The following is a 72,089-nucleotide window of genomic DNA, read 5'->3' on the forward strand; positions in this document are numbered from 1 at the left end:
TGGGCCAGGAAGGATAATACCTCTCAAAAAGATGGTCAGCAATTGAGAGGGAACGGATGGCACACAAAGCGGCAAATTGGCAACTGAGGAAAGACACAGCCAGGCCCAAAACAAATCTCTCCCACAACAAATCCAGAAATGCTAATGGATCACAGAAAAGAGGGCTAACATTTTTGAAATCATACTATTGAACCAATAACCCCTTGTTTTTATTATATAAATACAAAGTAGATGCAACAGAAGTGTTGAAAAGCTGCAGTCACCTAATGAACACAGCCAAATCACAGAGGCCTATCACCTTAGTAGCCAAACCATTGATTGCAGATTGACTATTTTTTTTTTTTTTTTTTTTTTTTTTAAAGAAACCTTTATTATACAATAAAATACATACAAGGGCCTACAACCACCAAGGCCGGCCGCTACAGAGCCCGAAGGCCCGCAATGCAACGCCACACATTCAAATGAACCAGAGGCGAAGCTCCCGGCAGTCCATGAGCACATGCAACAGGCCGTGGCTATAGGCCGAGAGCAATCGAGAAAGACAGTTTCATTTTTTGTTAAATACAAAACACACTCAAGGCAATGAGAGTCCGAAATAGCAACGTGCGCTACCCAGGACGGGGGACAACGGACAGTGTCTAAAGCAGTTCTTGACAGGAAGTGGTAGCGGGGGCAACGGGGAGACAAAGCATGGAACACACCTCACACAATCCCGCAGAATGTGTGGCTAGGGGGACAAAGCAATATCGACCTCTAACGGCAGAGGCGGGGTGCAGATATGTCCACGATAAAAATTCCATGGACCCCATACCTTAGTCCATTTCCCAGGCTTGCCTCTCGCCACATACACCGTCTTTTCCCTAAAAATACACCAGTCCATATTCTCCTTCCATACCGCGACCGTGGGCGGCCTCGGGGAATCCCACAGCTGTGCAATGTTACGCTTAGCCACCATGTACCCCAAAGTCACCCACTGCGTCTGTGCCACATTATAATCATTCGGTTCCCAGACATTCAACAAACACCTCCTAGCCTCTGGCAACAGAGCAACGTGCGTGACCTCCTCCATTACAGCGTGGATACCGTTCCAAAATCGCACAACCTCCAAACATTCCCATAGGATATGAAGAAAGATACCCGACAGGCCACATCCACGCTTACACCTTCCATCCATCGAGTAACCCATACGTAGCAAACCGGGCCCCGTGACATACACTCTGTGGAGGATCTTCAGCTGTACGAATCGTAAGCGGGCCGGGATCGCCACCTCTTTCGGGGAAGCCACCGCCGTTACCCAGTCCTCATCGTCCAGTTCCAAGCCGTCACCCGTCCATGCCTCCCGCAGACGGATTAGCAAGTCCGCGCGATCATTAATACGTTTTTTGTAGATCAGAGAGATAGTGCTGTCGGGCACATAGCCATCTAACACTCTATCCTCCAGCGGGGAATATTCGGGGATAGCAGCAACGTCTGGAAAGACCGAACACAGCGCATGGTAGACTTGTGCATACCGGAAGTACTCTCTATCATTTAATTTGTATTCAGTTTTAAGCATTTCAAACGTTTTAAAAGACCCCTTCGCCCAAAGGTCACCCACCTTACATATACCAATCATATCCCATTTCTCAAAGCCTTTCATTTTCCACAAACAACCCAGCCGCTCGGAGGCATACAACGGCGTCGCCCGAGTCAAGCGACCCCTCCACCCCATCGCAGCACTCGCCGCATGCCACACCCGCACCGCAACCTGCGTGGGTCCTGTCAACCGTGCATCCGGGGTCACCGAATACAGCGCCCTATTATAATCCCCACCCGGGAGTAGTAATTTATCCATCTCGAAGGCCGGATTCAAGGCGGGACCGTATATCCCGTGGTTCACCGCCGCCAATTGAGACGCCCAATAGTATCTTTTAATATCGGGAAGGGCGACCCCCCCATCATACCAAGGGAGCGTCAACTTGGCGAGAGCGATCCGCGGCCACCCGTCCCAAAACAGTTGGCGCTGAAGACCCTCCACCTCACGGAAATAACGGGCTGGCACGACGTCTAGAGTATTTTGCAAAGCGTACAAGAAGCGAGGTAGCGACATCATTTTAAACAATGCCGCCCGTCCGAGCGGCGAGAGCGGAAGTCGTCGCCACCTCTCGACGTCGGCCTTCAATCGCTGGAGGGGAGGGAGAAGGTTCCGCTCATAGCGGACCGCGGGATCCAGAGAGATAAAGGTTGCCAAATATTTGAACCCCAGTGTAGCAATCTGGATAGGGCAATCCCGCGGCAAAAGGGGGGCCTCACCCGCGAGGATGTAAACACATGACTTGGCCCAATTGATGACCAGGCCAGAGTTGCGACCAAAGGAATTCAATACGTCCACGAATACAATTAGCGACTGTTGGGGAGAGGTAAGATACAGAAGGATATCATCCGCGTAGAGGGAGACACGGTCCTCAAACTCCGGCGTCCATTTAATGCCCCGCAGCGACGACTCCCAACGCAACCAGGCTGCGAGAGGCTCCAAAGAAAGTGCAAAGAGAAGGGGTGATAACGGACAACCCTGCCGCGTACCTCTCCCCAGTGCGAGGGGAGCCGACACCCTACCATTCACCACAACCTGAGCCAGTGGGTCAGCATATAGTAATTTTACCCAACCGATAAACTCAGGGCCGAACCCGAATTTCGCCAACACGGCCCAAATATACGGCCACTCCAAAGTGTCGAACGCCATAGTAGCGTCTAAAGATGCCAAGATGGCCGGCTCACGTATGAACTCCACTCTAGCAAGCACGCCGTGCAACCGCCTCAAATTCAGGGCGGTATTCCGATGGGGTATAAAACCGGACTGATCCTGATGTATCAAGTCGCCCACGACCCGGGCCAGCCGATTAGCCAATACCTTGGCCAGAATTTTGGGTTCTGCATTCAACAGCGAAATGGGCCTATAGGAAGCACAGCGATCTCGCGGCCTCCCCTCTTTATGAATCACAACTATCGTGGCGAGACGTTGGTCAGGGGGGAGGAAGCCCGCCGCACGTGCCGCGAAAAACATGTCCCGAAGATACGGCGCCATCTTATCGGGACGCAACTTATATAGTTCAATGGGAAGACCATTAGGACCCACAGCCTTACCAGACGCGATCGAGCGAGTGGCCCAAGCGATCTCATCTGACGACAACTTCGCCTCCATCAATATTGCATCAGCCTCCGATAGGGTTGGCAATGCAATATCTCTAAGCAACAGATGAGAATCCTCCTCCGAACGCACAGAAACCAGAGAGTATACCCCGCGAAAATAATCCGCAAAGCAGTCAACAATCTCCACAGGGTCAGTCACACGCACTCCATCCAATCTCTCCACAACGGGCACCACCCTGCTCGCTCTCTCCTTCTTATCCAACCAAGCAATCAACTTTCCAGCCTTATCCCCCACATCATACAATCGTCCTTGCTGCTCTCTACTCATCTCTTTAGCGGCATCCGTGACTAGCGCTCTATAATCTGATTGTTTGAGGCCGAGAACGTGCAATTTCTCATCAGTAACACCCCGCTCCAAGTCCTCCTCCATTTCAGCTATTTCAGTTTCCAGGCGAACCACCTCTGCTCTCCCGCACCTCTTAGCATGGGAGATAAGTGACAAGGCCTGCCCCCTGATCACCACTTTGTAACCCTCCCATAGGGAGACAGCCGACGACACCGACCCCACATTATCATTGAAGTAGTGATCGGTGGACTTGACCAGTTCCGCGCGGATCTTAGGGTTACGTAAATACCAGGGGTTAATGGGCGCTACTCTCCCCTCTGCCCCGGGGACAACCTTCAGTTGCAACCATATAGGGGAATGGTCAGAAATACCTCGGGCCAAATGACGCACCTCCCCAATCATCCCAGCCTGGACCGCCGGCATAAGCATATAATCAAGTCTCGAGAGACTCCCATGGGCCCCCGAGTGAAAGGTGTATTGCGCCTGTCCCGGGTGCAGCAACCTCCAGCAATCTACAAGTCCCAAAGTGTCCATAAAGCCACCCAACCAGGCCTGGGCCCTAGGGAGATCCCTGGGGGGGCGACGGTCCTCCAACCCGGATACCACAGTGTTAAAGTCACCCCCCAACACCAGAACCCCCCCAGGGAGTCCCAGGACCAGACGCCCCAAATCAGCAAATGTAGCCGTCTGTAACCCCGGAGGCACATAAACAGCAACGAGCGAAACAGTCCTACCCTCCCATCTCCCCACCAGTGCCACATAGCGCCCCCTATCATCGTGAAGCACCTCGTCCACCTCCAATGGGAGAGAGGTCCGAACCAAAATACCCACTCCCCTTGAGCCAGAAGTAAAACCAGAGTGAGCGGCAAGGCGATAGCCCCTCCTATTTAGGGCATGGAAGGAGTTCCCAATCAAATGTGTCTCCTGCAGGAAAACAATGTCGGGCGAAATCCGTTTCAAAAACTGCAACACCACCCCGCGCTTGATCCTGTCCCCCAATCCATTCACATTCCACGAAAGGATTCCTAATCCCCTACCCCCCATCCCACTCCCGTGCATGATACCCACATCCCGGAGAGCACTGCCCGGACAAGTCAGCAGAGAACTTCACATTGCCTTGCAAAACAAACGAACAGTCCCCAACACCCCCCCTCCCCCACAATCCCCCAACCACAACTCCCCCCTCCCTGCACCCCTGCATGAGCCCAAACAGCCCCCCCAACTCACAGTGTGCCTGTCGCCCTAACATATACCACAAAAAAGGAGGAAAAGGCCCCAATAAGCTCCCCACCACCTCCAGCATTTGAAGGGCATAGTGTCCTAAACTAGAGTCCAGTTGAGCCAAGGTACAAGACGTCACCAGTCCAGTCCATCTCCAGGAACCAAGTACTAGTCCTGCTGCACCAAACCCTCTCCGCTCGCCGCCATCTGACCGTCCCGATCCTGTCCCCGAGGCAGGGCATCCAACCAGTCTCCAACCGCCTTCGGCCTGTCGAAGAAGTGTGAGCGGCCCCGGAACTCAACCCGCAGCCTGGCCGGGAATAACATCGCATATTTCAGCTCCATGTCCCTCAAGCGCCGTTTGACGCCCAAAAAACCCAGCCGTTGTTTTTGGACCGCTTGCGTGAAGTCCGGGTAAAAACTGACATTAGAGTTCTCAAACTTCAGCGGCCCGGCCACCCTCGACGCCTGAAGGATAGCATCCCTATCCCGAAAGTTAAAGAGTCAGGCGATTATAGGCCGCGGGGGAGCACCCACTTTGGGCGCGCCACCCGGAATCCTGTGGGCCTGCTCCACCGCGAAGAACTTGCTCGGTCCCTTGGGCGCGAGACGATTGATCACCAGATCCTCCACAAAAAAGTCGGTAGCAGAGTCCTCCGATCTTTCCGGCACTCCGATGATACGAACATTGTTCCGTCTAGCCCTGCTTTCGGAGTCCTCAAGTCGACGGTCCGTCTGGTCACTGGCAACCTGCAACCTACGGACCTCCGTCTGCAGGGCAGCCACGTCCACAGTTAGGCTCGACGCAGCTTGAGCCAAAGAGTCGACCCGCTCGTTAGTTTTGGACAGGTCTGCCCTGACCAAATTCACATCGATCAGGACCGCGTCCAATTTATGAGCCAGGGTATCAAACTGCTGACCCACAGCAGCCTTCATCTCCTCAATGGCGCCCATAACATCCAGCAAGGTCAATTCTGACGAAGGGCCCGATACCTCTTTGGACCTCTCAGGCGATTTATGCGAGCCACTAGGGGATCCCTTTGTCTGCACATAACGATCCATGTTATTGACCTGAGTATAGGCTCCCCTCCGGGTTGACTTGGGTTTCGACTTGTCTCCGTCTAGTCTCGCCGCCATCGTCCGGAGGCCACCAAAGTTGGCACCCGCCAGCACCAGGAACAAGGACCAAGTAGCTACTTCAGTTGAACACAGCCGTCACAGACAGGAAGCCCGAGTATAGTCCGAGAGGCAGGCCAGACACTCCGCCATACGCGCCCCTCTGAAGCACCAAAGTCCCTCAGCCGATATCAGAGTACAAGCTTGAAAACGAAAGTGAAAGTGCGGGGTACGTGGCAGGTCGAGCCCAGCATGCCGCTGTTGTTCACTTCGCACCCGGGCACCTCACCAACTCGAGATCGGGACCAAGGCAAGAGCAGGCCGCAAACTTCGGAGCGCCACCATTCCGGTTCCCGGCATCTGATCCGAATTTGGAAAACGGGTGGCACCTCAGCGCAAGTTCATCAGCAAAAGCCCGTCAAATAAATCAGGATTAAGTCAGGATAGACGTGGGAGGTTGCGGAGGCCCTCGAGAGCCGTAAGCCTACGCGGCCATCTTGGATGCGCGCTAGGCTCATCCTCCAGATTGACTATTTTTGATGAAGGGAGAGAGGGTCAGTGAAAGGGAATGGACAAATAGACAAATCCTTTCAGGGGAGTCTATAATTTCCCAAAACATTGTGAACCAGTACATCCTGGGCCATGCTAATGCTATAAAAATGACCCCACTGCTCTCCAAATCTGGAATTTCTCTATTAGTAAAAAGGGAAGAAAGGCAAAAAGAAGACCCTGAGGTCAGGGAGAAGTCAGCGCACCCAACCTTGCTGCTACAGGATCACTTGCCATGATGAAAAACAGAAGTAGTTGAGAGTTGAGGGAGTCAGCTAATATGAACTATGACTATTACACTTATCTCTGGAACACCCAACCTGCCAAGTAAACGTCTGAAAAGGTTGTTAAGAGCCTGCCTGCCCTCAGGCTGTTCTTCCCTGGGAGATAGCTAGCTTGCAGTGAGGGAAGATGAGACCTTCCACCCGGGCACAAGTCAGGGGAATGAGCAGCCGCCTTATGATTTACATGGCACTTTGCCACCTGATTGTCTGTCCTCATCAGGTTTGCATTTCCTTTCTGTGTGGCAGAAAAGTGTTCATGATAGTTGCCAGTTTCTTCCAGTTTGAAGAGAGAACTGATTCTAACCTTGTCCTTACACCATTAAGCCTCGTCCACAATTGTTCACCAACTTTTCATGCATGCCTATAGAAAGAAATGGGAATGAGATCTACACCCCAGGATAGGTTCCTGGTCCAAAACCACCACTTATGAGATTTGACAGTTGGAATCTGGATCTCAAGAGCCAGGGCACTAAAGGAGACAATATGGTGAACCAGGAGTTTTATGTGGAATCACAGATGATGCATCTATTTTCCTCCTATTCATGTAACTAAAGGTAAGAGAAGCACATGTTTATGCTAAACAGGGCCCAAAGATGGGTCTGTACTTCCTAATATTCTTAAGAGCAACTTTTCCAGCAGTGGAGTCAAATAGTAAAATAGTCAACTCTTTCAAACTTTAGGTGTTGATGGGGCTTGGTGAGAATGTTCTTAATGCAACAGCCAACGCGAAAGAAGATACCACACTCAATTTTTATATTGAATGGTTTGATGAAGTGTGGACAACTGGTCATTCAGGTATGGATGCACCTTGATGCCATGAAGAATAACAATCAGACCACCTTCTTCCAGATCCCAGACTGTCTCTGAGAGTGCTCTCGGCACTCCCAGGACCAAAAGAAATAATAATAATACAAGGGAGGTGTAAAAACGTCCCTTTCTATTTTAGTGTGTGGCAGGGACCCCTCTAGTAGGATGACCAACTGGCATTGGTGCAAATTCAGGACGGTAAGTGTAAAAATTCAGGACAAAGGGTCAAAATTCAGGACAAAAGTTCGGGACAAAGGGTACATTTTACAGAAACATCAGAGGAAGTTGTGCGAAACTGTAAAAGTAAGTAAATAGACAACCACTTAAGTACAAGTCAAAATAAGTTTACATTAGGTTGAGACAATCGTGCACTTCACGGTTTTTCGTTATGCGTGCAGCTTTGAGCAACTGTACAGGTTTTTTGTGGTATTCCATGTGATAATAATCTATTTATATGGTTACTGCACTAGGTTGTCCAATCCAATATTTTGTTTACAACTCATGGTCCTGAGCAGGCACGTTTGGTGAGAATAGCGGTCAGGAAGATCTGCTCGGATCGTTTTTGTTACTAGCATCTGATATCTGAGTACCATTGTGAGATGTAAAGTGGCACGCATAGGCGAACTAAAGGGACGATTGCTGTTATGAACCCACAAAAAAAACACAACAAATTGGTATGGTGTCAGTGATACACCAGAAGAGAAGGGTGTCGCTGAAACGTCAGAGTATGGGATCTGGTGCCAGTGTGCCCGCTATTGGAGCTAAGACCTCAGATGCCTAACTCACAGGGAAGTCATCCTTAATGGAAGAGGAAACCTCACACACTTATTAGTGTCACGCTTCATCATTGGAATCCTCTCCCCACCCTTGTAAGACAATGCCACCTGGGCGGACTCAACCTCTTTGAAGACTGACTTGTTAGGAGGGAGTTCTTAAATAAATCTTACTGGACAACTCAGTCGAACTAGGGATCCTGATGAAAACTGTTAAGAATACCTTGGAGTTCCCAGGGGAACACTACCTTTATTCATGGAACCCTAGGTAAGATTAAAAACGAAAAAACATTTGAGTCTTGGAGTACTATATCTCACCCCCAAATTCTTGCCAACATATTTCTGCCCACTGTCATTAGCCTAAACGGTCTGGGGCATTCGTCAGGGAAATGGATCCCTATTAAAACTTTTTTACTACCTATATTAGGTTGAAATTGGTGCTAATTACATAGCGGTGTGGTGGATTCCTAGTTAAGTCCTACCATAATTACCTGCCTGTCGTTGGAACACTTGTTCTTATTACCTACAGTAAAATAAGAACAGAAAATAAAAGGTACATAAATTAATTAAAAAAAACTAAAACATACATCTTGGTGTCGATTCCAATCCTGGAAAAACCGGGTACGAATCGTCGGATGGAGCGTTTTCTCCGTCCGACCCGTACCCGGGAAAAACACCATACAAACCCGCAAGTACGATTCGTACAGAAACACCATTTCCGTACGAATCGTGAAAAACAACGACTGGCAAAAAATGACATACAAATCGGATCCGGGACACCGCGGACGTGACGTCCGGACGGAGTCAGGCAGCGTTTCACGAACCAGCAAGTACGATCCGTGCCCACGTCACTCCGCACGGATTATATTTTACGGCAGCCAAAAACTGCCGGGAAATCAGGACGACGTGCAGAAGGAGCACCTGTACGCGTCGGACAGCCATGGACCCCAACCTACGTGTCATCCCAGCCCTCATAGCAGTCCACCTGGTGTACAGAAACCGACGCAGATGCCGCAGAAGGTCAGAACAACACCCAGGGGCAAAGGGGGGGGGGCAGGGGCAGGAAACATAACCCCCACCCAAGTTAAAAATCATACATGCCCTGTATATACCTGAACCCCAGGGCATGGTCACTTTGGGGGGCGGGGGCGTCTCCACCAAGGCCTGCGTCCGCCACAACGGAAGTCGACATGGACGCGTACCGGGAACACAACAATTGTGGTACGCACCGTACCCACGCCTTAAGAGCGTGGGTACAGGTCATACCACGCCCACCCCTATGTCACCCCAACAATGGCGGTACGGCTCGTACCCATGCCTTTGGGACGTGGGTACGGGCCGTACCGCCATTGTTGGGGTGATGTAGGGGTGGGTGTGGTACGACCCGTACCCATGCCTTTGGGACGTGGGTACGGGCCATACCGCCATTGTTGGGGTGACGTAGGGGTGGGCGTGGTACGACCCGTACCCACGCTCTTGAGGCGTGGGTACGGCCCGTACCCCTACAGCACCCCAACAATGGCAGTACTGCCCGTACCCACGCCTTTGGGACGAGGGTACGGGCCGTACCGCCATTGTTGGGGTGACGTAGGGGTGGGCGTGGTACGACCCATACCCATGCCTTTGGTACGTGGGTACGGGCCACGCCTTAAGAGCGTGGGTACGGGTCGTACCATGCCAGTGGACAGACACATAGGGATGTGTGGCCATCAGCCCCAGCAGTGCCCATGCACAGGAGGGGTGGCTGCAGAGTCCTCCCAGCAGTACCCAGACATAGGAGGGGTGGGTGCAGAGTCCTCCCAGCAGTGCCCAGACACAGGAGGGGTGGCTGCAGAGTCCTCCCAGCAGTGCCCAGACACAGGAGGCGTGGCTGCAGAGTCCTCCCAGCAGTGCCCAGACATAGGAGGGGTGGGTGCCTATCACTCCCAGCAGTGGCCAGACACAGGAGGGGTGGGTGCAGAGTCCTCCCAGCAGTGCCCAGACATAGGAGGGGTGGGTGCCTATCACTCCCAGCAGTGCCCAGACACAGGAGGGGTGGCTGCAGAGTCCTCCCAGCAGTGCCCAGACATACGAGGGGTGGGTGCCTATCACTCCCAGCAGTGCCCAGACACAGGAGGGGTGGGTGCAGAGTCCTCCCAGCAGTGCCCAGACATAGGAGGGGTGGGTGCCTATCACTCCCAGCAGTGCCCAGACCCAGGAGGGGTGGGTGCGGAGTCCTCCCAGCAGTGCCCAGACGCAGGAGGGGTGGGTGCAGAGTCCTCCCAGCAGTGCCCAGACATAGGAGGGGTGGGTGCAGAGTCCTCCCAGCAGTGCCCAGACATAGGAGGGGTGGGTGCCTATCACTCCCAGCAGTGCCCAGACACAGGAGGGGTGGGTGCAGAGTCCTCCCAGCAGTGCCCAGACACAGGAGGGGTGGCTGCAGAGTCCTCCCAGCAGTGCCCAGACACAGGAGGGGTGGCTGCAGAGTCCTCCCAGCAGTGCCCAGACACAGGAGGAGTGGGTGCAGAGTCCTCCCAGCAGTGCCCAGACATAGGAGGGGTGGGTGCCTATCACTCCCAGCAGTGCCCAGACACAGGAGGGGTGGGTGCAGAGTCCTCCCAGCAGTGCCCAGACATAGGAGGGGTGGGTGCAGAGTCCTCCCAGCAGTGCCAGACATAGGAGGGGTGGGTGCCTATCACTCCCAGCAGTGCCCAGACACAGGAGGGGTGGCTGCATAGTCCTCCCAGCAGTGCCCAGACACAGGAGGGGTGGGTGCAGAGTCCTCCCAGCAGTGCCCTGACATAGGAGGGGTGGGTGCCTATCACTCCCAGCAGTGCCCAGACACAGGAGGGGTGGATGCAGAGTCCTCCCAGCAGTGCCCAGACACAGGAGGGGTGGGTGCAGAGTCCTCCCAGCAGTGCCAAGACATAGGAGGGGTGGTGCAGAGTCCTCCCAGCAGTTCCCATACATAGGAGGGGTGGGTGCCTATCACTCCCAGCAGTGCCCAGACACAGGAGGGGTGGGTGCAGAGTCCTCCCAGCAGTGCCCAGACACAGGAGGGGTGGGTGCAGAGTCCTCCCAGCAGTGGACAGAGACATGGTGGTGTGTACACCATCCTACAAGTAGCAAAACTCCATGGGTGCATGAAGGCATACACAAAGTGCGAATATATTGAGAGTGGCATGCCAACACATCACTGACAGCAGTGTCCTACTCCCATGAGGGTGGATGTCCATCCCCCACTGCATGACACACCACATGTGGGTGTGATGACAAATGACACATGCTTACCCACCCCTGGCGCTGGCAGCACAATACACACACTGAGAGCATGCAACAAGACTGTATATTCATGTGCCACCCTACTAAACTAAGAGACCCAAAGGGAACACACACTATCGCCCACATTCCAGGACTGATAGGAATGTACAGGTGCTGGGGCAGCCAACAAGTGGGTGCCTCCCATGGAAGGAAAAGGGTGGAGTACCCACAGATACAATGCCCACAATTGTCAGACAGGTGCCCAAAGACCCTGCAGAACACGTAACACATGTGTGCGAGGCTGGGAGTACACACATGCATAGTGTGTAAAAGGGAACATGTCCACATGAAGTCATGTCAATATACTCCATACACAAGTACAGTGGCCACCAAGGATGCCACAAATGATGCAGGTGGAGACATTGCTGAGCATGCATGGCCAAAGTTGAAGGGATCTGTCACACACCCAGGAAATGTAGACAGAGCTCAGCACAACAATTGGGAAACACCCTGCAGGGAAGATGTCAGGGTCCACAGAGGAAGGAACACACCTTGGGACAATGTCACCATACAGTAAGAGCTTACATGACCAAAGATTATTTGCAGATACCTTGTGATGGCACACAGATACCAGGGTCCACCCCATGAGCAGCACACTACAACATTTCCCAGACACCTAACACATTATCACCACCCCAAATCATGGAGCAGCACCACCAACAGCAAGACCAGAAAAGCATTTGTGTGCAAATGAAAACCAAAATGCTTTATTCAGCATAAAAAATCATAGCTAAAGAAATGTCCACTATATACAGGGCCCATAAACCAGGCCATGTGCGAAGTCCTGGTGGGGGACACTTGGGGACGCGACTCCCCTAGCTTGCCTGCACAGTTCACTCCTCCATATCATCCACAGAAGGGGGGGCATCATGTGGGGGGGAAGGACCAGGCACCGCAGGGACAGGAGGGGCAAGGGTAGGTGTTGTGGGTGCAGGGACGGATGACTCCACCACAGGGGGTGGGGCAGCGCCAAAGGTGGTGGTTAGCAGGGCGCTGCACACGTTTGCGAGCTCTTCCAGCATCTCCCCTGCATCCGAATGAACCACAGGCCCCAAGGAGGGGGGGGTCGGAGGGATGGGTTGCAGCGCTACTGGCGGAGGGTGTGGACAGGGGGGGGACTCAACTACCCTGGCCGGGCACTGCCTCCACCGCTTGCGGGGTGGTGCCACACTGGGGCTGAGGGACACACTGGCAGTGAATGACTCCTTGTCCGACTGTTGGGCAGGAGAGCTAAGGGGAGTGGTTTTGGAGGAAGTGGGTCGTGAGGACTGCGGACTCCCACTATGGCTGCGTGTCTGCCGTTTGCCCCCCGACCCAGTGGGTGTGCCTACTTCCCCCTGTGTGTGCGTGACAGGAGGTGTGCGCTTGCCCTTCCCTGGTGGTGTGCTGCCTGTGTCTGGTGGGGTGCGTGCATGGGGACATCTAGGTGTGCTTGGGACAGGCATGGGAGTGGGAAGTGTGGATGGTGCAGGGGTAGGGGGGGACGGAGCACTGCAGGAGACCCACTGCTGCAGTCAGTGACGAGTCTATGGACCTCAGCAACCTCCGTTGGTCAGACATCGCTGCTGACATGCCCTCCAGGTAGGACACCATCTGTGTCAGCAGTCTGGTGTGGCCATGGAGGACATTAAGCTGCGATGTCTGACCAACCTGCAACTGCCGCTGAATGTCCACAGACTCGCCATTGACGGCAGCAGGGGAGACAGGGGCAGGGGGTGCGGTGCCTGGCAGGAAGGAGACATGTTGGCGCCTAGCACGAACGGAAGGGACCCGAGCAAGTGGGAGGCCGGTGATGGGAATGGAGGGGGCGGCGAGAGATGGAGTGCTGCTTTCAGCTCTGGGAGCAGCCTCCGCCCCCTCTGGGAGCTCAGCCTCGGACCCGTCAGCATCATAGTCGGTGGTGGGACTGGACAGGTCCTCCACCTCACTCCCCTCGGCCTCCGTGCCTCTTGCTGCACCAGACTCGCCAGCACTGGTGGCACCGGTGCTGGATCCCTCCTCAAGGTCCGTGCCAGTGTCTCCCTCGGTTTCCCCCGACGATGCTGTAGGCAAGGTGAAGAGACAGGAATAATCAGACACCTGTATACATATGACACATGATTCAAAACTACATAGGTCACAGTGCATAGCATGAAAAACAACATGAGAAACATCTACAATACTATGCACATATGTAGGCCCTGCACCACACAGTTGGTTGACCCACCATGCCACTGGGAAACAATGGAGAGCATGACACAACAGCAAATAACTTGATATCAAATTAGACAGAGGAGCCAGTCTCTGGGGACAGTCGAGCACAGCATCTGGACCACACACCGGTGCCAAAAAAGGGATGAGCAGGAACCATGTCTCCTAACTTTTGGCACATGCTGCTTAGCAAATACATTAAACCATGCCCAACATGACTGGGCCACTGCATGTTGAGTGTATGTTCAGACAATCATCACACACAGGCCAGACCTGGCAAGGAGACATAAGGTTTGGACATGTAGGCCTTTCCTGCACAAACCCCCCCCTACCTGAGACAATGTGATTGAGACAGAGGAAGTTCTTACACCTCCTGTATCGGCACCAGCGCCATGAGTGGTACTTTACCTGAGAATACTTTTTTGGCAGTCTACGCGGCAACCCCACACATATACCTACTCCCTGCTGACGAGAGGCAACTACCTCGAAACACGTGTCCAGGGATGGCAACGCAACACTTACTTTCACTTAAAACTTTGGCACAGGCGTATTCGCCGACGCTACTTCATGGACCACAATGCCTTGGGGTAACACGCTGGTAGGACGAGCAGAGTGCGGCCAATCAGACTTTTGTACTTACACCTCCTACTCTGGGATTACAAACATGCCCTTCAATGAATCCTGAGTGTACACAAAGTACCCCTCGTGCGCCTGTCCACACATATAATTGACAAACAACCATCATCAGATAGTTGTACCAAGACACACAGGCACTGGCCACTGTGAGTATGCACAAGCCAAATTGGGTCACCCTGTACAGTGGACACATGTAGCACACTTTAAGTAAATGCAAATTAGGCCAGGGTACAATGCCACAGAGCCCAACCTATGCTGAAGACACAGAGAATGTCCACATTGTTGGATGACACACATGATACCTAGGAAAAGGTGCCCCAGGGGACTGTAGTGGCCACACTCCTCCATGGTCCTGTATGATATGACTGCAACAGAAGCGACCGTCCCTGCACTATGCATATCTCACACTCATGCACATCATGTCTGAGTGCACAACATTGGTCATGCATGCTGTAAGGCAGTACACTTTTAAGACACACTCCTATGTCTGGACTCAGCAGCAGTGCCAACTAACATGGACCCCACAATGACGGAACTGCCCAGGGCACAGACAAGCTCACAACACATGTAACACACCACCCCCACACATGATGTTGCAAGCATTGGGCACTTGGATTAACTGCCAGCCTAGATTACCTTGTGCAAGAGTGACTACCCACTGACCCGGGAACACATGTCAAGGAGGGGAAGGGAGGAAGAACAGCACGGGTTGACTTTGTGGAACAGGATATGCACTGCACATATAAACCCTGGCAGTGTATCCATGCGACTGCGCTCTTCCAAGAGCTGGTGACACACAACAAAGACACATGTACCTACCCCCTTCCTGCTGCTGCTTCTCCAGTAAGCGCCTATCCAAGTCAGGGAAGACCACCACCAGCACACGCTTCATGATGTGGGTCAGGCACCGGCGTCCACGGTTCTTCTTCCCTTCTGGTGAGTCCCCCAGCAGGACCCGGGCGATCCTCCTGGTCCAGCACTGGATATCCTGCCAGCGTTTCCTCACCTGGGCCAGGCGCCGCTTCTGACCCTCCACCGACCTCACAGCCCTGACGGCCGCCTTCCAGATCTCCCCCTTGGCATAGGTGCCTACCTGTGAGGTTGAGAAAGTGAGACAACATCAATACACCTGCTACATGTCACAGAGACACACATTTTAACAATTTGGCAGGTGTGAACAGGGCATAGTATGCAGCCAACTCATTGCACCTTTGTCGTAGGGACATTATCCTCTGGGGAAGGCAAAATGCACTACGTGGCATCGAAAGTACACCGGTGGAATGAGGGGTGCGACACAATCAATGATCATGGCTCACACTGTGCATCACCAGCTACACCAGGATCATGTACAGCACCTCACAGCAGTCACATGCCCCCGGCCACTGACGAAACCTCAGCAGAGTACACAGACACACACAGGCACAGGGCAACCACCTGCCATTGGCAACTGCGGGTACAAACCTCACTCTGCACATGTGCCACTTGACTGGGGGGTGTCACAGGTGTTGGGCTAGCCCAGCACGTCAGACACACAGCACTGCTCCCTGCTCACATCAGATGGGTAGGGCTGCAACACTCCACATAGACACTCACCCACATGACAGGGGACTGACACACACACCAATGTCCAGGGAACGAACACATCATTTGGACACTCTCACCACAGGTACACTCAACTCACACACATCTGTGGGTACAGTCACCTGTCACACTGGGGGGAACACAGAATCACATCAGGGCTGTAGAAACAACATTCCCAAGTGGAGTAGCCAGGCTGAATGTGGCATGCACCATGCAGTGATTGTCACAGTAAGCACTATGCAAGTGAGGAGTGCAGACATGCACTGCAGCATGCTCTGCATGGGAGACATGAGGCATTCCCCCCCTGGGACCCACTCTAAACAACATTGCATGTCTGTCACACCTGGACACAATGCCAGAAGTGACAGTCACAAAAAGGGGCACAGTCTAAGCTAGTGGAGTCAGCACTCACCTGCTCCCCTGGTCTCCCATACAGGCTGGGGTACTGTGGGAGGATGACATCCAGCAATGCCACATTCTCCTCCAGGCTGAATGGCTGGGCCCTCTCCACAGACCTGGACATGGTGCCAGAGGAATCACGAGCAGCAGCAGTGGTGTGGAATGAAACGCCCTAGGGCACCACTACAACAGTGATACGGTCCGTACACGCGTGTGTAGGGTCCGTATCACTATGGTTGTGTTGCCGTAGGCGTACGCCATAGGGATACGATCCGTACACACGTGTGTAGGGTCCGTATCACTATGGTTGTGTTGCCGTAGGCGTACGCCATAGGGATACGGTCCGTACACGCGTGTGTAGGGTCCGCATCACTATGGTTGTGTTGCCGTAGGTGTACGCCATAGGGATACGGTCCGTACACGCGTGTGTAGGGTCCGCATCACTATGGTTGTGTTGCCGTAGGCGTACGCCATAGGGATACGGTCCGTAAACGCGTGTGTAGGGTCCGTATCACTATGGTAGTGTAGCCGTACGCGTACGCCATAGTGATACGGTCCGTACACGTGTGTGTAGGGTCCGTATCACTATGGTAGTGTAGCCGTACGCGTACGCCATAGTGATACGGCCCCTACACACGCGTGTACGGACCGTATCCCTATGGCGTACGCCTACATGTGTGGGTGTGGCTGTGTTTGAACTTTGGGTGGGTGTGTTATAAGGAGTGGTTGTGTTTTGGGCCTCTGTTTACCTGTTTGGCTGTTGCAGGTCAGTGTATTGGATGTATTTGGGCTTGTTGGACGTGTTTTGTGGTGTTGTGCGATTCGAATTGACTCTCCTTGTGGTGTTTTGCAGTGTCCTGGTTCAGTACGTGAGTTTTTCGCGTCTGTGAGGTGCGTACATCGGCCATGTTGTTGTACAGTGATCACATTTGCTATGGCTTGGTACGACTCGTATATGCGCAAGGCTGGGTGAGGGTGCTGGTGTAGGGGCCTGGGGTAGGGTGCGTACAGGCACGGGCAGGGTGTAGGGGCCTGGGGGTACATGCCGTACATACGTGAACCGAGGGTACGGCGCGTACATCCGGGGGGGGCTGGGGGTACGGTGTGTACCCCCACCCCCGTATGGACGGTGCGTACCCCCACCTCCGTATGGACGTTGCGTACCCCCAGCCCCGTATGTAAGCACCATCCCCCAGCACATACCCCCAGCCCCCTGTATGTACGCGCAGTACCCCCAGCCCCCGTATGTACGTGCCGTACACCCAGCCCCCCGTATATACGTGCCGTACCCCCAGCCCCCCGTATGGACGGTGCGAACCCCAACCCCCCTATGGATGGTGCGTACCCCCACCCCCCCTATGGACGGTGTGTACCCCCACCCCGTAGGTATGGAGCGTACCCCCACCCCCGTAGGTACGCTGCGGACCCCCAGCGCCACGCGCTGGGGGTCCGCACCATACATACGGGGGTGGGGGTATGCTCTGTACCTACGGGGTGGGGTGGGGGTACGCCACATACCTACAGGGGTGGGGTGGGGGTACGCTCCGTACCTACACGGGGTGGGGGTACGCTCCGTACTTACGGGTGGGGGTACGCTCCGTACCTACGGGGGTGGGGTGGGGGTACGGCATGGACATGTGTGGGTGCTGGGGTACGGTGCGTACGTGGGGTGGTGGCCTGGGGGGGTGTTCGGCGCGTATGCGGGCACATGTTTGTACGTCTCCATGGTTGCTATGGGAGTTCACACTGTACGGTGCTTTTTACATACGGTTGTGCATTCGGACGGACGGAACGGATCGTACTTGCGCGCTCGGACTTCAGTTTCCCGATTCGTACGTAAAACTGTCCGGGGACGTGTCGGACACTTTTTCCGACCCGAGGACGTGTCGGGGAATTTTCCCAATGCGATTCGTATGGATTTTTTTACATACGAATCGTACTTGCCAGTTTGTACGGGACTTGTACGATTCGTACGGAAAAAAATCCGGATACGATTCGTACAGGGAATATTTTTAACGGATCTGAATCGGCACCCTAGTAGTTTAGTATCTAGTTAGGCTCAGGACATCTCTGGTCAGTGTGGTGCCTGTGATCACCATCACTAGACAAACACGCGTGAGTTCTGTCAAACTTTGTCTCAAAAAGAAGGGCGAAAACCCTTCGTGCTATATAGTGTTAAGGTAGCTAGCCCATGTGTCACTACATCTAGTATTATATAGTGATTATTATCACTAAATTTTAAAAAGCTTACGTCCCTTACCCTCTGGTCAGGGTGCTACCATCCTCAAGGTCACAGAGAGGGCAGGGTCCTTTATAGTCAAACACTGACATATAAGAAAGGAAAGAGAAACCACAAAAGCCATCTTGTGAATTCTTATTAGGTTTTCAAGAAAAATGGGACAAAATTGATGGCATTGCGTGCATACTATCAAACCAGCTATTCATGAAACCCTTACTCATCAGTATCCAGGAGCAAAATTGTCTCACTCTTTTGTATGTTCTAATTATATTGCCTATAGCTGCAGGGTTCATATTATTCTTAAAGGACGTCAAATATTCAACTGACTGCTAGATGTACATATTATATAACAAGCATTTACAATGCAATAGGTCTCGCATTTACGCAAGTTTGAGCTATTGACATTGCAAATGACGATGCCTTTTATTTTTGTTTTCGTTTTTTAAACATAAATAAAAGGCATTGTCATTTACATTGCCAATAGCTTAAACTCGCATAAATGCGAGACCTATTGCATTGCAAATGCTTGTATTAGGATAATTCAGTTGTATATAATGCTTTCTAGGTCATTTATAAAGTGACAAATGGTTATAACACTTTTTTAATTATTACTTATAACTTTTAAAAATGCTGCGCAACATTCACAATGCTCTGCAATACATATTAAAAACGTTAATAAAGCCAATAGCTCTCTCTAAACACGAGACCTATTGGCTGTGCCAGTGCCTGTTTATTATTTTTTCCAGTGCACGGAGTGTCTTTTGTTTTATTTATTGGTTCTTCCATTTATATGCCGCTACTCCAGCTGGTGGTGTCAAATGTCACAAGTACAAATACAGTGAGAGCTCCCACACAGCCTGCCCTGTGAGTGTATATTTAGTCGCCCAAGATGGCATGTGTTTAATCAGACACTGCACCAGTGGCTAGTGTGAGGCGGCTTGTGGCCTACTTTCCCGCGTAGACTTGACACATATTATTTACCCCTGAAAGGCCCTGTTTTGTGTGCCGCTGTGGGAGAGGAAGGCCCGTTTGACAGCACAAAGGAAATCCGCCTTGGGTGTTTTGTGCGCATGTGTGAGTTTGTGTCAAACTGTGCATGCGTGTTTGCATCTGTGCGTGTTTGTGCGCGTGGCTGTGCGTGTGCCTGGAAAATCAAATACTCTTAGTTAATGCAATTTAGGGTTAAGTAAAACATAAAATGCAAACTGGGAAAGCATCACTGACATTGATTATCCTACACCTGGCAGAACCCGCCCGACTTAAAGCAGTACCCACGATTTCACCTTCCCTCTCTCCTGTTGTACACCTTAAGTCTTTGATTATTTTGAAAGCAAAAATGCTTTATTTTAGCTCCCTCCTGTCTCCAAAAACCGATTCAACTTTAGCGTGAGTAAATACAGAAATTCAAATTCCCTCGATTTTTGTCTAAATGCAAGTTTTATGCTGCATGTATTCACCCCCTCCTCCTCCTCCTCCTCCTCCTCCTCCTCCCTTCCGATCTCTCCGTGTGTGTCTTCTCCGTTCCTCTGCCGCTCATCACTCGGTGTGATTCACCCCCATGTGACCCCCCTCCAAACTCCTTTACTGCTGGCACTCATCAGCTCAGCTCCCCCTCCGGGGAGGGCGCTAGGAGGAGCCAACTCCCACAGAACAGAGGGGGAACCGGCGGAGAAGGCAGGAAGAGCAAAGTGGCTGGGTCCGGGAGCAGAGGCTAGAAAGCCAGGAATGGGTGGTAGTGACCACTAGAGAACGCGGCCTGGTACAAAGCAGGCCCGAGAGGGAGGGCCAAAGCACTTTTGTACAGCCTGGCTCCCCGCCCCCAGGCCCACACCCCTGCCTGTTCTGGAACTCCAAGGACTGGTCCCTCGCACAGCGGCCGGCCCAAAAGTGAACCCTGAGTCCAGCTCCCTCGTCCACTAGCTTGCCTGCTCATTTACCGTCCACTCACCAGCCGGTCTACACACTGGCGTGCCTGCTCGCTCACCAGCTAGCCCCCTTTAAATGGGTACCTTAATCAGATAACCACTCTCTCACTCACCAGCCTGTCCCATCGCCTACGGGCCTACAGGCTGCAGCACGACGCTCCTCTTCGCTCCTCCAAGAAGGCAGCTGCTGTTCAACATGGCCGCGTCGGTTTGTGGCGGTTTGGTGGCGGGTGTCGACCGCGGGCACGGAGCAGATCGCCATGACGTATTTGCTTGTGCTTTTCTCTGCTGAGCCACTTGGATGGCCTCGCCTGGCCTGTTAATGGGTTTCTTGTCTTTATGGGGCCATTTGTTTGGCCCCATAAAGATAAGAAACCTTTTGCGACAAACGCAAAGCAAGCCTGGCCGTCCAAATGGGACAGCTCAGAAAGCCAAGCAAATACATCCCCAACACCTCTTTTTCAATGGCTGGCCACCGTTTAGCATAAACGGTGACGCCAGCCAATGGAAAAGAGGGGCGGGGTTTAATGCCCTTACAGAAATACCCACATCTCATTGCATCTCGCCAGCGAGACTGCGCATGTGCGCAGCCTACGCAGGTGAGACCTAAAAAGGCTGACTGTCTTCAGAATGCTCCGATGCATAACGTATCTATTACAACTCTTTGTTGTTAGCGTAAAGCAGCAAGTAAAAGGGTCTCTGTTGATATAGTTCGTTAAACAACAAGTAGCGATGCTCTCACAATCATTCATCGTTCCTTACACACAATTGCTCTGGTATATTATCATAGTTATTACATTTTTAAATTTATGCTCAGGGGACGTGTGTAACCATGCGTTCCAGCCATATCAAGTCAGTTTTATGAGGTGACGCATTGACAGTCGCCCATGACTATTGAGTCTTAATTACCAAACGCGAAAACCACCTCTCGTATTCATTTTGCCAAATCGTATCCGTAAGGGGAAAGCGAGATGTTTGGTAGTCGAAAGAGTGATTCACACACACATATTTAGACAGGACTAATAACCCCTCTGTATGGTGGGTCCCCACTCACTTCATCAAAAGGTACCTCCCGGCCATTGTACCTCTCTTACTCCCGCTCTGTGCCGAACTGCAAGTTGGCGGTATGACGGGCTGCGACTTAAAACAGCCGTTTCCGACCACATTTCGGCATCACCTCTCCCCGATACCTTCATTGCGTCTCAATCCGGCAGAGGAAACTCACTGTTTCTGGGAGTTGTAGTCCTGAAAGGCTAATATGCGGTGCCGTGTGATTTAATGGCACATTTATGAATTGTAAGGACACGTTCCTTTCCGTATATACTTGTCTGTTTTTTATCATAAGTAAAGGTGGCTGTGCCAATTCTATTCACAGTATCTTTTGGTCACTTGGAAAGCTGTTATAGTTGATTCAAGATTCTAAAACTTTATTGTTACTCTGCAGACAACCACAAATCACAGCGCGGTCTCTTGTCATCACGCCCTGCCAAATGCACTGATAGCTAACTCTAGGTCTCCAACCTTGAATCACTTGTCTTCTTTTTCAGGTAGTAGACACCGATGTGTTAGTCTTGGAACCATTACCTCTATATTATTTTGACTATGGGTTCTTCCCACCACTGTCTTTATTAGCTCTCATTATCAGCTAAGCATTCTGGCGGCTGGTAAGGTACTCAAAAAAACCCTCAGGTGTGTTAAGTCCTGTGTGCTCTGCGCCATGTACATATATGGTGGGGTACCCATTCACTAGTTGCAATTCAAACATCCCCAGGGAATCTCGTCATTTAAACCATGTATATCAGTGCGTAGTCTATAGACCCATCTCTGTTCAAACAGAAAAAGGGGTCTGCTCATATCGGGGTGTGTTTGTGTCAATCTTTCCAAAATGTACCTCTCCATGTCGCTATTGTTGTGACCTGCTTCTAGGTAGTGTTGTGTACATTTTGTGGCTTCTCTTTTGCACCGAATGGTGCTGCGATGTTTGGAAATTCTTGTACGTTTATGAACCACTACAGGGAACGCATTATGGGTGTTTCAGCAAGTGGAACTTAAAATATGGAATCTGACTTTGCTTATGGGGGCTTTGCAGAGATTAGCACTAGCTGACAGAAGTCACAAAGGTGCATTTCCCTGCAACTTTCTTAAAGAAGGCACTGTCGATACACTATTACATCGTTTATTTTTTATAGCTTGCCTTTTGCTACAATCACAATATACATCTCAAGCACAGCTCATGGCACTATTAAGCTCTCCCTAAAACCTTACACCTAAAACAAAACATACAAACATTTACAAATATTAGTGTAACATTCAAGTAGCAGTTGGGTGTCACTCAAAATGTCATATGCATGATGTATAAATCCCACACATAAGCACACAGGAAATACAGAATAGTAACACATAGGCAAGGGAGTAGCCAGAAAATGTAAGACCTCCCAATTTGAACTAAGGCTCTTATGGCACCAGGAAAGCAAAGTAAGACATCACAACCCTCCCCAGAAGAGCTCTCTTGTCGAAGGATCTAGCCATCCATCCTTCCACCAAACTCCTGATATCCAGCATTTCAAATTTACATTCTGTCATCTATTAATTCTTTCATCCATCATTAAGTCTTTCACCATTCATTCTGTCCTTCCATCTGCGTGCCCATCCATATCGAAACCTTTTCAAACATTTGCAAACCTATCCATCATCTATTCTTCCATCCATCATTTCACTCATCCATTCCTCCATCCACCCTTTCACTCATCCATCCATCATCCATCAAACCTTTCACCCAATCCATCCTTTCACTCAGCCATCCACTTTTCCACCAATACATCTATTCACTCATCCATCCAGCCATTTACCCTTTTACCCAAGCCACCCTTTCACTCACTCATCCATCCACTTACTCATCCATCCAACCATTTACCCTTCTACCCATCCAGCCATCCTTTCACTTACTCATCCATCCACCCAGTCACTCATCTCTCCACCCATTCAACGTTTCACTGATCCATCCATCTTTTCTTCCAGCTCTCCATCCTCCCTTTCACTCATTCATGCATTCTTTCACTCATCCATCTTTACATTCTTCTTTTCACTCATCCAGGCACCCATTCGCCCATCCATTCTGTCAATCAATTATCCATGCTTTCACTCATCCATCCATCCTCCCTTTCTCTCTCCATTCCCCTTTCACTTAGCCGCTCATCCTTCCATCCTCCCTTCACCCATCCACCCACTCATCCATTTACTCATCCACTCATAAATCAATCCAGTGACCCTATCACTCATCCATCCTTTCACTCATCCATCCTTTCTCTCATCCACCCACCCTTTCACTCCTCTATCCATCCTTTTGTTCATCTACCCTCCCTTTCACTCGCTCGTCCATCCACTCGTCCACCCATACATCCATTTACTCATCCATCCAACCATTTACCCTTTCACCCATCCAGCCATCCTTTCACTGGTTCAGTGACTAAATATCGAGGGACATAATATAGAATGCCCAAAATATCGACTCCAAAATATGGAAGTACAGAATATAGAATCCCTATCTACAAACAGGTAAGTACTAAAATATCAATTCCAAAATATAGAATGTTAAAATATATTTAACTAAAATATCAATTTTTTTTAATGTATTAAAAATAATATAAAAGTAATTAAATATTAAAAACAATTAAATAAAACATACTTAAAATAATATAAAAAGCATAAAACGTAAAAATAATAAATGTAATGTAAAAAAAAGTAGAGATTTTGTTGGATAGTGAGAGCATAAAAATTATTATTCCCACTCCAGTGAGTGCAACAGTAGGGAAAACGTTGGATAGCGTAGGGGAAAAAATTACTATTCCCACTCCAGTGAGTGCAACAGTAGGGAAAACGTTGGATAGCGTAGGGGTAAAAATTACTATTCCCACTCCAGTGAGTGCAACAGTAGGGAAAACGTTGGATAGCGTAGGTGTAAAAATTACTATTCCCACTCCAAAGAGTGCAACAGTAAGGAAAGCGTTGGACAGCGGGAGGGTAAAAATTACTATTCCCACTCCAGTGAGTGCAACAGTAAGGAAAGCGTTGGATAGCGGGAGGATAAAAATTACTATTCCCACTCCAGTGAGTGCAACAGTAGGGAAAGCGTTGAATAGCGGGAGGGTAAAAATTAGTATTCCCACTCCAAAGAGTGCAACAGTAAGGAAAGCGTTGGATAGCGGGAGGGTGAAAATTACTATTCCCACTCCAGTGAGTGCAACAGCAGGGAAAGCGTTGGATAGTGGGAGAGTAAAAATTACTATTCCCACTCCAGAGAGTGCAACAGTTGGGAAAGCGTTGGATAGTGGGAGGGTAAAAATTACTATTCCCACTCCTGAGAGTGCAACAGTAGGGAAAGTAATGATTTAATATTGAAATAAGATTACATTAATTATCAATACCAATAAAAAATTAATTAAAAATAATTACCAATCAATAAAAATGTATTACCATTGAAACAAAATTAATTACCAATGAATACAAATTAATTACCAATTAACAATTAATTATCAATTAATTATCAATATATATAAATAAAAATTAATATTTACTTTATTACTATTAAATTACTTCCGACCCAATTCCCCTATAAACCCACAACCCACTCCCAATAATAAAAAATACAATTAACATTATTATCAATTAAGCAATTAATACAAATTAATAACCAATTAATAAAAATGAATTACCAATTAATAAAAAATTATTACCAATTAATAAAATGAATCACCAATTAATAATTAATTATCAATACACATAAATAAAAATTAATATTTACTTTATTGCAATTAAATTACTTCCCACCCAATTCCCCTATAAATCCACAACCTGCTACTAATAATAAAAAATACAATTAACATAAGTATCAATTAATGAATTAATACAAATTAATTACCAATTAATAACAATTAATTACCAATTAATAATTAATTATCAATCAATTAATTATCAATACATATAAATAAAAAATAATATTTCATGTACTATAAGTAAATTACTTCCCACCCTATTCCCCTATAAACCCACAACCCACTACGGAATTAAATTACGCAAAAATTAAATTACATAACATTCATTACTTTCAAAAAATTAAACATACATTACAAAAATAATACAGAATTTTAACACATATACTACCATACATAACACAAAAAAATAATCGATATTATGGAAGTCAATATTTTAAATGAGATATTATGGAAATCGATATTTCATACCCCAATTTCGATATTCTATCCTATCTATATTTTGGTAATTCGATATTCTGTCCTATCTATATTTTGGAGTCGATATTCTGTCCTGTCTATATTTTGGGTTCTATATTTTGGTCGTTTACCCCTTTCACTTACTCATCCATCCACCCAGTTACTCACCAGTCCACCCATTCAACTTTTCACTTATCCATCCATCCATCCTTTCTTCCAGCTCTCCACCCTCCCTTTCACTCATGTATGCTCCACATTCCAATGTTCTAATGTTATTTATTTCTTCAGCAAACATAAGAAATGTGGACAAAATAGCAAACATATAAAAAATTCAAATAAAGGTGTTGCCCAGCAGCGCAGGCAAAATGCCCAGGCACTGAAGGGCACCCCTTTTTGGGCTGCTGTGCACATGTGATTTGGCAACACATTGTCACTTGCTGTGAAGAGAGCCAATGTGGGTTCACTCACTATGTATAAATTCATGTTTATTATAAACTTTTGGGAAAGCATGAGTAGGGCCTCAAACTAATGCATCATTTAACGCGCAAGAGACAGCCAAGTCCAGCAAAGATTTTCCAACCACAGCGTCCCGCATTAGCACCAACTTCTCCCCAAATCTTCCGATTGGCCTTTATGCCAATATACTTCAAGCAAGTTAGGGAGCGTCCTTCATCAGCGTTTATTAACTAAGAGCCATTGGTAGAATCATTCCAAAGCATCTGTTTATTAAAACAGGTGAGCACGGGGTCAGCTGTTCAAGAACCGAAAGTGCGGACGGAGCTGATTATAAAGTTATTACAGCTAAATACATGAGCGTATAATCTTCAAAGCAAAGGACGGCCGATTTCAGATGGAGGAGGCGTGTTGGAAGGCAAATCTGGAGGTGGGTGACCGGGTGAATCTGCAGCAGGCACCAATATTTGATCAGCGCTGCCCCAGCCGCCCTGGCAAGCCAGAGTCTCCTTGTGTGAAACACTGAGCACTACACGGATTGCTCTAGGGCCAACTTCACAGTATGTGCGTCATAAGCATAATCATGACTCTCACAGGAAGAAGGTCAGGGCAGAACAACTCGGGGAAAAGGACAGCTAAACAGAGAGCAGGATGTAACAGCTCAGACTGGCCCATTGTCATTCTGTATGTGACAATCAGCCCCATACAGACTGACAATGGGCGGGGTGGGGCCTCTCACAGAGAACAGCTCTGCCCCCTGCAAGGCCCAAAATTACGGACAAAAGGGTCGGTAAAAGAGACCCTCACGGACAAGGGACGTGAGGTTGAAACTACGGACGGTCCGTGAAATGTACGGACGGTTGGTCACCCCACACCAGCACCTCCAAATATAAAGGGGCTTCAGCTTTGATTTTGAGTGTTTCGAGAAACCGACCCTAGGCTGTGTGAAATAAACCCCTGTTTTTTATGGTATTTCACGCTGCAATAGGAGGATGAGGCATTACGGCCATAGATGCTGACATTGGAACTGTGGAAACAGGTTTCAATCTCGGTGATCAAATAAAATGTATCAATATCTATTGGTTTGAATTTGTACTATATAAAAATGTAAAAAGAAAATGACACCTTTAGCTGGAATATTTCTGCTTAAAGAATGGGCAAATGCTTTTTCACCCATCCGCCTTATTATCTTCACTAATTGTTTTGTCATCAGAGGTCGGGCAGTAACTTTTCTCAAGTTCATGTTAATGCAATCTTTTAATAAATACTTCATACGTAATCTGATGTGCTAAGTTTCTGCATGTTAACTTTTTTTAATTTTGAAGACACCTTACCATATTCGAACATGATTTCTACTGCATTATTGACATGATCCATATTTTCAGTGCTCAGCTTGCACATGGGCTCTCAAGAGACATAGTGGACCCTTGGCTCTACTGTCCCTGGTAAGGGGAGAGGATGTGGTCTGACGGCTTGACTGCCTACCTTGGAGCTGGGAAACCAAGGTTTGAGCCTCGGGGTCTACTCCACATCCTGTGGTTCTGGGTAAATCACTATGGGCATATTATCAAGCACGGCGATAAAATTATCGCCACTTTAGTGGCAGAAAACTGCCGCTAAAGCGGCGATAATGGGCTTGATAATATGCCACAGCGAATTCCAATAGAAGCCCATGTTGACACCAGAACATGGGCTTCTATGGGAATTCTCAAGGGCGTATCAAGCCAATTATCGCCGCTTTAGCGGCAGTTTTCTGCCGCTAAAGCTGCGATAATTTTAACGTCGTTTCTGGATAATATGCCCCTTAATCTCCCCACGCCTACCAATAAAAAGAGTGTGTCCTTGTGTAACATAACTGGTGCTCGTGTAAAGCGCTCCAATACCTTCGGGTCGAGTGCGCGCTATATAAATCTGCAAAAAAAATTGTTTGCTCGCCCACCTGTACCTTGTACCATAGTAGGAACATAGGAATTATACGGCAGGAGAGAACCAAATTATGCAGCAAAGTTAACTTGTGCAGCAATAAAATGCAAATAATGCAGTGTAATGCGCTCATCTTGTGATACTATTACTTTTATTACGCTATTACTATTAAACTGTCTCAGCACATGTCTCACATCATTAGTACCAATTTAACACCGAAATACATCAATTAGCAACAGAAAGGTGTACAGTCAACCTTTGTGAAGAGTTTTCCATTTTGCAGCAATATGGGTACTTTGAGTTTTAGTTACGTTTGCTCCATTTGAGCTAGAAACTATTTTTTGGGTCATAATCTGCAGATTATAAATCAGATAATGGATTTTGTGGCACATGCAGCAAATCAATAGTTATGAGGAAAATGCCATGGCCTCAAAATCACATATTCCAGTGACTCTGACCATAGTACAAGGGTGCTAGTGTTCTGGCGTTAATTTTCTGTCAATCATAGGTTTTATACTGGTATCGGATCCTTTCAGTCCAAAAACAATCCTTTATTACTTTTCCCAATGTATGTATGCTGTACAGTGCAACAGATATGCAAATTTTGAAAATAAAGGAGACTTTTAAAAGTTGCTCCACTTTCACGCCTGTCTCGAGGAAACATAATATTTTGGCTCTAATTCCCACAAGCATTTGCAATGCAATCGGTCTCGCCTTTGGGACCTTATATGTATTTAGCTATGCAGCACATTAGCCTGTGTTCTGAAACATCTACTGTTCTTTAACATGGAGGGAAAGTAAGCACCAAACTGCGTGACACGCCAGGTATGGAAACAAATGGAGAATAATATTGCCTTTCAGTGGGAAATGGTATAGTCTAAAACTCTGTTTTTAATATAAAATCTAGGTCTTCGGTGGTCATATCACTAAAAATACAAGATTTGAAAAAAATATTATTGTCTACAGGTGCTCTTGGAAGTCAATTTCTATGAACTGGAATCTAGAGAATGCTAAAGTGATTCTGGTATTTTACTGACCTCTGCTGGTCGTTCCTATCAAGAAAGTTAAATAGAGGGAGTTGCCAGAATTTTTTTTTAAAAGAAACTCCCTCAGCAGAAAGCAATTCTGGTATTTTACTGACCTCTACTGGTCGTTTTCTATCAAGACAGTTAAATAGAGGCAGTTGAACAGAAAAAAAGTCCCAAAGCGGAAGAAGACAATTCCTAGGGCTGATCTCCAGAGATCACAAAGTACATACATATATATGTATATACTAAAGTGTATACATGAGGTCTCGAATGCTCAATCTAAAAGTGATAAGGAGATGGATGCTGAAAGAGATAGCTGAGAAACAGCAGGTAGGTCAGAAACAAAATTCGGAAAGTGGAGGAGACGTGGGTGAGAGAGGTGGTTAAGAGGCAGATTGGTGTGAGAGATAACTAGAGGAGAGGCTGGTGAAAAAGAGAGACTATAAAGAGACTAATGACATAGAGGGTAAGACAGTGGGAAGGTTGTGATAAAGAGGCTCTTTAAGAGACCGTGACAACTGAGAGAGGTAGGGGAGAATTATAGCAGTGATATAGAGACAGGTGAGAAACAGATGGAGTGGGACATGGGCGGGAGACAGGTGACAGAGGCTGTAAACAGACAGATGAGAACTGTCATATAATTTCCTTTCCTGTGTTGTCATCTGGGACAAAGGGCATGTGATGTTACTACCGCTACCCCAGGCATTTTGGTGAATTGACGTTCATTAATACATGCATCCTACCTACTGCAGTAAATATTGAACGTTCAGCAAAGCTTCTGACCCTCACCCTGCATGAGGGTAAGGCAGCCACAGCACTGACAAACACATACACTTATTGCCCATGTACTGTGTCACAGGGTTTTCAGGTCTTGTGTGATTTCAGCCTTTGCTTCTGTGGCCTGCCCAGGTGTAGAGCCACTCCTCCCCTGTGATGTGCACCACCCTCCCTGATGGGAAACAGCATTTACAACGCTGTCATTATATCGCTGTACCATTACAATGCGGTTGTTACAACGACCGCGTTGTTAGTACGCGATGCATCTACATCGCAGGTCAGTACAACGGCTTGTACTGGGGGGGCTGAGGTATTGGAAATGAATTCCAACACCTTTCCTACTGTTGCGCAAACTGGAGTAGGAATAGTAATTAATACTATTCCTAAGTCCAGTGTGTCCCCTAGTGCAAGTCGTTGTAATGACTTACGATGGAAATGCATCACGGAATAACAATGCAGTCATTGTAACGACCGCGTTGTTAAAGCACGCGATAAAATACATCGCGTTGCAATGTACCATATTCTCGCTGTCGGCCTGCATTTGGGTGCATCTGGCCTCAGACAAGCACCCATGAAGTCCCATGGTGACAGTAGCAGTCACTCACTACACTTGCTCGCACAGTCGAATTCAGGAATAAGCCTTACGCTCCACGACTTTCAAATTCACAAGACACCACTATTTAGGTGTAAGCTAGAGTTTCAGATATAATCAAATGGTCCAATTTCCCAATGCAGATTGGGAAAAAAGTGCATTTTGCACATCTGATAGTTCACAAAAACAATTTGCACTTGTGTAAAATCTAAGGTTGGGGGTGTTAGTTGGTGTGGTTAGGGCAGATTCTAATGCAACTCTCATTCTCAGAGGAATAGGCTCAATTGTGTGGCAGGATTCCATTTCTCTAGCATTAGTGACTTAGCAAAGACCTTCCACTTGACAAGCTGCAGTGCAGTGTGGGGAGGAATGTTGGTGAGCAAAATGAGGTTTCTGTTGGTGAAGAGGGAGCAGTTGCAAGAGCTTGCAGATATTGGCAGGCCTCCATCATGGCATACATGTCTGTTATGCGAGTACATGAATTGTCCTCTGCCAGCGCTGCACCTTCACCTCTGGCAGCCCTAAGCTTGGTCAGCTGTGTAGGTTAAGAAAGTATTTTATTGACATCATTTATGAAGCCACGGGCGAGGCATTGCAATTTATCTGCGGTTATGGCATCCAATTGCTTCTATCACAATCTAACATGACTTTTCACTAGGGTTTTATCAGTCAATTGCAAAGGGTGTTTTTTAATGATGTCCTGGTGGGTGCGTCAATGGCACACGAGGACCACCCTTTGACTGCAAGGAAAACACTCGGCACCAGTCCTAGGATATGTTCGTTGGCCAAGCCCTGCACTATCCAGAATAGAACCACTACACAAGCCTTTTGGACATCGCCCGCAGGCACTGAAAATTGGGTTTGGCCTTCAACTATTCCTTCATCAATGCCCATACCTCTGAACCCACTATGCGTGTCACAGCCACCCTACTGCCAGAGCAGAAGAGCTGCGCGCGGCTTGTGGCCAAGTGCTGCGGGCAAGGAGTGTAGGATGTGGCCTTTTGCTATGGTGAGTGTCCAGATGGATATGTACATAGCCACTGTGTGCCACAAGACTAATTTCTGCCAAACTAGAACAATGAATAGAACAAAACCAGCAAGAGTCTGGTCTTATCTTGGACATTATATATCTTCACTTGCCGATAAGATAATGTGCATTTGCGTATTATGCCGTCATCACACACTGCTGAGGCCCAGCTGCCATTTTGGTGTTGGCAACACTTCCGGCGCTGTGTCCAAAGCCGAATGTGATCTAAATGGAACCATTAACAAGCATTTGCAATGCAATAGGTCTCGCATTTACGCGAGTTTGAGCTATTGGCATTGTAAATGACAATGCCTTTTATTTAGGTTTTGGTTTTTAAAACATAAATAAAAGGCATTGTCTATTACAATGCCAATAGCTTAAACTCACGTGAATGCAAGACCTATTGCATTGCAAATGCTTGTTCTCTATGACATGGGTTAAGTGTTGACCGCATAGGTTCTAAAAGTAAATGAACAAAGAAAAGGTGTAATAAAGACACCAAAACCCCTCTACTTGTCAAAGTGTTTTTTTTTAATGCATTAATCTAAAACGCACGCCCAAACAAATTTTCTGTTGCACCGGATCATATGTACAAGCACTCTTACCAATGGTGTCTGTACATATGTTTATCATTTGCAGACGGCGCTTGCTATAATTACATCATTTAGAATTAGTCATTCATTACATCTTGCTGGCGTGCTTTACTGACGTTGATGATGATTAGTTCCCCCTTGCAAACCTACATAGGGATTATCACGATTTCTAATCTCTCTTCGTCCTGATGATGTCGACCCTTATATAAGTAAGTTTATGGGGTTGAAATGTCCACAAGATACATGATTCAGTGTTGTTCAACAGCAATTGTGTCCATATCAGTCACAAGTTTTGTAGATATGTTTTTTGTGTAGCACTTGCACACTTTAAATTCACCTATTTCACTTTCACTGTGAAGTGGTATATTTGGGAGCACCATATTACCATAAAGTGTATGGAAAGAAAACTTTAACTTTATTGTTTTTAAACTAACTGCATACATTTGATTTGATTATTGTTTAAACCAATCTATTGATGGTTATGTATGGTGGCCAATGAAGTTGAGGCTCACACTTCCTCCTAAGGGACCATTGATGTATTTATACACTGATCAATACAACAATTGCATCTCAAAATTAATGACGGGTCGCAAACTAATCTCTGTAGAACAGTTTGTGACCTGTGCTAAGTGCATCAAGCCCACTGTTTTTGTCTAGGCAGGGGACAGTCGATTGGTTGCTTCCATATGTATATTCGAGATGGTATGACAGAATACAGACACCAAAAATATCATGCTACAAACATATCATAGCCAGAATATCGATTACCAAAATATCATGAAGGTAAGAAGATACAGGTAAGTATAGATTTACTGGTTTTAATTCCACATGAAAGTACCTTGAAGGTATATGTATATTGTCTAGGTATCGATGTGGATCTAAGTAACTCTATATTTACAATGTAAACTTACTTTCTCAATGTTTTTGTAGTTTATATTCAACCCTAATATTTTTATAGCCCGATATTTGGGACTCAATATTCTGGTAATATACCTTAGAAGAAGGATGTCACACTCAGTTGGCCAGTCCGTTCACCACCCACTTCCCAAGGCACAGAAGATTTGAATGTTATTTCATGTCACATTATTTTGATTTGAAATGCCTAGAGCCAGAAGGAGCCGAACAGGCCTCTGTGACAATGTACAGACCGAAAGTACATGGCACTTCCTTCCTTGTAGAAGCTGTTGGTAGTCCATGCTTGGCCTGTGGCTTGCTAGAAGGCGCACAGCTATTGGCACTAGTTAATTTCTTCTGTATCAAGAGCCAGGGTACACTTACCGGACTAAAATGTAAGCAGTGGATGCATAAGTGCCCCCTGAGTTGGTAAGCATTTGCATGTGTGTTTATCACCGCAGCCTGTTCTCTATTACTACTCTGCAAAAGGATATGTTTTTGCCTTTTATGGGAGAATATCATAGATGTTTTCCCAGGTTTGGAAATAATTTGTGAATACCAGCAAGCAAGGATATTTGTGAGTGCTCCTATATGTTCATGGCATTCCCACCTTAGAAAGTCTACATGAGCACCTCTTTTAAGACTCAGACCACTCAAAATCTGCGTGTAAATCTTTTATAGGTGTAAATCCATGTGTTGTGAATAGCAAAATAAATATTGTAAAAAAACAATGTTTAAAAAAAAGGCTACATGTGGTAGTAAGATGAAATCACTAGTGCAAACACCTTTGAGGAAACGCTCGATGAGGGAAATGTTTTGGAGGTAAATGTACTATTCACTGTAGGTGCCATAGGGTAACAGACTCTGACCAAAAGCTTTTGTTTCATATTTCAAAGCAGTTTTACCTGGCAAGTAATTACAGCACACAATCAGCTTTTGGAACTTCTCTGAAATGTGCAATCCTTTGTCACAAAGAAATGTGTTGAGTTATTTTATTTAGAAACCTGTCGTTGCTCATGCCTACCCGGTATGACGGCAGACGATCGGTTTTTCGGTCTGTTGTGCTGTTTCAGAGCCGTGGAGTAGTCACACTGCAGTATATCGTGCTGAGTTAAAAGCTGCCACGAATACATAACTCGATGCAAAAAACAAGCGGCCGCGAAAGTGAAAGTAATCGTGGAAAAAGCACGGCGCGCGCCCGCCCGCGCACATGCACTGTGGCTCTAGGCTGGCCTGGTAGCACTTTTTGGAGCCCTCTCAATAAGTCTCGCCAGACCAGCGCAAGCGCTGGGTCAGGCGAGACCTAATAAAAAAATGTTAATGGAAAAAGGATTTTGTCTCAACACCTATGGGTGGTTGCAAGGGAACACCTATAGTGCGCCCCTTGATGCAAAGTAGCTCAATGTATGGACTAGTGCTACTTTGCAATACTGTCTGAAACTTTGCCGCACAGATCATGATTTGTGTTGGAAAGTAAATCCCACTATAACAATGTCTGCTTGCTTTGCATCACTTTGTGATGCAAAATCATCGCAAAGTGTTAGTAAATCTGTGACAGAATCTTCAAACAGGTACTATATTTAAATATTTTTATAAGGATGTGTGTTCTTAATAAAAGATAATTCTAGGTGACCAAATAACAAATGCAGAGTAAACATTGCTATACTGAGTAAAATCTGAAGGCACTGAAGAGGCCAAGGAGAAGGGGTCGAAGAAACATGGGAGAGAATAGTTTTTGCCCTGGCATTAGCATGGCAGGGTTCTGTAGACATGTTCCTGTTTGTACAGGAGGTCTAAGTCCTCTGTAGCAGCTATCATTTATTTAGGTTTCTGTTCTATAGCCTTCACACATGGTGAGGTGTAGTCTAGTCCACGTAGTGATAGCAAGGGTGGGGGTACCAGGCCTGACCAACATCACCTGCCCTGTTACCTTGTGAGGATTCCAGAGGAGGTAAGACAAGTGGGGTAGAGGAGAAAATTTGTGTCACCCTATTTTGTGAACTTAACATGGGATTTTAGTCAGAGGTATGACAATTTTTGCAGAAGCCAGTAGACAGGCGCCACCACCCAGACATAAGAGAGGCACAGTCTTCTCTGCACTGGCTTCAGTTTTTGTAACATCAAACACACAAAAGGTGATGAAAGGAATGCATCCAATAAGACTAACCGCTCTGTGTAGGATTCCATCCCATTGTTCTGTTGCCAACTATGCCACCTCACTGGGACCCAGACATATGCAAATCAATCTTTACTCTGCTCCAATAAGAACAGTCAAGCCCGAATTGCCATGCCAACTCTTCCCTGAGTCAGAGCACACAACCCAAGAACGGTTTTGTCCTGAATCTGGCTTTTAAATTAGGTGTAGCTTGGTTCCAGTGGCACCATGAGCAAGGGCCCCACATCTGTGCATACCATTGGGCACTTAGGGCGTTACATCAAACACACAAAAGGTGATAGGAGGAATGTTTGCAATGGGTCTAAACACTGGCAATCGCTCGGGGTAGTCTTCCAACTCAGCCTTCTTTTGCCCACCAGTCCAACTCAGTTAGGAACCAGCCTTATCAAATGAGTCTTGACCCTGCTGCAATGGGAACAGTACAACTCGAACTTCCAAGCCAGGTCTTCCCTGAACCAGAACACAAGCAACCCAAAACCAGCTTTGCCCTGATATTGCTAATAATTGTTTTGAAGTACCTCCCTAGGTTTAACTCTACATGGTCTCTTCCTCTGGGAGGGGTTGGAGAAGAGTCATTGCAACAGAGAGCGAGATCTGTCCCATTTAGACACTGGAAAAACTCAGAATAGAGGCTACAGTGAAACAAAGACCAGGGGGCAGATTTACAAAAAAGTGACGCATCTTTAGAGATGCGTCACTTTCCCTGTGCCACCCTGAGAAACCCTTGCACCACCATGGATACTCCATAATTACAATAGGGCGCACCATCGCGCAAGGATTGACAGATGTATCAGAAATTCTGGTGCATCTGTTGGGGCAAATGTCACGCATTGCTGGAGTCGTGTTGCAAGCACTATGCACATCCAGCAATGCTGTCCTGCGTGGGAAAGCCCATCCTGCATACATTATACCTGAAGCAGGTATAATGTGACGCAGGGCTTTACAACGTGACGCATCTCCCTAGATGCGTCACGTTGTAAATTGGCCACATTTTATACACCGCCGCTGCGTCACAAAAGTGACGCAACGGTGGAGCAAAATTGTCGCAAGGGGCTTGTAAATCTGCCACGAAATGTTCATTCAGTTAGTTTACAAATGAGCTTTTTCTTGAAGTAGAACTGAAAAGAGGATAAGGAGACAGGGTGAAACATGATGAATCAGGTGAAATCAGAAGCATGGAATGAAATACAGGTGGACAGAAAGAGGTTGGGAGGAGAAGGGCAGCTTTCGAGGCAAGATATTAAGGAGGGAAAAAATAATACGGCAAGAATGGGATATAAAGTAGAGAATAAAGGAGAGGAAAGACAGAGTCAGAAAATGGATCAAAGAGACAGGGAAGACAGAATAGAAAGAAAGATGGTGGAGTAGTATGACCTCCTTCAGGATATCATGAATACTTTGTGACACACTATTGGGGTACAGGTGCAGGAGGGAAGAAGGCGCCAGGCTACTGAGACTTCTTACCCTATAACTGATGAAAAAATAATGTTGTTGATTTGTTAGGGCTTTTAGAGTCCTATATCAGAAGAAGGGTCATCCTCATACTTTAGGACTCAGAGGAGCAAAAGGGACAAATTGGTAATAATCATTTAAACATGTATACCTTTGTGTGATACTTTAGTGGCATTGGAAAACATGGTGTTTCTGGTGACAAGTATAGTTTTTACATTAAGCTAAATACTTTTAGAAAGTAGTATGACCTCCTTTAGGATATCATGAATACTTTGTGACACACTATTGGGGTACAGGTGCAGGAGGGAAGAAGGCGCCGGGCTACTGATGAAGTACTGGGAATTTTAAGCCCAGCGGTGCAGGGGAACACACCCTAAGACTTCGGGTTCTTCCTGTTTCAGACCTACAGAAACACAGAGTCTTCTGGGTGAAGTCAAAGATCGATTTATTGGCTGCAGACCAATTACAGGTATCCGAGAAGTACAACACAATGTATGTTCTCAGGAGACTGCTTGAAGTTACAGAAACGAGCTTCTCCTTAAATACAAAATATCATGCTTCAGGCACACATTCCTTGTTTTACGGTATGGTCATTTACATGTATCTATAACAAACGAAAAAGCAGAGTCATGATGACCATCCCACATTCCAGTTAAGCCAGCCCACAATTATTTACCCAGCGAGGCTCAGATCCCACATCAGATATCAATAGGCCCCAATAAACACGGGCATCTCCTGTTTGGAAAACAAGCCATAAAGCAGGAAGAGTCAGGTGTGAAAGAGATTAGCCGGAGGCTCGTGTGGGATGAAAAGGCTTTATGGTGTGTCAAACCCTGATGCTAATCACAGGTGGCCGTAGGACGGGGAGCTCGTGAGACCGGACTGACCTGGGGCAGCGGAGCCAAGCTGCCCAGGTCACAGAGAAGTCAAAGGAAGGCACATGTGTTCTAAAGGCCCGTACCTGTTCGTAATGTGTAGCTTATGTGAGGGCAACTATAAGATGGCCACCGCTCTAAGATGGAACCCACGTAGTCAGTGTATAATATTATATACACAGTGCATTTATAGCTGAAACGTTATACAAAGCACTTGCACATACCGCATTGACCATTCGCGGTTCGCTAATACCGGGATAGACAGGGGTAGGGCCCTGCCTCCTACGCGGTCCCAAATTTCAAAGTACCACAGACCCTCCTTTTGCCCTTACATAGGCAATAACTATACTCACATCAATCCGAGTCTAGGTCAATATTCACAAAGTCATGGAGATGTTGCTGTAGCATCATCCTATTACTTAGCTCGTCCCTTGATACAGGTTTCCTTACACATAATGTAGCACAGAGGCCACATATCGCAGGAGCACACTGTATGCACAGACAGAACAGGAAAAGAATGGCTAAGATCACTCCAATGACCATCAGAACTTTCCAACCCCAGGCAGATATCAGTTTCCAGAACCACCCCACCAGTGACCAATCTCCTTTATCCACGTGTATGGATTCAGATATTCTATGCAGTTTGGAGATGGCTTGATAAACTGTTGGAGCGTTATCTGGTATGAAAATGCAACAGCTAGATTGGATAACCTTACATACCCCACCGCGGTCTGCAAGTATGACGTCTAAAACCCTGCGGTTCTGCAAAGTCATGAGGCGATCCGCTTGGAGCTCAGCTGTCAAATTACCAAGGGCACCAGCCGTAACATTAACAGTGGATTCAACCACATGAGTCAGTTGTCCCAGGTTCCTACTATTAACCATAGGTCCGCAAAACGGCAGGAAACCCAAAAAGAAGTCTCCCGCTTCCTGACCGGCAGTATCCTCCTTACTAATCACGCCTCTTACAACTCTGGTTTTGTGATAGTCAGAGGCAGCAGTAAATGTTGGCGGTAGCAGATTTGCAATATAACATGTGCCCGAGAAGTCAGGGGGCAACCATGTATATGCTCGGTCTTTGCAGACAAAATATGTACCCTTGGCAGCCAAAAACGCAGGGGAAAACTGTGATGGAAAAGTGTACGTTTCAGTACAGTCACTTTTCCCCAGTTGAGCTCTTGGATTCTGACCATTACCTTGTAAACAGAACCAACCTATGTGGGGTACGACCCAGATTGGGGATGAGATTTTTCGCTGTCTTTCACCCAGACTAATACTATACCCCGTCGCGTTCCACCCTACATAAGCTCTCAATTCATCCTTGGGAATAGATGAGTATGCGTCGATATCTCGGCTCATATCGGCAACTCCTTTCATTAAGGCCTTATTGTTTGTGCTAGGTCTGATGGAACGCGGTTGTCGCGGGGAGTACGCATCTAGAGCAAAGAGAAACATGGTCTGGCATGCCCATGACGATCCATTGTAACTAAACGGCAGCACTAGATAAGGAATACCTTTATTAATGGTATGTGGCATTAAACCACACACCCAGCAATTGGTTGTATTCATGACTAGTTGGTGCTGGTGCAGGAGCTGAATAAACGAGTTGTTTACAAACTCTGATCGTCTAGCTTGTTCGTGTTCAGGCAGAGGGTGAAAAGAGTGTGAGGAGACAGTAGGAGGAGGTATAGGCTGTACAGTGGGTGCAAAGGGCTCTTGAGAGGAGAAGAATACAAATCCTACAGTAAACACTATCATACTACATAGTATAAACAGACATAAAAATACAAAACGTTTGCTCTTCATTATTTTACATATTTTCGCTTTAAAGTTCATTTCCTCAGGGGGTCTCTCCATCTTGAAAAACTCCATCCTCTAATCGTGCCGCTCGCGGCGGGTGAGTATCTTTTGCTGAGGGGTACGCCTGTCAGTCCAGGGAACGCCCTAGACCAACCAGAACCGTTGACCTAACGTCTCCGGCCTGTACCCCAAAGTCTTGGCACCGCGACCCTGCGGCTGAACCCGGATGGTGGTTCGAAAAACAAAAATCAAGAAAGTCATTCAGATGGGAGAGCTATAATACCAAAAAACAAAAGGGTAAGGGAAAGGAATATTTATTTGTCCATAGGCCTTGGTCTCAGATTGTAGTGGAAACGGCTAGGTACTGTCTGATCTTGAAACAGGAGTTCAGGCTCTGTAGTGTCCAATCGAATTGACGGTGGCACAGCTTCTTGTAAAATATCGTCACTTTCTTGTGCTGAAGCTGTGCCTCTTACGCGTGCATCACTGAATGGCACAAAACGAGGTACAGTGTCTGTTTCAGAGTCAGCGGTCCCCTCCTGGACCCACTGGTCATACGGCAGAGGCAAAGGGATCCTCTTGATGTGGGCGCCGTGGATCCAATTCTTTTTCCCCTTTACTCGAACAGCTGATCTTGTAGACAGAAGTACGAGGTGAGGGCCAATCCATCGGGGCTCATTGTTGCTCTTTCGCTGGAAATTCTTGATGAGCACCCATGTGCCAGGGTCGATAGGGTGTCCTGGAGCTTCAGAGGCCTGAGGGAGAGTATCATGCACCTGTTGGTGTAAAACACGCAATTTAGCCGTCAATTCATACAAGTAGTCAAGCAGTACTGGATGTTCGATTTCACTGAATTTCGTCGGTCTTGGCACACCCCATACATTGGCCGGGCGGCCAAAAATAATCTCATATGGGCTAAGTCCCACTCGTGAGTGTACAGTCATTCTGGTGGACAGGAGTGCTAAAGGCAGAGCGTGAGGCCATTTAAGACCGGAGCTCGCCTGGATTTTGGCCAACTTGAGTTTTAGAGCGCCATTGTAGCGCTCTACTAATCCAGCTGATTGGGGGTGATTTGCAGCGTGGAACTTCTACTTAATCCCTAATCCCTCACACACATTCTTCATCACTTGGCCCACAAATTCACTCCCATTATCACTCCGCACCATTCTTGGCATTCCAAAACTAGGGAAAAATTCCTTCACTAGGGCTTTGGCTGTGGATAGAGCAGTGTTGTCTTTTAGGGGATATGCTTCTATCCATTTTGAAAAAGCGCAAACAACAACCAATACATATTTCAAGCTTGAAGGGACTTCACACTCTCTATCGTGTTTTCACACATTCCAACATCACCAACCCATCTGGCAGCGCCCGCAACATACATTCGAGTCTTCACATCTTTTGCCGTTTCTTTCGCGATTTCATCAGCAAATGCATTACCACGACCAACATCATCAGTGACTTTCTTGTGCGCACTGCATTTCATAATCGCAACTTGTGACGGTAGGGTCAGTGACTCAAGGAGATCATTCACAAACTTGCCATTCTGAATCTTAGCTCCATGCGAAGTCAGGAACCCACGTTCTTTCCACAATCGCCCAAAGCTATGCGCCACGCCAAAGGCGTATTGGCTATCCGTATATATGTTCACTTTCATTCCTTCAGACAACACGCATGCTCTTGTAAGGGCAATCAATTCTGCTGCTTTAGCCGAATTATGTGGCACACGCGCAGTTTCCATAATCGTGTGCAAAGTCGTGATAGCATATGCAGCAGTTGTATCACCATTCGGAAGCTTAAAGCATGAACCATCCACCCATAAGGTACCATCACACTCAGTCAGGGGAGTATCTTTAAGATCTACTCTCCCTTTCGTCTCTTCTTCTGTTCTGAACAGACAATCATGTTGCTCAATCTCATCTAGGTCTGCTGGAATCGGCAATAATGTAGATGGATTCAATGTGTTGCATCTCTTTATGTGTATATGATTTGCTAACAGTGTCAGCTCATATCCTGATAATCGCGCACTAGTTAAGTGCTGTGTCTTGGTCCTGTTTAACAATGTGTCCACAGCATGTGGAACCATAACAATCAATGTATTATCCATCACTAGTCCAGCAGATTGTCGAATAGACATAGCTGCGGCGGCTGTAGCTCTCAGACAACTTGGCAATGCCCTCGCTACCGGGTCCAAGGTTGACGAAAAATATGTGCATGGACGCGGTCTGTCGCCATGTGGAAATGTGGATTTTCCTGATCAGTTATGTCCCCTATCTTGGACTCCAACGGTTCTATATGCATGTTACAAGTACATGTATGTTCCCTCCAGTTCCAGTTTCTAAGACGCAAACATATGTGTGTCTACCGTCAACATGTTCTCTGTCAGATCCGCCATCAATGGGCTGGATATTCGATTCCTAGGTATGACGGGCCACCGACTTTATATGGCTAAGTTACTCCATTTTTTCAGTTCAGGCGAGTAGGCCCGATTCTGTCCTCAAAGCCTTTCCCTGCTCTCTGTCTCTGACAGCTTCAGCTTGAGCTCGCATCTGTATCCATGAACTTTGTCCTACTCCCTGTGCAGCTAACGGTGCCTGCCTCGGCCAGTTTTCGCCTGTCTGCCAAGAAGTTGTATTTCACCTTCGAATTATCTATTTTGCTCTCCAGCCGATGCATTCCTGTCCAGTGATTTAGGTAAACATTTCCTTTAGCTCACAAGCAAGGGACTCAGCCTTTCCGTCCTCCTGCAAGTGATTCATAGCCCTGTTGCCATGGAAAGTTTTCTATCCCTCGCATCTCATATAGACACTTAGACGCTTGTACACGTACACAGTCAGTATAGAATAGATTCTGTCCGAGAGTCTCTTCCTTGTGGATAACATAGTTCTTTAAACATAGGATGTTAGATATGATTTGGGATTAGGTTGACTTGACCCCAGACTTCTCGTCTCCACATGTAGAGCTAAATGTCAAGTCCCCTTCACCCCCTAGTTGCACGTCAATTACACGTCATGCTGCCGCGCGCGCATCTATGCCAAGTATTATCTTATAGATCCACCTATGTCTGATAATTCTAACCAATCATGTTTCTTTTATTCCTTATTACGCCTAGTTTCGATTATGTCACTGTTTTGTCACTTTTCTTATCAAATGTTACGCCTTCTACATTCGTTTCATTGTAATGCACTTATTATAAAAATACATGTCTGTTAATGAATTATTGTACTTCACTTCCTGAACCCTCGTGGTGACGGAACCTGAAGGCCGCGACTCGAGTCGGCCATTTTGAATGGAATAAAGCCCACTAGAAAACCTCTTATACCACGGATTCTGCCTCTTGTTATTTTGAGCTATTTTACTTTATTTTAAGATTCCGTATGAAATTCAGTCCGGTAATATTTATTTTATTTACCACATAATGGCGCCCGAACAGGGACACTTTCTCATCTCACGCGCCGGCGGTGCGTTGCAGGCCCGGTCTCCTGCCACAGCTGGACGGACCATAAACGCGTACCAGCAGGATTTCCTGTAAACTCCCTCCGGTCAAGCGGGGGCGACTGAGGCTGCGATCAACCCAGACGAGGCGGTGAGAAGTGCGAAGTATCCCGACCAGAGCCTAGCTGAGAGAGCAAGATCCGAGGTATACAGAGGCCCACCAGGTTTTCCGAAATCCCGACGTCCAGAGGGTCCGATGTCCGCAGTTATCGAGTCCTGTCCATTCTCTGAGGCCTTCCGTTTCAAGGAGCTACTCGGTGAGTACCATCGCCGGGGAGGCGTGTTGACGCGCACATAGGTTGTGCCGGTCAAGACGGATTTGGGTACACAAATCCGGTCTGCACTGTTTAGCAGTGTATATGTACTGTTTAGCAGTATATCAAGTATTCCGAAGTATTCCGTTATTGTCAAGAATTCAGCGTGGTGATTAGTTAGGCAGACTGTCATCATTGTCGATCATTGTTATAATGTTTAATGTTTAATGTTTAAAGTATTCAGAAATGTCTTGCATATTGTGGTATGAATGACTGTTCATTGTTCACTGTTCATTTATGGTGTTTTTCGTATTAAGAAAATTCAAGAGTAAGTATCAGATCAGTTGTCAATATGCCGCTCTTCTCGAAGTTAAGACAGATTACTACCAGAAAAGGGGTGCTTGAAGAAGCAGTTCCTATTCCTCCTAGAGACACTCCAGGGCATTTCATGTACCATAAGCATGGCTTAGATGCCATATTGTTTCTTGATCTATGGGTAGATTATACCAAGGGGTTACCGGAAAGTCAAAGGTGGCCCATAGCGGGAACCTGGGATGCAGAGTGCATCATGAAAGTGGAGGAAGAGTTATGGAAAAGAAAGGTCAGACAGTCACAGAAAGACGCTGTTGAGTTATGGCGTAAAGAATCTCATAGACGAACAGAAAAAGCACGTAGACAAGAAGAGAGGAGTAAAGAAAGTTCAAATAAAGTTCAAGAAAATCTATTAATTGAGGAAGGTATCCGAGTGAAATCAGAACAAGTGAATAGACAAAGAAATGCTCTTATGAATGGTATGTATCCCCTTCTAGCCGAAGGACTACCTAAGGCTGTTACAGAGGTGCCAAAAGACTTGCCACCCCCGTTATTTCCAATTAAGGTACATCCAAAGGGGCTTCCCAGAACCGCAGAAGATGTTTTTCTTTCCTCATATCTAGACGATGCAGCTCCCGAGTATGCTAACGCCACACCACATAGACCGTCTGGCGGAGGGGTTCAACGTCAGGATCAGGTATCTGTCCCCGTGCAACAGCAAGTCCCGATACAAGCTTCGGCAAGCACATCTGTTTCCGCATCTGTCTCCGCAGTCGACTCTACAGAGGTATCAACACCCATAGTTGCTGTGTCACGTTCAACGAATCCATTCACACCCGACGCCCCAGATGGGGCCACGGGAGGTGCTAGCAGTACCTTTACACCACCCAGAATAAATAAACTTGTTTTTCAAGAGTCAGCGCATTCACGTACACCAAAATTCGTAAATGAACGTACGCTTAAGGAACTCCTTGTAAATTGTAGATATGACCCAGTGGTTGGTAAAGAGGACGAAATGGTCCTGGCATCATTACGTATCAGGCGAGCCGCAGAGTATTTAGCAAGGTTACCAGGGATGACTACGCATCTAGATAACATATATCATTTTGTTCAAACAGGACGAGATCCAGGATGTATTAACAGAGCTATGGAATTCCAGAAAGTAGAGATACAGGGGGAACTGTTACGTTTCCTCATAAACTGTGTAATCAGAAATCAAGATCGTCCGGGGGTAGACCCGAATGCAATGCTTATTCTTACAAGATGGAGTCAGAATATATCAGAAGGGAGACACGATAAGCAAAATTGTATAATAGCCATGTGCCGAAAAATCCGTAAAGAAATAGAGCGTATTCATGAAGAAAGATTGGGAACAGACGAGTTTGAGCAAGATGAAGTGTCCGAATCAGGGAATTCCGCAAGACAGTCAGAGACCATAGCCTATGTAGGCAGAGGAAGATCTTGTGAAAATACTAGATGTTTTTCTGATCCCATACACTCTGTATGTCCAAATAATAGCAGAACGTATCCGACGCCTGTAATAAATCTGAAGTCTCCTGAACATTTGTTTCAAGCCGCAGATAAAATACTACGAGAACGAAGAGGTTATCACCTCCTCGATTCCATGGATGAGCAAGAATTAGCCAGATCAGCCGTTCACTGGATTGACAGTCCTGAAAAATACGGTGATGAGACCGTAGCACACACGTTTTTTAACCTCAGTACAGATGAACAACGTTTAGCTGGAATATATATGATTCAGCAACTCCTCATATTATATAAGAGCCAACATGCTGACCCTGGTCCTTTACCTGATATATTAACGGAACTACTCACGAATAGATGGAGAGGTTCTGGTAACAAGCTAATTAAAGAGATATTAGTGTCACGTAAGCAGTATGTCCTTTTTGTAAGTCCAGATTCTCTCTCCTTGCCCCCCAGAGAAAGAGCACCGTACTACATGGATAGACAAAATCCTCTACGAGAAGTGCACCCAATAAAAGGCGAAGACAATGAGTTTCACCGTGTATTTGTTTACACACCCATATCAAAAATGGAATTATTAGAAATGAAAAAAGTAGTACCTAGTCATGACAAAGACCCAGCGGGTTTCCACCGAGAAATTAAAGACATGTTACTGATGGGAGAGTACACCTTTCCTGATATTATGACAATATTAAAGGTGCTTTTGCCTGCTGGCATATATGAAAAACTGAAAGAAAAAGAGTGGGAAGTGGGAGACCAAAAGATAGACTGGACAGCATTAGCAGAGGAAGAAAGGGGCCGAGCTGCAGGTTCAGGGCTCGGGGATAAAGTTAAACTATTACCAGGTTTACTAGTACAGGTACTGCCACGTTTATTAACTACAAAAAAGGAAGATTGGGGTGCAATCACAGCCTGTAAACAAAAGCAAGATGAAGACACAAGCGATTATTATGCTCGATTTGAAAAATGTTTTGGTATAAATAGTGGTATAAAAGCAAGTAGTGATTCATATCCACATTTATTTGTGACAAAATTAGTGGAAAATGCATTGCCTCCAGTGAAGAATAGAATATTGAAATTCGAGAGTACCTGGCAAAGTAACACTCCGTCGCAAATGCTACAAATGTTACAGTATCATCACAATAGAATTAGGGATGAACAAGAACACGAGCATAGACGCATGAAGGATACAAAAATGAAAATGCTAGTTTCTCAGACAGTACCAGCAGATGGTCACAAAAAGGGTGTGACACATTCTGGTGATTCTGCAGTTCCTGTAAAAGGAACCTGCAATTACTGTAAACAACTAGGCCATTATGTACATGATTGTCAAGTCCTGAAACGAAATATAGCTACAGGTATTGCAAAAGAGAGACCACGATTAGTTAGACAAGATCAGAATGAACAAGGAGCTATGCAGCATGGACAGTCCATGCCAGTTCAGCAACAGTCCATGCCAGCCTCACAGCAACCCATACAGTTTGTGCCAGCTGCACCACTGTTGCCTGCTACTGCCACACAAACCACAACACGACAAATGTATCAGACTGCACAGTATGAATACCCTGAGTATCAGCGTTACGCATGAACCAGCCTAGAGAGGGAAGTTGACTTACCGCTTATCGAGATTCCGGTAGATCAAGAAGGACCTTATGTACATAGTGAATTATTAGGTCAAGATAGAAAATTCTTACTCGATACAGGGGCAAGTCGAACAACCATAAAACGTAGTGAAGTTCCAGGGGCACCCCTCTCAGGCTCTCAAAATGTTTCCCTTGGTTTTTCAGGAAAACCTATTGTTAATGAAGTATCACAGCCTCTACCACTTACGATAGGACCTTTGACACGAACTACAGATTTATTGCTTACTAAATCATGCCCAGAAAATCTGTTAGGAATTAAGACTCTGAAAGCACTAGGAGCCATAATATGTTGTTCTCCGGAAGGAGTAAGGTTGTTTTTGCGTGATTTTAAAGGTCACTATGTGTCTAGAGACATGGATCCCCGACTACAGACTTTACCAGTACATCTATGGGCACAAGGCCCTACGGATGTTGGCTGCATGAACATTACACCCTATCGAGTTACATTGAAAGCAGGAGTGGTACTACCACGAATGCGACAATACAAGTTACCGCATGATGCTGTAGTGGCTTTGTTGAAAATCATTGATGAGCTAATTGCCCAGGGAGTAGTTGTAGAAACAGACTCCAATGTATGTAATTCACCGATAATTCCGATTCTTAAACGAACTGATCCTACTGCTCCACCAGTGTACCGATTGGTTATTGATTTGCGTGAACTAAACAAGTGTATTGTACCACAATTCCCTGTGGTCCCTGATATATCATCATTGTTGACAGCAATTGATTCCGAAGCAACATTTTTTACTGTAATTGATCTCAAGAATGCCTTTTTCAGCGTCCCAATAGATCCGGAAAGCCAATACTTGTTCGGATTCAGTTTAAATGGGCGCAGCTTTAAATTCTCACGCGCTCCCCAAGGATTTACAGAAAGCCCCAGCATCTACAGCCAAGCACTGAAACGAGAACTTGACAGTATCCACATGCCAGTCAATACTGCACTGCTTCAATATGTCGATGATCTGTTGATCACCGCGAGAAGCGAGCCAGAATGTGAAAAAGCTTCTCTGACAGTTTTACATTTCCTAGCCGACAAGGGGCACAAGGTGTCCCCTTCTAAGCTGCAATTCTGTGTTCAGCGAGTTATTTATCTTGGTCACTCGCTGTCCAAGGAGGGAAGGCAGCTTACACCAGATCGCATCCAGTTAATTGCTAACATGTCAATACCCCAGACACAAAAGGAGGTGCGGGCTTTCATAGGCCTCACTTCATATTGTAGGCAGTGGATCCCTCAGTACGCATTTCTAGCAAAACCACTCATTCAGTTAACTACACAGGAGGCAGCCACATCGACTGTTCTCCCTTGGACTCAGGAACATACACAAGCTTTTGAAAGCCTAAAGGAAGCTTTATGTCAAGCACCTGTTTTAGCAACACCATGTTATAGCAAACCTTTTACACTCTTTGTTACAGAACGCGAAGGTACTGCCTTGTCAGTACTCACTCAGGATCAAGCAGGATCATGCAAGCCATGTGCTTATTTTTCCAGTACATTAGATCCCGTAGCTCAGGCTTTGCCTGCATGCCTGAAATCAGTGGCAGCGACAGCTTTAGCAATCAGACAAAGCGATGCCATAGTATTAGGACACCCATTGACAGTTCAAGTACCACATGCAGTAGAGGTTCTTGTGAACCGAACACAAACACAACACTTGACCATAGCAAGACTTACCGGTTATGAACTGACATTGTTTCAACCACACATAGAGATCCGACGGTGTAATACATTGAATCCTGCTACACTATTACCTGTAATTGGAACAGACCCGCTAGCTCATGATTGTGTTGAAATCATTGAAATAAAGACGAAACCTAGACAAGACTTGACAGACGTTCCATTGTTAGATCCAGACCTGACGTTGTATGTAGACGGATCATGCATGAGAGCAAGTACAGGAGATTTAGTGGCCGCGTATGCAGTCACAACAGACACTGAAGTTATTGAGACACATTGTATAGATACTCTGTCAGCCCAAGCAGCAGAACTTATTGCTCTAACGCAAGCCTGTATTCAAGCCACAAATAAGAAAGTTAATGTATACACTGACTCACGTTATGCATTCGGAGTTGTACACGACTTCGGCGTGCTGTGGCGAGAGAGAGGTTATCTAACGTCCCATGGTGCCCACATTCAGCACGGGCCCCTCATTCATGCTTTGTTAGACGCAATACATCTACCCACTGCTATATCGATTATGAAATGTAAAGCACACACGAAGGTTACTGATACCATTTCTCAAGGCAATGATTTAGCTGACAGAACAGCTAAACAGACTGCTCAGAATCGCACATTAGACATGACAAAGCCAATAGTTCAGACACCAACACAGTGTATGACAATTAAGGATCCCGCACTTGACGTAATTGACATACAGACACATGCCACAGCAGAAGAAATAAAGAAGTGGACTGAACTAGGAGGGATCCAGACAGATCAAGGGTGGATGACGAAGGAGAAATCTGTATGGTTTCTCCCTGATTCCATGGTTCAAGCCATTATAGCTACAGTTCACAGTCCAGCACATTTAGGAGAGAAGGCTATGCTAGACAGCATTCAGCACATTTGGTTCAACAAACATTTACGAGCAGCAGCTAAACAAAAAGTTCGTACCTGTATGATATGTTGTCAGTTTAATCCAGGAAAGAGTGTTCCCGTAGAGCAGGGTGGATTTCAGCCTCCTGACCATCCTTTTGAAGTCCTCCAGATGGATTATATTCAGATGGAACGTTGTCGAGGATTCAAATATGTCCTCGTAGTTGTCTGCGCTCTCTCCCGTTGGACAGAGGCGTATCCCGTATCAGATTACACTGCCCCGACTACTGCCAAGCAGCTAGTTCGAGAATTCTTCCCACGGTACGGTTTACCACGTGTTGTATATTCAGATAACGGTCAGCCTTTCTCATCCGAATTAATGAAACATGTCTCACTCTTGTTGGGATATCAGTGGAAATTCCACTGTGTCCGACACCCCGAGGCAGCAGGTCTCGTAGAAAGACATAACCAGACACTGAAAATCAGACTGTCCAAAATATGTAGAGAGAAAGGTGTCGACTGGATAGTAGCATTACCAGTTGCACTCTTTTACATGAGAATGGTAGCACACTCTAGAACAGGGCTATCCCCGTATGAGGTGATCTTCGGTAGACCGCCGAATATGTGGGGGACGCCTATACCACGTAAAATAACTGATGTTGACTGTAATATGCTGACAGATTACTTGGCTTCCTTGATGTCTGCACTACAATCTTCTCGTTCACAGGTAGCTGCAGCCTTTCCCGACAACACTGAGGCGAAACCCCATGACGTTGTTCCGGGTAATCTTGTCTTTGTGAGAAACTTCGACAGGAAAAGTCAATTGGAGCCCAGGTGGAAAGCACCCAAGTTGGTCCTGTTGACCACAAGAACAGCCGTGAAGATCGAGGGACGAAAAGGGTGGATTCATTCAAGTCACGTCAAAAAATTTCATGGACTACCTTCAGATATAGACACTGTGCCCTGCACTCCCTCACAGACTGATTCAAAACTTCCTTTTGTTGAAAGGAATGACTCTCAGTGCTATAAATTAAAGCTTAGGCCCAAACAGTCGAGCAATTTGATTGTTTAAGTCCTCTCCAAGGTGAAGCGGTTGAATTGTCTCCGACATGTATCCCTTGGACCTGAGTAGAGAAAATACCCGAGAAATGTTGAAACGACAGGCGTATTGTAAATCACTGCGTAGCTATTGTATGAGGACATTATTAATTTTGTTTTTATTGAGTATTTTAGTGATTATTACGAGTGTGATTTTGCACATATATCATCCTATCTCTAGACATGTTTATAATGTTGCTGATGAACATTCTTTTAGTGACCTACCGCCACATGAATTATCTTATAGACTTGCGCTGCGCAATAACACCTTCATTAGTATGTTACATCATTCCCATCAGACTAGTAATGCGACCAATTGTTGGGTGTGTGGCCGACTTCCTCCCTATCAGAATAACAAAGGAGTTCTGCCTTTCTTTCCACATCCGTTCACACACAATGGCTCCTGTGGAGCATGGTTTAGTTTATTAAATTCCATAGACCCAGACACAGCAGTTTATCAACAACATTGGATATGGGGAAATCTGAATCTAGTTTTATTCAAAGTCTGTCACCCTAATAAGGAGGGTCACCCCAGTAGAACAGGAACTGATTTAGAAAATGAAGTGTATAAATTAGGTAATTTTACGCCTAATCTTATGATTCTGAATGTCAAATCCGAAGTTGAACTAATTCTGCCCACTATGTCAGTATTTCCAGTTAAGGGTGAATTATGTGTAAGAAAAGTTGGTTCCATACATATGGGCCATAGCCAATGCGTTACTACAGTAGAATATAGTGATCAAGGTAAATCTTCATTTAGAGCTTCTCGCCATTCTTACTTCATATGTGGTCAGACGGCATATATGCGTCTGCCTCTAGATTGGGATGGTACCTGTTACATAGCATTCCTTTTGCCACCTGTTTTCCTAGCTCCCCCTGATTATTATCGAAATGTTCATTTAGTACACAATAGAGAGCAAAGAGATCTCCCAGTTGTCGATTATACTGAAACAGCATGGGACAAGTATGTAGATTTCAATAAAGGTATCTTTCCCTATATAGGTACAATATCAAATAGTAAGCTGATACGCAGACTCACCAAGACTCTTGAAGCTGTAGTAAACGAGACTATAGCCGCCCTAGGCAATCTGACAGAGGAACAATCAGTGATGAGAATTGTTGTTCTCCAGAATCGTCTTGTCCTTGACGTCATCCTGGCCGATAGGGGCGGAGCTTGCAGGGTCATCGGATCCAGCTGCTGCATATTCATACCAGAAAATTCGCCATCTGTATATAAAGCTATAACACGCCTTCATAAGATTGTAAGCCAGATACACGAAAATCCAGGCACTTGGACGTGGTCCGGGTGGTTTTGGAGTGTGATATCAGCCTGGGGATGGAGAGTTCTATCCTTCCTAGGTATTGGCCTTCTTATGCTCTTCAGTTGTTGTTTATGCCTACAATGTGGACCAGCGATTTGTGGTCTGTGTGCCACATCATGCATTCCACATCACAGGTCCCGTTCAGAATGCCGGAAGGAAGAAGAAATGATGCTCCATGAGCAAATCAATGGAATGATGAAGATTGATGTTTCGTGAAGGGCAAGAAGGGGACAAGGAGGGAATGTGGAAATGTGGATTTTCCTGATCAGTTATGTCCCCTATCTTGGACCCCAACGGTTCTATATGCATGTTACAAGTACATGTATGTTCCCTCCAGTTCCAGTTTCTAAGACGCAAACATATGTGTGTCTACCGTCAACATGTTCTCTGTCAGATCCGCCATCAATGGGCTGGATATTCGATTCCTAGGTATGACGGGCCACCGACTTTATATGGCTAAGTTACTCCATTTTTTCAGTTCAGGCGAGTAGGCCCGATTCTGTCCTCAAAGCCTTTCCCTGCTCTCTGTCTCTGACAGCTTCAGCTTGAGCTCGCATCTGTATCCATGAACTTTGTCCTACTCCCTGTGCAGCTAACGGTGCCTGCCTCGGCCAGTTTTCGCCTGTCTGCCAAGAAGTTGTATTTCACCTTCGAATTATCTATTTTGCTCTCCAGCCGATGCATTCCTGTCCAGTGATTTAGGTAAACATTTCCTTTAGCTCACAAGCAAGGGACTCAGCCTTTCCGTCCTCCTGCAAGTGATTCATAGCCCTGTTGCCATGGAAAGTTTTCTATCCCTCGCATCTCATATAGACACTTAGACGCTTGTACACGTACACAGTCAGTATAGAATAGATTCTGTCCGAGAGTCTCTTCCTTGTGGATAACATAGTTCTTTAAACATAGGATGTTAGATATGATTTGGGATTAGGTTGACTTGACCCCAGACTTCTCGTCTCCACATGTAGAGCTAAATGTCAAGTCCCCTTCACCCCCTAGTTGCACGTCAATTACACGTCATGCTGCCGCGCGCGCATCTATGCCAAGTATTATCTTATAGATCCACCTATGTCTGATAATTCTAACCAATCATGTTTCTTTTATTCCTTATTACGCCTAGTTTCGATTATGTCACTGTTTTGTCACTTTTCTTATCAAATGTTACGCCTTCTACATTCGTTTCATTGTAATGCACTTATTATAAAAATACATGTCTGTTAATGAATTATTGTACTTCACTTCCTGAACCCTCGTGGTGACGGAACCTGAAGGCCGCGACTCGAGTCGGCCATTTTGAATGGAATAAAGCCCACTAGAAAACCTCTTATACCACGGATTCTGCCTCTTGTTATTTTGAGCTATTTTACTTTATTTTAAGATTCCGTATGAAATTCAGTCCGGTAATATTTATTTTATTTACCACAGCCAAAAGGCTGTGTTAACACTGATAATGCGCAACCATCTTTTTCATGAACATACAATGTAAAAGGCTTACTGTAGTCAGGGGTACCCAACACAGGAGCTGAACATAATGCATTGCGCAATTCCCAAAAACTTTTCTGACACTCCTCAGACCATGGGATAGGATTCGGTGTGTCTTTACATGTTAATGCTAACAAAGGTTTGGCCAGCAAAGAAAAATTTGGTATCCAATGCCTACAGTATGAAGTGATGCCCAAGAAAGCACGCACTTCTCTCTGTGTTCTTGGCACACTTAACTGTGCAATGGCTTGAATTCTCTCTGGGGTCAGTTTCCTTCCCTCCTTCGATAAAAGATGACCTAAGTAGGTCACTTCTTGTCGACAATATTGCATTTTTGAGAGAGACACTTTGTGATGAAAGGCAGACAGATGACGCAACAAAGACAGTGTAGCTTTCTTGCAAATCTCTTCAGTATCCGTGGCAATTAGTAAATCGTCAACATACTGAATGAGGATAGCGCCAATAGGGTAAAACAAGTGCATCAAGCTGCGCTTTTAAAGCCTGACTGTATATTGATGGACTTTCACAGTAGCCCTGGGGAGCGCGTTTAAAGCGAAAGCTTCGACCTCCTAAACTAAAGCCAAAAATGTCTCTTCTCTCTTCTGCAATGGGGATGCTAAAGAAGGCATTCTTTAAATCGATCACTGAGAACCATGCAGCGGAAGCTGGAATTAAAGTTAACAAGGCAGTTATGTCAGGGACAACTGGAAACTGTGGCACAACAATCTTATTAACCTCTCTAAGATCAATCACAAATCTGTAAACAGGTGGCTGTGAAGGGTCCGTTCGTTTTAAGACAGGTAAAACAGGACTATTGCAAACGTTGCCTCTTGTCTCTTCAATTACATCCTTTTTAACCAAATCGCTGACAATTGCTAACAACGCTTTCTGACCCTCATTGGAGATCTTGTACTGGGGAATGCGTGGCAATCTAACATTGGCTTTTAAAGTTACCACGTATGGCGGTATTTTCAGGAGACCCATATCATTGGGACAAGTAGCCCAAAGGGCATCCGGAAGGGATGACAATTCAGGTGGCATTGCATTCTTAGACAAATACATTGGGGAAATCACTTTCTTACCTAATGTAAGTTGTACTCCTGAGGGAGAACAATATAGTGTTGCATGCAATCTTTTTAGCAAATCTAAGCCTAGCAAATTTTCACCACAACCTGTCGTTAGGATGAGGGGTGCTTTTAACTCGCAAGGTCCAACAGAAAGTGACATAGGACTAGAAATCGGGTTCCTAACTGGGGCGCCAGAAAAACCTACTGAAACATTCATTTCGCCAGACAAAGGCGCGCCAGGGAGTTTTGAATGCATGATTGAACTCTTTGCAGCACCAGTATCCAGCAGAAAGGGCTCCGTTACATTTGCTTTAGTCATTTTAACATACGGTCCACTCTGATCCACTGGTACTGAAACAACTCCCTCTCTCTGTCTATGGCTGTCCTAGTAATCATTACCTTCCACATTGTCGTCTTCTGCATAATAATCATTATTGTAGTACTGAGCTGTATTACCAGTCGCGTTGGCTTGCTGATCAAAGCTATTTATGGTATTTTGAGGCAGAAGAGGACGCGCGTTCTGGGGAACATTTCCACGCCCTCTGCCTCTAGGAGCTTGCTGACCACCCCTACCTCTTGCGCCATACGCATTACTGTTACGCTGCATTAATTTAGGGCAACTATATTTAAAATGACCTTCCTCTTTGCAATATGAACATTGATTGGGACCTACAGGGATACGTGGTTGATAATACCCATTCATTTGCTGGTTATTCTGAAATTGTTGGGGCTGCTGATAGATACCTTGTGTTTGCCTATAATTATTCTGTCCTCCACGTGGCGTGTAAGCCTGATGTAAAAGGACCTTTGTTTTCAGTTCTTTCGTTTTCTTATCTGTTCTATCCTTCTCGTCTTTCTCTCCATTTTCATAATACTGTGCAGTAGCCAGTATTTGTGCTGAAGAGGAAACAGCCCAAGAACTTTCTGAATCTTTTAATTTTTTACACAACTCGGGAAGGAGATTCTGCACAAATTTGTCAACAAATAACCGTTGGCCACCTTCAGTGCTCATGTCTTGACCACTGTGGTCGATAAACGTTTCTTCAAACCTTGTAAAGAAATCGGACTCTGTCTCATCTTTCTTCTGCTTACATGCGGATAGTTTATCCCAATTTACGCGCATCGCGGGCATTATGGTTTTCATGTATGTAATAATTCTACCAGGGAGGTCTGCTACTAAAGGGTCAGGCTTTGCGCCACCAACTTGTCTAGCGTCCGCAGCAACGATATTAGCCCATGTACCCCCTAGTTCTGCCGCATGATCCGTATTACGGATGGATCCCCATAAAGGCTGTGGAACAACATTCCCAAATAACATATCTATGTCAGCCAGATTCATGACACATGATTCTGCAGTTTGTGATAACTCCTTGTAATATCCTGTAGGGTTTTTACGGGGGTCAGGCAATGTCTGCTTAAGCGCTATTACTTCAGATCGTTTCCAAGGGACATGCACCCAAACACGCTGAAAATGAGCTGGCATAGCAGCAATACCATTAGCGGCATCAGCCGCAACAGCTTCCTTCCATACCGAAGGGACTTCTCTCATAGGGTATTGTCGCGTTTTTCCCTTTTTCTCCACAGGGAATTCCTGTTCGAACAATGATTGCTGACAATCGCTATTCCTGAAGGACAGTAAAATCGCAACTGCTTTATCTACATCGGGACCCACAATTATACCTTTGTCAAAATCAAATCGTACTCGACACAATTCCTGCGGGATTGTGCTTGAACCATGATCCTCCAATTGCTCATAGAGGCATTCACACATTTTGTCAAAGATATATCTCTGTTTTGGGGCATCCCATTGGTCGAAAACGTTAACAACTGATTCCACATTATAAAGGGAAGGGAAACCAATCCACCTACGCGCCAGATGATCTAACACCTCTTTCTCGTCAGGACCAGGCAGCTGACTACGCAATTGCTTACGTTGTAAACCAGGAGTCACACTAGATGACCCAAAGAGATGTGACATTAAACTAGTAACTACACTAGCTAGTCGTTGTCGTGCTGAAGGAGAAGTTGAGGCGAAAATGGGGGGATAGACAGAGGGAAGAAAAACGGATTCAGATACAGGTATCTGGGTAGTGTAAGAAAGAGCGCCAGGGGAGGCAGCTGATGTACTAGGCAAAGTCGCAGGAAGCGCGGGGGCAATAGGTAACACAACTGGCGGCCCTTGAGAGGGCTGCACTGCAGGGATAGGAGCCAGCTGAGGAGGAGCTGGCGGCTGTGGGAAGGCTTGTGGCATATTCACTGGAGGCTGCACATTTACAAGCTGTGGAGGTGCTGTGGCATTTTGCGCATACGGGGGTGGCGAACTTAGCAAATGGGACATTAGGGAATCTTTCTCATTCTCTTTTGCTTCATGTTGCACAAGGGGTGACAAAACAGGGTAACACTTATCAATTACTAGTTTGCGCTGTCTATGTAACTGTTCATTCATTTGTTCCTCCTCATTATCTTTAAATTGCACAGCTGCTTGCATCACTGACATACCTCTTTCTCTCTTATTCCTTTTCGCTAGCTTAATTTCCTTCTGTTTGGCTTCCTTTCGCCATAGGCGGAAAGAGTCAAACATAGCCGGCCGGGCTTTCTTTTTAAACAATTTCACTTCCAAATTATCTAAGATATCTGTATCGAAACTACCATTTTGGGGCCATTTTAAAACACCGTCCTTTCTGGTGTATCGGATCCATACTTCATTATATGCAATGGGGCCCACGCCATGTTTTACATAAAGCTCATAAGTTGGAGTTCCAATTGGAGGAACCGGACATGAATCCTCTAACTGGAAATCCCTTCTACAACTCAAACAAAACCAATTACCAAATACACTAGAACCAGGCATCCTCGCTCACTAGTCTAGTTTCAAAACTTCAAAGGATTATCGATTACGATAGTCTTGTGAATACACGAGTCCTCTGGCTTTGGGACTTGCAAGCTCCAAATCAAAGCGATTCCGAAGGATACCAAAAATCCCGAAGGATACCAAACAAACTGGGAGACGCTCCACTTATACTTAACTGAATATCGATGATCGATGGCGTCACCAGAAGACACTCTCGATTGTTTCGCTCTACCAAAATCGTCAAGGGTCCAAAACAGGGCGATTAATCAGGGCAGCAGTCCTTCGTAGCCGTCGGGACGCGGAGAACCTCGCAGAAAAGACTTTTGGACCACATCGACATGCAGGGGTTGATGAAGTGGCGGCCTTCCTCCAGAATTTCCACACGAAGCTCCTCACAAACCTCTGGCTTGGACCGGTACCGCTGAAATCGTCCCGAGTTGGGCGCCAACTGAAGTACTGGGAATTTTAAGCCCAGCGGTGCAGGGGAACACACCCTAAGACTTCGGGTTCTTCCTGTTTCAGACCTACAGAAACACAGAGTCTTCTGGGTGAAGTCAAAGATCGATTTATTGGCTGCAGACCAATTACAGGTATCCGAGAAGTACAACACAATGTATGTTCTCAGGAGACTGCTTGAAGTTACAGAAACGAGCTTCTCCTTAAATACAAAATATCATGCTTCAGGCACACATTCCTTGTTTTACGGTATGGTCATATACATGTATCCATTACAAACGAAAAAGCAGAGTCATGATGACCATCCCACATTCCAGTTAAGCCAGCCCACAATTATTTACCCAGCGAGGCTCAGATCCCACATCAGATATCAATAGGCCCCAATAAACACGGGCATCTCCTGTTTGGAAAACAAGCCATAAAGCAGGAAGAGTCAGGTGTGAAAGAGATTAGCCGGAGGCTCGTGTGGGATGAAAAGGCTTTATGGTGTGTCAAACCCTGATGCTAATCACAGGTGGCCGTAGGACGGGGAGCTCGTGAGACCGGACTGACCTGGGGCAGCGGAGCCAAGCTGCCCAGGTCACAGAGAAGTCAAAGGAAGGCACATGTGTTCTAAAGGCCCGTACTTGTTCGTAATGTGTAGCCTATGTGAGGGCAACCATAAGATGGCCACCGCTCTAAGATGGAACCCACGTAGTCAGTGTATAATATTATATACACAGTGCATTTATAGCTGAAACGTTATACAAAGCACTTGTACATACCGCATTGACCATTCGCGGTTCGCTAATACCGGGATAGACAGTGGTAGGGCCCTGCCTCCTACGCGGTCCCAAATTTCAAAGTACCACACTGAGCCTTCTTACTCTATAACTGATATAAAAATAATGTTGTTGATTTGTTAGGGCTTTTAGAGTCCTATATCAGAAGAAGGGTTATCCTCATACTTTAGGACTGGGAGGATCAAAAGGGACAACGTGCTAATAATCATTTTAACATGTATACCCTTGTGTGATACTTTAGTGGCATTGGAAAACATGGTGTTTCTGGTGACAAGTTTAGTTTTTACATTAAGCTAAATATTTTTAGAAAACTAAGGTACAAGAATCTACATTTAGAAAATGTTCACACATTTAAAAGCACAACGATGACTAGCAACGTGATACCCCTTTTACGAGTTCCTAGAGGTCTAAAGCAAAAAATAGGCATAAGGCTAAGAACCGATCCTGAGTCATCAGGAGGAAAGTTCACTATGGCTGAAAGCTTTCATCTGAACATGAATGTGCAAGATCTTTCAGTGAGTCATATAGGAAAAAATATGAAGCCTCCCAAAATACATAGCTAGGCTCAATGTATGCACTAATCATGTGTCCTTCCACCCTTTCAGGCCAGTACAAAAATATTTATAGATTGAAAAATGTATTTACTTCCTGGAAAGAAATACATTTTTGTTACAATTACATTATTAATAATTAAAACAAATAATCTCATAGGTGAATACTGATCGCATAACACTGTGAAATGTACTTCCATTGGATAAATATTGTAAGAAAGTGGATTGTTATTTGAGATGGGTGACCTCAAGAAAAAATAAAACTTATTGTCAGTGTGAACCCTCAAAGTCAGTAAAAAGTCCTTAAGTTAACCTGAGCTCAACCTCCTTGTAGGTATGGTACAGAACTGACAGGCTTAACTTAGGGCAATGTGGGAAATATTTATGCAATACCAAAATAGTGATAAAGGGACCGATTCACAGAACTAATCTGAGACAAAATTCTAAACTTACTACTTTTGGTATTCACAGAAGGCATTTAGTAGTAGTAAAGTTAGGATTTTGTCTTAAATTTGACTTAAGACAGTCTTAAGACAGACTTAAGACAGACTCAAGACAAAATCCTAACTTTACTACTACTAAATGCATTCTGTGAATACCAAAAGTAGTAAGTTTAGGAATTTGTCACAGATTACTTCTGTGAATCGGGCCCAAAGTCACAACACTAAAATATATATTTTTCAAAATATTAGAAAAATAGCATAAAATTGAATACACAAAATGACACCAAAATGTTAAAAATCCTAATGATGGTCTATGGGAGTGGTAGACTTGGACCTAGGTGCAATTTGAGGCGGACCACAGTGGAGCCCCGGTAAGATTCAAAACTTTGATATTTCTTCTAAGTCCCAATGCAGAAAATGACTTGTCACTTATTGAGGCACAAAATCCTTTTTCAGCAGATCATTACTGAAATTGTAGCTGTTGTGGAACTGAAGGAAGGAAATGTAAAGCAGGTTGGTCCACTGGTGCTCTGGAGCTTTAAAAAATACCTTTCCATGAGTTTCCAACCATTCTTCTGGTACCCAAACAACCACAGAATTAAACTCACAGATTTTCAGGGTGTTAGGCAGAGTCCAACATCAAAGTCCAGTCCAGGTCCATTGCCTCTGATCAGCTAGGTACTTAAAGAAAAATGCCCCTTGCAGCTTGTTGTGTTCTTGTAGCCACTTAGGAGTTCAGGCAACTGACCTTTGGATTACGCGTTTTTGTTCTGTATACTGTAAGGTTGTGGAGTAACCACGCACCTGAAATCTCAGGATGTCTGCAGGAGCGATGAATGACGAATGCTCCCAATACCTCTTGGAACACCTCTCAGTGCTGCGACTAGAACGCTGTCAGACTGGCAGATCTCCCAAAAGGGAAGGGGAAGTGGATGAGAAAGAAGAGAACAACACTGCTTCTTCATTCAGTTTGGTCTAGCCAGGTACCACGTCTTGGGTTCTGAGGAATCTACAGCGTTTGTTTGTGTAATACTCTGACGGTACAAATAGTAAGGATGAGTACAGTTACACTTCTCCGCACACATACACACTCACAAGTTTAGATATAGCAATGTCATATAATAAACGTGTATTCCCCTTATGCGCGGACCACTTGCAGCCTCTTAATATCTCAATCCAAAGGGGTGGTAGATATGAATATAATATGATTTCTCTTTATAGCATACTTCGTGCTTTGGTTTACATGTATAGTCTCTTGTTCCAACAGGAGTAAGTATTTCAAAATAAAAGATTCAAAGGAAAAACAAAATAAGGCAGAACTGAACAATAAAAACTAAAGAACCTGTCATCATTCATAACGTGCACTTGTGCTTCAAGAACAAAATTCACCATTCATAACAAGCACTAGAGTTTCCAATTTCTGAACTTGTCACAGGAAAGTACAGCACATTATGCCACAATACTAACAATAGGAAATGCTGAATACAAACACTGTTCATTAATTCCTAAAGGGCGATAAGCACACTCAAAGTCTTTGTTTTCTTGTTCCCAAAAGTCTAGTATTTGGGCGTTAGACAGAAACCAAGAAAATCGCCTTCAAAAGCAATGTTGCCACTTCAGAGAGTCACTGGTTAATGTTCTACACCAAGCGCATACGAGTAGCCAAGCGCAAGGTCAAGAAGTCACAGACAAGATGAAGAGATAAGCAGAAGAAATGTGCAGCATTTAGCTTGTCTGATGCATGAGGAATCCTCTTGAAAGCCAAATCAAAGAAGTTGGATCGGGCGTGGGCACTGACAGCTGAAGAGCTATTGAGACAGCAACCACCAGGAATCCAGGAAATAAGTTAAGCACAGGCATGTGCGGGCTTGCCCTTTTATAACCAATAGGACAGGTGCTTGTAAACATGAGGCAAACCACTCCCCTCCACATGAGGCAAACCACACCCCTTCCCATGCAGTTGCACAATGTTTGCCACATCCCACCAACATGACAGTTGACTATCACATGGCAAACCACGCCCCTCCACATGCAGTTGCACAAGGCTTGCCACACCCACCAATGTGACAGTTGGCTATCACATGTCGGAATGAAGACAGTGCAACACGCGTTGCTACAATTAAACAAGCATTAGCATTTACAGGTTGAATTAAGCAAGCATTACTACACACAATAGAATCCTGCAGTAGTGAATGTAGAAGCAGTATTTAAAACCCTATAAAGGATAATAAACATGGGCAACCAAGGAGCCTAACGGGTAGGTACAAATGAGACATGGTGGGGTCTGGGACCAGAGCTTATTCCCTGACATATATAATGTGGTGCATGTCCATTCCTTCAGGGCTCCTCTCGAGTTATAGACAGCAGGTCCCGTCCTCTTCTCTTCTTCTGCAGGTCCCAAACGTGTTATGAAGAGAAAACCCTGGGTTGCAACATTTATGCTGGTGCTACCTTGTGAGTAGGGGAGTGACTCCTAGCCCCTCCCCAACCAACCAGTGGAGAAAAAAGTTCCTGGGATATGTCTAGCCACATTTGCAGCAATTCCTGTTTGCCTTACTGCAAGCAATCCCACAGTGACCCTCAATCTCAACATTCAAGATGGAGAAATCATTTCTCCTTTGTGCAGGGCCTGCATGCCCACCTAGTGTTTTACCCAGGATAATGAGCAGTCCTGTTTTCTGTGATCAGTCAGAAAATGGTTTTAGGGGTACCTTTCTTTCCACAGGGTTTGGTGCCAGACTGACTATGGGGACAAAGACTGAGGTTTTCCAGATGTCACATAACATTTTCTTGTGACAGGGAAGTCCACTTTTCAGTTAATTAAGTTCCGGGGTGAACCCTAAGCTTCTAGCAAGGGGAAAAACACTTGCCCATGAAAACTGTTCTTACAACTTTTCCACACCTCATTCAGGCTGGGCATTGGCGAGGATTAGCTGGAGAGTTAAGGAATTTAGTCTTCAGCAGATTTAGGCAGGGTAAAAATAACTTTCTAAAAAGTTAACTTTGCACTATGTTTAGTAAAAATCAACTGATCTGTCAGCGTGCAAACTTATCCTAAAATTCTACTCATGAGGCATGCCAATGGTTAGGACCAGGAGTAGTGTGATCTTGTGACAGGCTTTGGTGCTCTCCGACTGGAGCCGTCACTTCTGTCTAACTGATTAAACTAAGTAGCAGGTGATAAACATTCTTATAAAGATGAGATATGAGGGTTGTCATTTCAAAGCTTTATATAAATGATTGATAGGCAAATCACATTAAGTGATTTTAGTAGCAAAACAGACAGATCATAGGTTCAGAGAGCTCCTTATGTTCTAAGTAAAAATCTGGCATAGATTCACCTTTCAAGGGTTAGGGGTAAGGTCTCCTGTACATAAAATCTACATGTCCTTTTGTAAGACTTCTAACAAAGGCATTCATACATTCTACATGAATACACGGTTCTCATTATATGCACCAATATGGTATCAGCAAAAGGAAACATTTTACTACATATATCATATGAAGTTTCTCTCATGGTAGCAATATATTTGGTTTGCAGGCATTTTTAAAGTTTATTCAAGCATCCTAATGGATACATTGTAAAAAAATAGCCTGGGGATGTTTGAATGTCCTTGGTTAGGTTTAGTGAGGGAAAGTCTCCGGGAACATTCTCTGTTTGTTAGTGTGAGTATTGTAGTTCTTTATTTAAAGTAGGAAGAACAGCAATAGTCAACACATGATATTTTGTAATGTCGGTGCAAGATGGAGAACTTTGTAAATTCAACCCAGGTTAGTGCAAGTTCAATGTATAATGTGTTTAATATGCAGAAAGAAAAACAACTCTCACAACCTCCCCTGATGATTTCTAAATCATCATTTTAATTCTTTATTACAGAACATCGTTCCTTAACTTTGGGTTCTTCTTTTTGGATTCTCCCAGGTCCTTCAAGGTGCAGTAAACTTCACTCCGCATTTCTACAATATTTACTTCAAGCCTCTTTCTTCATATCATTGCTGACAGCTTCTTATACCCACAATACATACCATATCATGATGAAGCTCCTTTTTAATATTTAAAAGAAACAAACACACATGCAATAACAATTAGTATATGCAAAAGAGGGGTATTTCTCCGATAATGCTACCAAGTCATTTCCCTACCTTAGCGAATCAGCTTCCAATGGATCTGAATATAGAGGGAAACAACCTAAAGCACGCAGTCAGAACAATGCATGGGTGAACAACGCAGGCGTAGCCATGAACGTCTAAACTGCGCATATGCCTTTACCACGCATGTTCGTGGTTTAGATGTCCATGGTAGTTAGCGCTCTAGTGACATGGACGGTGGGTCGGAAGTGAGCTGGTGAGTAGGAGATCTGGGTGGAGGGCGGGGCGGGGCGGGACTGGCCGTAGCGGGCACCCGGCATTTCCCCGGTGTGCCGCTAAGGTGTGGGAAGGTTTTGGCCCTCTGGGGGCTGTTTTTCTTACAGGGGGCCTGCAATATCGGCACCCTGTAACAAAATCGGCGAAACCGGCTCGAGCAAACAGCTCGGCCGCACCCCCCCTCCATCCCCAGGGGTCCGGCCGAGCAGTTTGCCAGGGCCGGTTTTGGTGCCCAGTCCGGCCCTGGTGTAGGGGGGATATTTTCTTGGCTGAGGGAGGTCGGGCTGTTTTGTAGGCTGGGGGTAGTTTTCTGAGCTGGTGGGTGATTTGGGGTAGTTTATATTTTTTAAATATGGGATAAAGGTTTTAGGGTGTAGGGCGGGGTCTGTGTCGTTTTTCATGGCTAGGGGATGATTATACAGCTCAGGGTGGGGGGCTGGGTATGTTTTTTAGGCCTGGGGTCAAGGTTGTAGGGCTCAGGCAAGGGGGGTTAGGGCTCAGGGGTGTTTTTATGTCTGAGGTCAAGAATGTAGGGCTCAGGCCAGGAGGGGGGTTCTGAGTGGATTTTCAAGGCTTGGGCGGGGTTTTAGGGCTCAGGGCACAGGGAGCTGGGGTGTTTTTAGGGCTGGGTGGGATTTGTTTTGAGGGCTGGGGTCTGCTTTTAGGAGTTAGGGCAGGGGGTTGGGCTATTTTTAGGGCTGAGGTCAGGGTAGAACTTGGGGCAAGTGACTGGGTTTTAAGACTCAAGGCGGGTGCTACGGCATAATCTTAACCACGCATATGATTTGAACAATTATGTCATTACAACTAAATTCATATTAAAGGCATGCGTGGTAAATGCATGCGTGGTTAAGACCACGTTAATAAGGCATGCGTGGTTAGGGAATTTGGGGTACCCACATACCACCGAATGCAGTTCCTAACCCTTCTCAGATACCTAACTCTTCCAACTCAGCTAATTCATGTGTTATGTTCCTAATGTTAGTAATATAGCTAACAAACTGCTTATCTATGCGCGGTGTATAGAAGCAGCAAGTGTGAATGACTTTGCAAATTCCTCCTTCCTTCATGAGGAGTAAATCCAGCGCAAGGCGATTTTCCATCATCATAGCTTTAATTGCAAGCAATTCCTTATTTATCAATGTTAAAGCACTTGTGGTGTTAGTGTCGAGCCGATCAACTACAGTGGATAACTTCTAATCTTTACATCATTCAATGTACCATGTAGATGATATGAGCGCTTAAACGATATCGGTAAGGATCTGTTTAAAGCTATATTAATGCCTCCTTCTGTATTGCTCAAGAGAAAAGTCTAATTTGTTAGTATGATAAATCCTGGGCAAAACTAATGCTGCATAACAGTTTCCTGTCCAGCTCTGTAGTACCTGGACGTAAGCTAACTTACAACACACATAATAGATCCCTTTATGCTTGCGTCTAGAGTTGAAAAAGTTTATCCGTAAATAGTTTTGCTCACGTTCACTCCATCCTAGTTTTTCAACAGTCTTGTTTCCCTTTGGCTACCGTATGATGCACAAAGATCCCTTCTTGGTGACATCAATGTTTAATATAGAGGGGGGTTCCTTTAGAGTCTCTTCACCTTTCCCAATGATGTGTTCAGCAGTTGTCTTTCCTTCTTCTCTTTCTTCATCTGTCCCTATTCTCTCATTTAATTTGTCTTTAAATACCCTCTCATCTTGGTTAATTTTGCAGGTTGCATCATGAATGCTATGGTTAGTAATACTCATGCTAGTCACAGGTTAAAACATTTCATCATATACTCACGCTGATCTCTCAAAACCTTTTGTAAGAGCAAGAAATATGTTTAGTAGCCCACAAATGAAGATTCTCACCGGAATAAAGCATTTGATTGAATCCTGATGATAGTAATGATTTAGGTTCATGGAACATGAGAAGGAGTAGAACAAAGGTAAGTGAAAGTATGCAAGTCCCTCTGCTGCAGAAGCTGGAAGATAAAAGCAAGCAAAGCAATTCTCCACTTCCATAACTTTCATGTTTTCGGTTAACATTTGATAATATACTTTGTACATGCTCTCATGTTGTGGAATATGTGCGCCTTACTCTTAGGTGGCGATGATTTAAATACAGGTTGAAGAGTAGAGTTCATCGAAATATGATGGATATCTTCTCCCAACAAATAGACATTAAACCGCCGTCCAAACATGGAAACAGAAATGGCTACTGCCAGATTTATAAGAAAATGATGCAAATTGCTATGCCATGTTAACTGGAATCAGATCAAGGAAATCTCAAATACAAAGGTCAATCATCTAGGTATTGTTCTATCATCTGTACCCTATCTTGAAAGCTACTAGGCATTTTATTCTGCATCAATTGAAGACCTAAAGGAGCTGTCATCCTCTGACTGTTCTCTAACTCCCTCACCGTCCTTTCAATGTTTGTCAAGTCTGAATAGGTTCCTGTTGAGGCATCTCTTTGCCTCAGAAAGGCTCATCACTGCCAGTAAGTGTCAAGCTTGATTTTGGCAAGGTATGTCCAGTTTTGACCTGAATTATTCCAATTGATTTTTCTTTCCCTTTTCAGTACTCGAGGACCAGGTCATCTGGGATATCCCCAAGAGCAGCTGCTTGAACACAGGGTTTTCATTCGCATATCTCTTCCCATCAGTACCTCATGAGGAGACAATCCAGTTCTCTTACAAGGACTACTTAGAATAATCATTAGTACCAAAAGAAGTGCATCATTCCATTTGAGCAATGTGGAGGTACAGGCTTCAGCCAGTTTAGCTTTGATTGTTCTGTTTAGTCATTCTACAACACCTAATCTCCCAGGCCTGTAGCTCCAGTGGATTCTCTAGTCAATCCCTGAGGCTGTACACAGCAATAGCATCACTTCTCTGTTGAAGTGAGTTCCTTTATCCAATTCAAGAAGAACTGGCATCCCGGATCGTGTTATCAACTCCTGCAGCAATAGTTTGGTGTCTATTAAGCTGTCATATCTCTGCGTAGGATATTGGTCACCTTGGGGCTTCTCTGCAAAGTTGATTTCAAGATTGTAGAAGGGTCCATCACAGTTTCCAATGTGTCTCATGGTCACACCAAACCTTTTCTCCAAATTGTGTTTTTGGCAGGTAACAAACCCCTGGCAAAAAATGAGGATGACACCACTGTAATTGAAAGGTAGACACAATTCGGTATCTGCCCACATGGGTTAGAACATGCATCTGTTGCACCATCATAGACAGGAGGAATCAGGAAGGATTGGTTTTCATTCGATGGACGCTCAAATGTTGCTGGGATCCCTCAAGCATCACATCTTCTCTCATTTAGCTTTCTCTAACTCTGGGGCAGTATGCTGCAATTGCCTCAACTCACTGAAGGTATGTAGAGTATTCAGTAATATGTTGTATACAGTCTATCCTTCTGCATAACATGGTTCATCTAAATGGAAGTGCTGGACTTAAGAGCACAATATTGGGCAATTTCTACTGCATAACCGTTGCCTCTGGTGACAAAATCACTGCTGCGCTTGTGTGCAGCAAACTTCACCACAGCAATTTCCTTCAACAGTTGCAAAGCAACTAACAAATTTGAAACTTACAGCCCATTCAAGATGGGAATCCGGCTGATGTAAAAACATCCTTGCTGTGACCATAACTGACCAAAATCGTGCACAACTCCAAACCCGTGCTGGCAGTCAGTATAAATAGTGACTTGCAAGCCTTCGAAGATACAGCAGGCTCTGGTAAGGGCAATCAGTTCAGCCACTTTCACAGATATTACATAGCACATGTAGGATGTCTCTACAACTCTATTCAGTGTAAATACATCATAAGCGGCTCATAAAATGTTACGTCGGGCCCTCAGGCAAGACCCATCAACAAAAAGGTTATGGTCAGACTCAGGAAGAGGTGCATACAATATGTCAGGTCTCAGTTTTGTGCACAACTCGGTAATGCTAACACAGTCGTGGTCGAATTCACCATCATCCCCCTCTGAAGTTGTCACAGAGAAGCAGGGTTAAGTGTGTTACATCTCTGAATGGGAACCTTTTTGCGCTGGCAAAAATCTCATAGCCGATTAAGTGGCTACTTGTCAGGTGTTGAGTTCTGGTAAAGATCATTAGGATCACACTGGAATACGGTACCATTACAATTAAGGGGTAACCCATCACTATCCCCTTAGTTTGCTGAATACTAAGGTTTACCGCTGCGACCTTTTGCAGACAACCAGGCAACGCTACTGCCATCGGATCAAGAGTAGCTGAGAAATAACCGATGGGGCGCTTAGTCTCCCCATGGGCTTCTGTGAGTACAGACAGAGTGCACCCATCTCTCTCATGACAAAAGAGCACAAATAATTTTTTGTAGTCTTGCATTCCAAGAACGGGTGCACTTCAATGCAGATTTTTGAGCTCCTAGAATGCTTCCATGCTTTTGCCATGCCTTGGTACCGGGTCATTGACATTCATGTGCATCAGCCTTATCAAGGCTTTGCCACAAAGGAAACGTTTGTGATCCAGGGCCCGATTCACAGAACTAACTTAAGACAAAATCCTAAACTTACTACCATTTTGATATTCACAAAAGGCACTTACTCATTTTGGTATTCACAGAAGGCACTTACTCATTTCGGTATTCACAGAAGTTAGGAGTCCTAACTTTAGGACCCCTAAATGCCTTCTGTGAATACCGAAAGTCTTAAAATTAGGATTTTTCTCAGTTTAGTAGTAGTATAGTTAGGACTCCTAACTTTAGGACTCCTAAATGCCTTCTGTGAATACCGAAAGTCTTAAAATTAGGATTTTTCTCAATTTAGTAGTCCTAAGTTTAGGACTCCTAACTTTAGGACTCCTAAATGCCTTCTGTGAATACTGAAAGTCTTAAAATTAGGATTTTTCTCAGTTTAGTAGTAGTATAGTTAGGACTCCTAACTTTAGGACTCCTAAATGCCTTCTGTGAATATCGAAAGTCTTAAAATTAGGATTTTTCTCAATTTAGTAGTCCTAAGTTTAGATACCAAACATTACAGGGTTCATTAGAGCCAGTTTCGAGATGGTCACCTCGTAATGACACGGTACCCCTCTATATGTGATGTGGCTGTCTCACTTACAACCCGGGAGAATGGACTCCTAAGGCTGTCTTGATCATGCAGGGGCACCCTCACACTTAGAACCAAGCAGCCTGCCTTCAGGATTGAAAAGGCCTGCTGTAGGGGTGACTTATCGCCACTGACGACATCAGAGCCCTGCTGGACAATGGCGAAACCGCGGCCCTCATCCTCATGGACCGCTCGGCCGCTTTTGACACCGTCTGCTACTACACCCTGCGCACACGCCTCTACAACACGGGGATCCACGGCAAAGCCCTGGACTGGATCACTTCCTTCCTCACCGAAAGAGCCCAGAGAGTCTGTCTCCCTCCATTCCGATCCAAAGCCACCGAGATCACCTGCAGCATACCCCAAGCATTATCCCTCAGCCCGACCCTCTTCAACGTCTACATGACACCCCTCACCAACATCGTCCGGTCACACGTCCTCAACATAGTCTCATACGCCGACGACACCCAGCTGATCCTCTCACTCACCAAAGACCCCGCCATCGCCAAAACCAACTTCCACGCAGGGATGAAGGCCGTCGCCGAATGGATAAAGAGCAGTCGCCTGAAACTGAACTCGGACAAGCCGGAGGTCCTCATCCTCAGCACCACCCCCTCTGCCTGGGATGACTCCTGGTGGGCAGCCTCACTGGGAACTGCGCCGACACCCACCGACCACGCACGCAACCTGGGGTTCATCCTAGACTCTTCTCTGTCAAACGGTACGGTTTACCACGTGTTGTATATTCAGATAACGGTCAGCCTTTCTCATCCGAATTAATGAAACATGTCTCACTCTTGTTGGGATATCAGTGGAAATTCCACTGTGTCCGACACCCCGAGGCAGCAGGTCTCGTAGAAAGACATAACCAGACACTGAAAATCAGACTGTCCAAAATATGTAGAGAGAAAGGTGTCGACTGGATAGTAGCATTACCAGTTGCACTCTTTTACATGAGAATGGTAGCACACTCTAGAACAGGGCTATCCCCGTATGAGGTGATCTTCGGTAGACCGCCGAATATGTGGGGGACGCCTATACCACGTAAAATAACTGATGTTGACTGTAATATGCTGACAGATTACTTGGCTTCCTTGATGTCTGCACTACAATCTTCTCGTTCACAGGTAGCTGCAGCCTTTCCCGACAACACTGAGGCGAAACCCCATGACGTTGTTCCGGGTAATCTTGTCTTTGTGAGAAACTTCGACAGGAAAAGTCAATTGGAGCCCAGGTGGAAAGCACCCAAGTTGGTCCTGTTGACCACAAGAACAGCCGTGAAGATCGAGGGACGAAAAGGGTGGATTCATTCAAGTCACGTCAAAAAATTTCATGGACTACCTTCAGATATAGACACTGTGCCCTGCACTCCCTCACAGACTGATTCAAAACTTCCTTTTGTTGAAAGGAATGACTCTCAGTGCTATAAATTAAAGCTTAGGCCCAAACAGTCGAGCAATTTGATTGTTTAAGTCCTCTCCAAGGTGAAGCGGTTGAATTGTCTCCGACATGTATCCCTTGGACCTGAGTAGAGAAAATACCCGAGAAATGTTGAAACGACAGGCGTATTGTAAATCACTGCGTAGCTATTGTATGAGGACATTATTAATTTTGTTTTTATTGAGTATTTTAGTGATTATTACGAGTGTGATTTTGCACATATATCATCCTATCTCTAGACATGTTTATAATGTTGCTGATGAACATTCTTTTAGTGACCTACCGCCACATGAATTATCTTATAGACTTGCGCTGCGCAATAACACCTTCATTAGTATGTTACATCATTCCCATCAGACTAGTAATGCGACCAATTGTTGGGTGTGTGGCCGACTTCCTCCCTATCAGAATAACAAAGGAGTTCTGCCTTTCTTTCCACATCCGTTCACACACAATGGCTCCTGTGGAGCATGGTTTAGTTTATTAAATTCCATAGACCCAGACACAGCAGTTTATCAACAACATTGGATATGGGGAAATCTGAATCTAGTTTTATTCAAAGTCTGTCACCCTAATAAGGAGGGTCACCCCAGTAGAACAGGAACTGATTTAGAAAATGAAGTGTATAAATTAGGTAATTTTACGCCTAATCTTATGATTCTGAATGTCAAATCCGAAGTTGAACTAATTCTGCCCACTATGTCAGTATTTCCAGTTAAGGGTGAATTATGTGTAAGAAAAGTTGGTTCCATACATATGGGCCATAGCCAATGCGTTACTACAGTAGAATATAGTGATCAAGGTAAATCTTCATTTAGAGCTTCTCGCCATTCTTACTTCATATGTGGTCAGACGGCATATATGCGTCTGCCTCTAGATTGGGATGGTACCTGTTACATAGCATTCCTTTTGCCACCTGTTTTCCTAGCTCCCCCTGATTATTATCGAAATGTTCATTTAGTACACAATAGAGAGCAAAGAGATCTCCCAGTTGTCGATTATACTGAAACAGCATGGGACAAGTATGTAGATTTCAATAAAGGTATCTTTCCCTATATAGGTACAATATCAAATAGTAAGCTGATACGCAGACTCACCAAGACTCTTGAAGCTGTAGTAAACGAGACTATAGCCGCCCTAGGCAATCTGACAGAGGAACAATCAGTGATGAGAATTGTTGTTCTCCAGAATCGTCTTGTCCTTGACGTCATCCTGGCCGATAGGGGCGGAGCTTGCAGGGTCATCGGATCCAGCTGCTGCATATTCATACCAGAAAATTCGCCATCTGTATATAAAGCTATAACACGCCTTCATAAGATTGTAAGCCAGATACACGAAAATCCAGGCACTTGGACGTGGTCCGGGTGGTTTTGGAGTGTGATATCAGCCTGGGGATGGAGAGTTCTATCCTTCCTAGGTATTGGCCTTCTTATGCTCTTCAGTTGTTGTTTATGCCTACAATGTGGACCAGCGATTTGTGGTCTGTGTGCCACATCATGCATTCCACATCACAGGTCCCGTTCAGAATGCCGGAAGGAAGAAGAAATGATGCTCCATGAGCAAATCAATGGAATGATGAAGATTGATGTTTCGTGAAGGGCAAGAAGGGGACAAGGAGGGAATGTGGAAATGTGGATTTTCCTGATCAGTTATGTCCCCTATCTTGGACCCCAACGGTTCTATATGCATGTTACAAGTACATGTATGTTCCCTCCAGTTCCAGTTTCTAAGACGCAAACATATGTGTGTCTACCGTCAACATGTTCTCTGTCAGATCCGCCATCAATGGGCTGGATATTCGATTCCTAGGTATGACGGGCCACCGACTTTATATGGCTAAGTTACTCCATTTTTTCAGTTCAGGCGAGTAGGCCCGATTCTGTCCTCAAAGCCTTTCCCTGCTCTCTGTCTCTGACAGCTTCAGCTTGAGCTCGCATCTGTATCCATGAACTTTGTCCTACTCCCTGTGCAGCTAACGGTGCCTGCCTCGGCCAGTTTTCGCCTGTCTGCCAAGAAGTTGTATTTCACCTTCGAATTATCTATTTTGCTCTCCAGCCGATGCATTCCTGTCCAGTGATTTAGGTAAACATTTCCTTTAGCTCACAAGCAAGGGACTCAG

This window comes from Triturus cristatus, chromosome 5_2 (genome assembly GCF_964204655.1).
Source record: "Triturus cristatus chromosome 5_2, aTriCri1.1, whole genome shotgun sequence".
NCBI classification, from domain to species: domain Eukaryota; kingdom Metazoa; phylum Chordata; class Amphibia; order Caudata; family Salamandridae; genus Triturus; species Triturus cristatus.